The sequence below is a fragment of the Fundulus heteroclitus genome, chromosome 18 (genome assembly GCF_011125445.2).
Source record: "Fundulus heteroclitus isolate FHET01 chromosome 18, MU-UCD_Fhet_4.1, whole genome shotgun sequence".
NCBI lineage: Eukaryota > Metazoa > Chordata > Actinopteri > Cyprinodontiformes > Fundulidae > Fundulus > Fundulus heteroclitus.
Window position 1 is genome coordinate 36,468,108 of NC_046378.1, and position 71,687 is coordinate 36,539,794.

Below are 71,687 nucleotides of genomic sequence, written 5' to 3' on the forward strand. Positions count from 1 at the left end.
GTCTCAGGAAATGAAGCTCAAAGAGCTCGGAAGTCTGTAGGAAAACAACCGAACGGGTTCAGCTTTCAAAGCGTTTCTCACCCAGAAGTTATTTCTGGACAGACGTCTTCCCCTCCGAGTCCGGGCTCGGCCCGTTCTGGTTTGGATCATGAACAGTGGGTCTGTGTGTTTCTGCCTGCTGCTAATCAAATTAAAGCCCACAGCTCTCCTCACCTCCGCTCGGTCTGCCACAGCAGGACACCAGCAGTGAAACGACTCCATAATTACCTCGGGGGAAGTGGACCAGAACAATGTGCACCGTCAGTTTTGCTTCTGTTTGGAAACAATGAAAATAAATCTGTGTAATTTACCTTCCTCTGTCCATTAAAATGGACCAAACACGTTTCAGTTGAGCGTTAAACTTTTTTTTTTACCTTTGGTTTTCTCCTGTGATGATTTCTCACCGTTTGATCTTTATTTGCTCCACAGGTGTCTAATAAAGAATCAGTCCTTTGGTTTGTTTTTTATCAATAACTTTGGGATTTGATTGGTTGTCATAGGATTTTAAGTCCTGCTTCTGTTCCTCAGGTCTTACTAGTCAGGTTGGTCAATGTTCCCTCTAAACAGGAAGCAGTGACAAAAGTCCTGCAAAATACGACAACATGCATGTATGCTGCTAAACATGCATGTTTGTGACTTCTATATATGCATGTGTTAGGTTTGGGGATGCACAGTTTGCTGCATTGCACCAAGAAGGTCCTGGCTTCGACCCTGGGGTCTTTCTGCAGGGACTTTGCATGTTCTCCCTGTGCATGAATGGGTTCTCTCTGGGTACTCCTGCTTCCTCCCACAGTCCAGAAACATGACTGTAAGGTTAATTGGTCTCTAAAATGCCCTTTGGTGTAAATGTGTGCATAGTTGCTGTTTTTTTCCCCATTCTGTCTTAAGTGCTGAGAGCCTGAGTTCCTTTAAACCAAAGATAACAGCCTGTTTGTTTAGAGCTGCCTTTGAATCTTCATGTTCTATTTAAACATAGTTAGATTAAGTTTGCAGTCCAACTCGTTTTTTTTCTAGGTACCTCCAGGTTGGTGGGCTGGACTCTGGTTATGCTACTGCTGCTGCTAGATGTCAATGTCACACAAACAGAGGAGTCGACCACATTTTCTCTCCTGCCTTAAGTTGTTGTTGTCTATTATTTACAATTTTTTTGCACCACTGCATTTGATGATTAAAATAAATATTTGATGACCTGAAAGAAAGAAAAAATCTGTGAAAGGAGAAAACTTTCACGACACAAAACGGTTTTTATCTCTGCCTTGTCGTTGGAAGGTTTTATTTTGAAATCTCAAACCGGATGTTCGCTTCTGTGCCACTGGCTGAGCAGATTTAACGCGTCTCCTCCAGCTGGGAGGCTGATCCACTTTAACTTTTCTCAGAGACAGTAATCACAGCCCGTCAGTAAGAGGGTTTATTCCCGCTCCGTGTCCGTGGATTGTTGGACTATAACCTGCCGTGATTTTTCCCAGGAGAAGAGACAGAGCCGCTGATTATTCTCTGGTAAATATCAACTCCAAATGGTTATTTTATTTTATTTTGAGGGGGATTTTCTCCCCCCACCTACACGCACACACACAACATGTTATGAGCTCGGTGGCTGCTGCTCAGCTTCTGGATGGGGCTTTTGTGTGTCTATTATGCTGAAAACAAAAAGAGTAAAAAGTGATGTGTTACATTTTATTTGTTGGAAGGCTGCGTGCGACACTCCCTTTGTGCGCATCCGCGGACCGCAGGCAGGAAAAGTCTCAACTTTCCACTTTTCAGTGCGCGTTGGAACGAAAAATGTCATTTTATACTAATTTCTGTGATATTCACCCACGGTCACGGTCATATCTAACTCCCCAGAGTCTGTTTGGACTATAATTAATTATTATTATCTAATTTATAAACAGACACGAATGTTTCCCAAGCGCGTTCAAGTTGGTGAACCAGACCAAAAGTGATCCAAACATGACTTAAATTTTATTAAAGCCCCTTTTTTTTTAGGAGAAAATAACGTAAACAAAATGTACTGAATGTGTAACTGCGTGGATGTTTCCTGCAAAGGGGGAGTGTTCCTCTGAAATCAGTCAGCTGGGGAGACTTCAGGAGGACCTGCAGTTACATAACGCACACAGTTTGAGAGCTGAGGAGGTTAATTGGACTTTGTTCCTCTGATCTCAGCCTGTTACCCTGAATGCAGCCCAGAAGCTGCTGGAACCCCTTAAACTGACCCGAGTTTGGCAAAATGGCAACGCAGCCAGATGATGGAAAACCCAAAAGCTGCCCTCAGACATGAATCACAAGCTGAGCTGATTCAAGACATTTAGTCACCGGCTTTAGGGGAAAGATGTCATTGTTTGGAGGATGGCCGAGTTGGACAAGAAATAAGATTATTGATTCAGAGCCGGACAAAGGTTTTCAGAGGCCCTGAGCAGAATTTCATTTTGGTGCCCCATAATAAATAAAGTAATTTTTAATGCTTAAAAAAACACGGTATCATAATCATGATCACTATGTAAGGTTTTAACGATATATGCGTATATGCATATTTAAGATTTCCAATCATAAAATGATTAAAGATCCCAATGGTACGCAGCAGTGAGCTTGACAATAACCTAAACGCTCATTTTAACCAGAACAATTTGTTATTTGAGAACTAAAACACAACATTTGTTGGCTCCGGGTCAAACGGCATTGTTTCTAGAGATTACGACCCCTGAGGGTGATATTTTATTATTGGGAGACAGATGCAAAGATGTGTTAGTGTTTGTTGATTATACAGCGGAACTCAGTTTATGTTGATTTATTATTATTATTGTTATTATTATTACAAACTGTTTACTTTTCTCTCAGTTTCGAGGCACATGTGGTGATCTGTTGGTTTTGATAACACAATTTATTCAGGCAACAGGCATGAAAAATACTAAAAAAATCATTATTGATGAATATGTTGGATTTAACTGGTGAGGTTTTCCATTTCCCTCCAATTAGGTTGCTTTCACTCCTCTTGGGGCTGTTCTTATGCAGAGTGGAGTGGGGAAAAAAACCCACATACTAGAAGCAACTTTTATTATGCACATTATTTGCACCAGAAATGCTTTTTAATAGGTGGGAAGCTACACAAGGGCGCCAAGATTAGTTTAAAATTAAAGATGTCCTTTAACTGCATTTGCTTCCTTTAGCAAAACTAACGTTCTGTTCCTTTTCCCTTTTTTTCTGTGGATTTTTTTTTTTTTTTTTTGCTGTATGCATTAAGCACGACTTGTTTTACAACTAATTAGTGAGGCAAAAATTATAATAATCTTAATTAACAAGGAAATAATGTTGCCTTGCAGCAAGATCCCAGATCAAATCCCAGCCTGGGGTCTCTCTGTATTGAATTTGCGTGTTCTCCCTGTGGATGCGTGGGTTCTCACCGGGCACAGAGGAAGCCAGAGAGGCAATTCACACATAACTATGGGCAATTTAGAGAGACAGCTTTGTTTTTCTCTGCGTTGCCCTGTGATGGACTGGCAACCTGTCCAGGGTGCACCCCACCTGTACAGACAGCGGATGGATGAAATAAGGAACAGGGTGTATCGTGCTCAGGGCTCCCCTCAGGCACAGGGACGTGCTTTAAGTTTCCCATCTAAGGATTTGAGTGGTCCAAGGAGAGAATGATGGTGAACTGAGGCCATAGTCACGGGCAACCAGGGTTAATTGATGCATGTGGGGAGGGGAAGGCTGGCTTTAGAGGCCTGACGCTGGTTCTGATTGGACGGCGTACACGCTGCATCACGCTTTTTCTGTGGCATATGGGGCTGTCCGGTCTAGGTGCCCATGCTGGTCGTAATGTTATGCCTGATTGTGTAGTTTTAATTCATGAGATTCAAAACTCATTCATGAGTCCCTTCAGTGTTTTTTAAATGAAGAAAGACAATTGGTGTTCTGTTTAGAGCTATTAGCCGTGACATCATCGCCCATATATGGTAGCGAACTTCTGGATTTCACGGGAAGACTCAAAAATGCTCTTTTTGTCTCAGAAAAATGTTCGCATTAAGGAACAGTGGAAAGGCAAATGATAATATATAAATCGTCAAGAGTTTTTGTTTTTCTTGCTTCAAAATATATATTTTTTGTAAATATTTAGTTGTCAGACTCTGTATTAACGGCTTCTACTGGTAATTACTTCATTTGTGCATTATGACAGCTGAATGGTAGAGCAAGAGTTCCTGAAACCTCCTGGTGAAAACATGTATGGAGAGCGGACCAGATGCTGTGGATGTTTAAGAAAGTGACCAAGATTAATAAACAGGGAGGTCTTCTGAAGCAGCCACATAAGAAGACACCCAGCTGCGGTGTGCATGAAACGTTTTCTCGGCTCAGATGCAAGCAGCAGAAATTATATAATTTGCTCTGAACTGCGTTAACTCTCAAATTATGAAGGTTTTCCTCAGGATTTTTGAAAGCTACTCTTTGTACACTTTTCCTGCACTGCAAAAACGTAACTAAAAATGACTAAAATGTTCTTAAAATGAGTGTATTTATCCTTCATTTGAGCAGGTAAACAAGACGATCTGCCAATGGAATAAGATTTTTGCACTTAAAACAGGAGCAACTCATCTCCATTGTCTTATTTCAAGTGCATTATATCTAATTATCTTATTTTAGGGGTAGAAATACTCATTCTATTGGCAGATAATTTGATTTATCTGCTCAAATCAAGGATAAACGCACTAATTTTAAGAAATTTTTACTTATTTTTAGTTCCGTTTTTGCAGTGTGTGTTCATTCAAGTTCTCTTCGAGGAGCCCTGAGCTGTTGCAAGGTTCACATACACCTTGGGCCGGCCCTGGATTATTACAATTTATTTTTTAAAATATTAAACCCATCAAAGAAGAACCAACCGTGGGCAAAATAACCATATGAACCAAACAACAACAAACCAAATCAGCTTTACTTTGTTGTCAAAAAACAAAGGAATTAGGAGACGGGCGGAGCACTTTTTGGCCGACTGTCGCCTGCTGTGCCGAGCTACTCTTCGGTCTGCAGACGAACCACAACAGGAGTGTTTGTCCCAGATGACGGTGACCAGGATGATGATGTTGAGCTCGCGGGTGGCTCGGCGGTCCTGTTTCAGCAGGGTCTGGAAACAAATGGTGCCTGAGAGCAGAAACAGATGTTGGACCAGCCTCCTCCTCCTCCTCTTCGTCCTCCTCCTCCTCCATGGTTGATTGCATCATCACCCCGTGTCCCAGATTTCCAAATTGCTGCTTCCAGGAAAGGTGATGCACGAAGCAAAGATGTGCCAGCTAACCTTCCTTAAGCTGACGTTCTCATTTAACCCTTTAAAGCCTGACTCAAGAAATATTTTGTCATTTTATTTAATTTTTAACTTTTTTTGGATGCCCTATAAGCTAAACTGAACTGCACAACAATGTTGTAAACGTCTAGATTTCTCTTTTTTTTTATCTATAGGTTATGATACATTAGCCATTTTATGATCAGGTTTTTCTTGGACTTTCCAAACTCAAGAATATTCTGTCTTAAAGAAACATACAGCACACTTAAAACACGTCAACATTTAGCATATGTTAGGGTTTTGAGTAAAATACAAACAAAAATGTTTATATAAATGATTTGTTTTAGAACTAAAGGGGATGTTTTTATTTCCAGCATCATTAGCTAGGAGTAATCTGCCAGCAAGGAGCAAAAATGTCAATTTTGTAACAATTGTTGCTCAAATAATAGTGAAAATGTGACACAACTAATTTTTTAGAGCTGTACCCATTGGCTCTGCACTGGATTGGGGCCATTTTGGTGTGCTATGAAGGATTCTTCATGAAATAAAGAACATTACAGACCCCCTGAGCATCCTCTTCATCAGACTGTCGTACAACACTGGATTCATTCAGAGACTTCTTTAGAACCGCTGTAAGACGGTCCGCTAAGAGGCAAGGCAAATTTATCTGTATAGCACATTTCAGGACAGAAACAACGCAAAGTGCTTTACATGACTGAAACATAGGAAAATAAAACAGAATAAAAGCAAGTTGGAGTAAACTGTAGAAACAAAATAAAACATGGGAATTAGAAATTCAAAGCAAATATTAAAAACAGCTGGACTACATTATATTATTATTACATTATCCATTTATATAGTACACAACTCAACATTTACTGCATTTACTGCTGCACTTTATATTTTATTATAATGCTGCCTTTTTCCACCTGAAATCCAATTACACTGTCGTAACTTGTATGCAAGGAGATTTGGTTCTGTATGCACTCTGTACATACAAAATGACAATAAAGTTGTCTAAGTCTAAGTCAAAGTTGAACTAATGATGTTTCAGTCATGTAATGCTTTTAGGCCCTTACTTTTCATCATGAAATCAAACTTTCCATCCTGGGGAAAAGATCGGCTCTGGCTACAGGAGATCCTTCCTGGCCGCAGCCATCAGCATCTACAAAAGCTCTGAAGAAACATGCAGAACAACGTTTAAATTCCCTTTGGGATTAATAAAGTACATTTTATTGAAAATTAAAGAAGCTTTTGCTTAAAATAAACCAACAGATTACATGTTTTATTAAGAATCGGAGTGCAAAGCACTCTCTGTGTGTGAACGAAATGTGGTCCCAGGATCTGATGAAGGAGTTTTTTCTGGGCACATCCCACTGGAAGGAGAACCAGAGGATGTGTTACCCCCCCCCCCCCCCCCCCCAGCCTGGAAATGCCTCAGGATCCCCCATGATCCGCACCAACACGGCCTCGGATACTGCTAGACAATAGACAATGGCCTATTTTTTGGTTAATTATTACAAAATGAAACATAAATACATGTTTTTTTCAACTCTGTGTTTTCCTTTTTTCCTCTTCAGACAAATCCCTGATTCCAAAGTTAGCCTAAACAACTTTTAAAGACTTCACAGGAACACCAACGTTAAGTAGTAAAATGCATTTAGGTAATTTTGTAAAAAAAGAAAAAGAAAAAAAGAAGCAACCTAAAACCATTAAATAATACTTCATGGGGCACACAATGACCCAATATATAACCTGCTTGTTATAGCTCAATGTTATCAGAGAAAAGAAATCTATAACTTTTAGGGATTTAAACTTTTTTTAAAATAAACATCAAACACATAATATCTCCAAATTAAGCAATTTATTGATGTTTAAGGACTGGTAAAAACTTTTTTACAACATTTTCCACCTAAATCTATTTGTTTTTCATTTCATTTTGAGTAAATGTGTTTCTTTGAGGGTTACAGCATACTGTTTTCGTGAAATAAAAATAAATATCAGCATAGGTTGGCAGAATAGACCCTTTAAATCAATCAATTGGAATTTATAGGACTTTATAGAGTGCATAAAAGCAGAAAATATACAAATAACAAGTTTGGTCATAAAGTCACTGCCTGAAAAGGAGCTTTTTTATCCTGTTATTTTTTTGGCATAGTTGGAAACAAACAGATCAGATGAATGATCGTATTTGAAAGTGTGTCATAAATTGTTTGTAATATAGAGTTTAATTACTAATTATATTTGAACCCGATTCCCCCTCATCCCTGCGTGCATTCAGTTGATTGAATTTCCTCTGTAATTAAATTAAAGAGCTAACTTTGGTTTAAAGCTTCTTGTCTTGTTCTAATTTGCTTTTCCGTCACATAAATATGATTAAATTACTTTGTGGCATCGTCGTTTGGCTGTAAAACTGAACCATGTGCAGCTTTGCAGCAGAACATCCAAGTTTTCAGAGAAACTGTTGCTTCCTTGGTTCCTCTGAGCCAGTTCTGACTGGTCCTGGTGTTAATATCCCTCTTATTGTGGTCCAAGCTTTTCCAGATTTAAGTCTGGGTGTGTTCCTGTGCTCTGCGTTTTAATGCCTTCAGTTTGTTAGAGATCCACGTGATTCATTTCTTCATTTCTTTCCTTATTTCGTTTGGACTTGCAGAGCTTTATTGCTCCTTGTGTTGAAAGGAGGGTTGACCCCTGATTGTTTTTTGTTGTTGTTCTTCTTCTTTTATGGCTTTCCAACACTTGAATTGGACTCGGCAGCAGTTTTAGATGTTGCTGCACTGCGTCGTTGCTAATTGCAGACATGTTTGTGGAAATGAATAAGATGTTTGAAGATAAATTACGTTTTTTTTACCCCCTCTCTTTTGTTCACATAGTTCTGCATGAAGGAATTAGTCCAGTTTTACAGGCATGAACCAGTCCAGCCTGTGGTTTCCTTTGATGGGATGTGTTGGAACGGAGGTTTTGCAGCAATAGTCTTGGAAGATCATCAGTCGTGTTTGCAACATCTTCTTATCCACACTGATCGGTCGCTCAGACAAATACTTTTATTCATGGTTAAAGAGTTACGTATGGCTCAACTTATGGTGCAACCATTTTATACCTACTGGTGCCTCCTTGCAAATAACAAAATCACTTTTTTCCTACCTACTAGTTTCATTAGTATATTGCACTTCACCTTGTTTAAACGACTAGTTAAATAAGATTCATGAGTAAAGGGTTGCGTACAGAACCATTGGTTGAAGTCACAAGGAAGGCGAGGAAAACTGTTTATTTTTTTTACCTCTGTGTCTTATGATGCAGAGTTTTTGTCTTTTACTTGAACCTTCGATGATGCAGGGAGTATAGTAGCTTGTTTTGAAGAACCGATGAGAAGAAGCTGCTGAGGAGGCAGGCAGGAGGACACACAGTGTGTGGTGTGTTCAGAGATGTAAGCTACACTGCAAAAAGGGAACTAAAAGTAAGTTAATATTTCTAGAAATTAGTGTATTTTCCTTTATTTGAGGAGCTAAATAAGACTATTTGCCAATGGAATGAGTATTTTTACCCTTAAAATTAGTTAGATAATTAGATATTCTGCACTTGAAATAAGACAATGGAGATTAATTGTTCCTATTTTAAGTGGTAAAATCTTATTTCAGTCTCATTTAGCTCCTCAAATGAAGGAAAAATACACTGATTTCAAGACAATTTCACCTTTTGTAGTGTAGGCAGCAGAACCGTCAGCAGAACACGGCTGATCGGCAGGAAACGACTACGCTGCTGGGTTTTCCTGCTTAAGAACACCATCTGGGTTACAGAGCTACTCAGAGCTGTACAGTACAGACACGGCATGTTAACCCATAAACAATGGACTGCTGTATTTTCCTTTTCTCCATAGTGACGTCTCTGAATCCAGCTGGATGTTCTAGAATCCAAAGGATTAATTAAACTGGGGACTGCCACCCTCTAGAGCAGAGATGGGGTACCAAGAGTTGCGCTGATCTTCTGGTGGTTGTCCATCACTGGTTGTCTGTCAGAAGATGTAAAACATTTTGGTCTCCTCCATCTAAACAAAGATTTTACTCAATTGTTATTCTTTGCACGAAATCAAAGTTTATTTCATTTTGTCTATTTTTGATGCATAAGAAATGGCTTATTTGTTGCTTAAACCTTTTGTTTTGTTTTATGGAGGCAGTTACTGCAGTTATTTGCTTTATGCCTGTGGCCGCCATATTGGATCTTGCTGCTGAAATACATCCAACCTTATTCCAGTGGACTTTCCTGACTTCAAAGTTAGAAACGTAAGACTTCCAGCACCCCCGCCATTATTTAGTGTTAGTAACATATAGTCCAACCTTCTGCACACCATTTTTATTTACACCGTGAACATTTTATTGTATAAGTATTGGGGATTTCTGGAAAAAAAAAAAAAGGTTGTGAAACTGGCTCTAAAGACCAAGAACCTTCATTTAGTTTGAAACAAGGCAAGGCATGTTTATTTATGAAGCACTTTTCGGTAACAAGACGGTGCACAGTGCCAGGTTTACGTCTATCTTTCACAGATTAATGTAGATTTTCCTTCCAACGCAGATCTCTTGCAGGAATACTGTCATGATGTGACATGTTACAACTTGGCAAAGATGTTCTTGAAAGCAACATTTCAGCAATGCTGAAAAACTGTTGCCTTTTGGGACCTTTTTAACTTCAGTGCTGCGTGATTAGAAGGTTATAAAGCATATATTGATGTTTTTGTGTTTGATTGTGTAACTCGGAGCTTTTACTACGAGAAATGGTTAAATATGCTCACCTGTGTTTTAATAGCTTATCAAACGTTTAAATGTATTTTTCATCTTCCAAGCTGTGCGGCTGTGCCTCCAGCAGCCGTTGAGGTCTTTCAAATGACAGAATCCATGTTCGGACATCGCTTTATGAGCAGTAGGGAACGTTTTTTTTTATGGTTTTCAGAATGCCGAGCTGTAAATGTCCGCTTTGGATAGTCAGCGACATGCAGCTGCCTGCCGCTCTTTTATTTGATCACAGTGGGACAGAGCTGAGGAAACGTACTGTAGTAATAATATAACAATAATAATAATAATAATAATAATAATAATAATAATAATAATAATAATATTATTCAGCTGCACATGGTCAGAATTATTAATGCAGGTCATAATTACATACATCCCAATTTTTATTTGGACAAATAATTAGATAAGATAAATTTGTTTAACCTATTGTTATTGTACAAACTAACAATGTGTAGTAGTACAACAAAATTGGACCACTGATACAGAAAAATGATTATTACACTTGCACTTGGCCCACTTTAAATAGGTGAGGTATATATTTTTAAATAGGTGAGGTAATAATTTTCTACAGGGTTGACGTCAGAACTTTGCTAAGATATCAATTGCTAGTTTGGATGCGTCTTTGGGGTAATTTGCCTGGTTGAACAACCAGATTTGTCAATGGTTCAATCATCTAGCTGTTAATTTTGTAGAAGTCCAACTCTTCATTATTCCATCCATTTTGAGGCATAGCCAGTACCACTGGCAGCATACAAGTCCCACAGCATGATACTGCCACCTCCATTTTGGTAACTGGTACAGTGGAGATTTTAGCATTTTTGATCATAGAATCTGCAGAGTTCATTTAAATCGTTTGGTTTTTGGCTCAGACCAAGTTTCTAAGGATAATCCATACATATTTAATAATGTTGAGGTTTGGGTTAAATGTTTTCCTTTCTTTATCCGAATAAAACCAGTTTAAGTGGGTGCGTTTAGGATCGTTGTCTTGTTGTAGCAGCAACATGTGTCCTATAGTTTCGACCATCCAGCAGGTTGGGGGAGTGCGAGAATCTTAGAAGCAGTCAAGACCAAGAGCTAGACTTTGTCAAGACTCAGTAAAACCAAAGCCAACCTAATGATGGACCATTTTACAGACCGTTGCTGTAATCCTGATAACGTAGTTGTTGCTGCCATTAGCAGGAACTCCTGCTCACTATCAAGCTAACTCTTAGAGCTAACCAGTTTCCCTGCTTAGCCCAACCGTTTCAGTTTGTTGGTGGACCTAAACTTGTGTGCAAGTAGAGTTTAAGTGACATGTTTCTTTTCCAATACATCTGACAAGCTGGCAACAAGTTAAATAGGCAAACCGGACACCTTTGAACAGCGCTTACGCCCTGCTAAATGCTAGCTGAATTAGCTTTAGCCGCAGGCAAAGTGAATGGAGGCGAAGGAACAGAGAAACCTCCAAATATTTGCACTGGAAAATATTTCCCACTCTTGTCTTTTTCATTCCTGTCATCTTCTCAACAGCAGCACGAAGACGCACAGCGGGCAACGTTGAAATTGTCAATGTTTTTTTAAGTTTTCACGCTAGGTTTCAGTCACTAATTGAGCCCTACAAAAACATAATGCTTGATATTATTTCCAAATAGCTCAGGTCTTGTCTTGTCCCACAATCACAGAAGCCTTTTGGCTTGTTCATTTGGGCGGCTGCAAACTTTAGTTGAGTCTGAAGATGATCATTTCTGGAGCAGGGGTTTCTTTTTTTGGTCAGCGCTGCTGTTCCTGGTCGAGCTTTGGTTGTTTTCAGGTGGTTCCTGAACATCCTCACCTATCCTTTCATCAGGGAGGTACAGTTTGGGTATCCTACCATTCCTGGGCAACTTGGTCTTGAATCTGCTTGACTTTTACTTTCTTACAGTTGTTTTCATGTAAAATCTTGGTGTCTGAAGTTGTTTGGAAATGGCCCCAAAAAAGATTTTCTAAACACGTGTAACTCTACAATTCTTAGATCTTCACTAAATTCCTTGAGTTTTCCTGTTTTTTTTGGGGGGTATGAAACAATCCAAAAAGTGCATGGGAAAACTCTTTTTATGCTTAAAAAGAGAATATACCAGCTCATGATCTCTAAGTAGAGGTTAAAAGATATTTGACTAGACAAGATAAAACAGGATCTGCAGCCTTGAGCACCACCTATTAAAAGATTGAAGTATTAAAGCTCATTAAGATCATAAAACCCTGATCCTGTCATGGAAAAAGTCCCAGTTTTTTTACCCTTTAACCATATATATATTATATAAAGTATTCTCTGCCTGGCTGAAGCTCTGCCGTAAAACCCAACCCGATTGTGGCCCAATGTGTGAACATTTACTGCAGCTTTTTCAGATGCCGCTGTCATGTGATGGATACCAGAATATCATGTAGCTGTGAATAACCCCCCCCCCCCCTCCCACCCCAGGGCTGTCGGTGCTTCAGTCCTGCACAGACATAAGCAACATGTGAACGTCTAAGTGTTGAAACTCGGTTTCTAAAGCGTTTAACGGGGAAAATCGAAGGCTAGCGCAGGACATTAGTTGTGTCTGTTTCAGGCGTTTATTGAACAAGAACTCTGCAACAATGACAAGACAAAAAAAACTGCTTATAAATGTGTTTAAATTCTGATGTTAAAGTGTCGGAAAGAGATGCCTTTTGTTGTTTCTTGGATGGTGAAAGCATTCTTTTGTGACAACCTGACCGTGAACCCATCACATGCTCTGCGCAGCTTCAGGCGGGTTTGTCTCAGAGGTGATAACAGGCTCACAGCAGAGAGAAGGCAGGAACCTTTTTCAGAATCATGCTTTAATATCACTGCAAAAACGGATCTAAAAATAAGTAAAATGTTCTTAAAGTTAGTGTATTTGTCCTTGATTTGAGCAGGTAAATAAGATTTTTTGCCAATGGAATGAGTATTTTGACCCCTAAAATAAGATAATTAGACATCCAGCACTTGAAATAAGATGATGGAGATGAGTTGTTCCCATTTTAAGTGCAAAAATCGTATTGCATTGGCAGATCATCTTATTTACCTGCTCACATCAAGGACAAATACACTAACTTTAAGAACATTTTAAGCTTATTTTAAGTTCCGTTTTTGCAGTGTAATCACAGAGGGAAATTACTTTTGTTACATGCTCCAGATATACACACATTTGTATATATATATTTACAACATTCCACACAAAGTAATATAAATATATACATATATAAGTCAATATATATATATATATACATGTATGTATGTATATATATATATATATCTATATATATATATATATATATATATATATATATATATATATATATATATATATATATATATATATATATATATATATATATATATGTATAACTATAAACTAGTAAAGTGAATTAGGCAACCCTTTCTGACGTTACTCAGTACACGGGAGCGATTCTGTGCGGCGACTCGTTTGCACATACTGTATTTTGGGGGACGCAGACCCCGCTCTGCAAACATTGGGGTCGATCACATGTTCTCTGGCTCTAAAATGAAGGGTTGTAAATCTCCCCCAGCCTTCATTCCTGCCGCCGCCTCCCTTCCCCTCCACCTCATCTATCTCCCTGTGTTTTTTCCTCTTCTCTTCATCTCTCTGAGCCTCTGTTTGATTCCCCTTTTCTTGTGTGTTTCTCCTCACAGATCTCCAGTGTTTTGATGCCACATTCCTGACGTTTCGGCAGACCTCAGAGGACTAGACGGCGAACAAAGATCAAATTTTTCATCCGTTCACGCAGTGTTTGCATGGATATGGCTTTCCTGTGCAGGGGAGGAAGACAGAGGGAGCTGATTTGAGGTCAAAGCCTTTCTCCTCTCACCCCTGAGACACATGTCTGCCTGAGGAGCGGCTTTCTCTATAGTGGGAGACATAAACATCTGCATTGCGTTGGAGAATCATCCCCGTGTAGGTTTGTGTTGATAGAGACGTCAGATTCAGTGCGTTTATTTGCTTTTAGGGGAATAATTTTAAAGCAAAATGCCAGCAAAGACACCCATCTACCTAAAAACTACAACCCCCAAGAAAGGCAAGAAACTGAAGCTGCGGGACGTCCTCTCGGGGGACATGATCAGCCCCCCGCTGGGCGACGTCCGCCACAGCGCGCATGTGGGACCTGAAGGCGAGGGGGACATGTTCGGAGACATCGGTTTCCTCCGGGGCAAGATGGACATGCTCCCGTTCCAGAGCCGGCCGCAGAACGGCCACGCCCGCTCGCACAGCATGGAGAGGCACGTCGACGAGGGCTTCGACGGCAAACAGGAGGCGCACAGCTACGCCTACAACGGCTTCCACTACCAGCACTCCTCCAACGGCCTGCTGAAAAGCACCGTTTCCATGCCGGTTTGCATCGCCCACGAGCAGGCCCCGCCCAAACCGCCACGCCTCCACCTGGACGACCACGCCCCTCCCCCGGTGCATCCTCAGCAGCATCCTGAGCCGAGCCACAGACGATTAACCGACAGCCAGCATCAGCAGCCCCCGTCGTCTGGGCTGGTTTCAGAGCCCTGCAGAGACATATCCATCCCCAGCGCCGTGCGCCGGCTCGTCCCGTCCTCCGGCTCCTTCTCAGAGTTCTCCTCCGAAGACTCCCTGTCGGAGACCGGTGGGCCGCCCGATGTTCGCCGGGGCCTCAGCCTGGACTCTGACGCCGGCCTGAGCAACGAGGATCTGAGGAGCGAGCGCAGCGACTCGCCCTGCGCCGCCGTTCATCCGGCGGCCGTCACCGCCTCGTCCGAGGTGCCGCGGTCCGACTCCATGGCCAGGCTGGACCTGGATCTGGGCCCGTCCATCCTGGAGGATGTTCTGAGCATCATGGACCGCTACAAGACTGAGGACGACCGCTGCGAGCTGTGAAAACACAACTGTGATGGAGACTTTTTTTTTTTTTTTTTTATATATACCTGTTCAGATAAACGTTGGGAGTGTAAGAGATGGAGGGGTTGGCGTGTTACGATTCATTGTGAAATGCAGAACTGTTGCTGCTTCAGACCCTGAACCAGTGGCGGTTCTAGACCAAATTTACCAGGGGGGCCAAGGTGGGGCCAGTGTTTTTTCACAGGGGCACAGAACAAAAAATGAAACAATAAAATGGCAATATTTAACTGTGTAATAATATTAAGTGAGCCACTTGTGGTTTTGGAACTGCAGGTTTCAGACCCCTGATCTAGCAGTTGAAAACTTTGCCCCCAGCTCAATACGGCTAAAGCTAAACGTGAAACATCTTAATTTTTAAATCCTTCTTAGAGTAAAACTGTATAGGTAAAAAATAAAATTGGTCAAAGTAACCAATCAGTTATGGTTTCTTTACCATTGCAAATAATTATGAGAAGTGTATTTAATCTTATGTCTTTAGTACAGGGGCCATAACAGGGGCCAGGACTATTTCTACAGGGGCATGGGCCCCTGTTGGCCCCTGTCTAGAACCGCCCCTGCCCTGAACCTATCATGAACCGCGGCACAAACCTGCCTCCATCTAAGCGCAGAGGACTTCCTGCTCCCGTTTCTGCTCTTTTAATGGTTAACCACGTGATAAACTCTCCCAGACTGACCTGGGAAACCAAACAGCTGCACATTTATTATTAGAAACTTCGCTGGATATACATTTCCACAGCTGAGCTCGTATTAGAACGGCCAATCCAGGCAAAGCTTCATGCCATCTTCTCTCCTGTAATATCTTCTTAGAGCTGCAGATGAAATGTGACAAACCCTTGATGTTACTTTTTTAGATTTCAGTCACCACCTACAGTTCTAAATGGATTAAAACCAACATCTTTCTGACATATTTTTTTTTATCAGAAAGTGACTCAGGATGATTTTATTTTTATTTTTTGATGGTTCAGAAGCTTTAAGAAGCTTGTAAGAAAAATTATGCTTTTCTGTTTGAAATGCTCTCCTGTGTGGAGGCTCTCTGTCAGCCCCCCCAAGCATGAACGTTCATCATTATCACAGTAGCCTACCGTTGAAATGTCATTTATTCTGTAAATATCTCTGTAAATCTAAAATAAAGATATTTCTTATAAAGAAAATCTCGTTTTTTGAACAGCTGTTCACACATATTTTGATAACAAATATATATTTATGTGTTGATTGGTCTGAAGACAAGAGTATAAAAAAATTATAAAAAAAATTACAGAAGAAGTGCGTGAAAAATAAAGAGTATTTTTTTCTCACTCATTTCTGGAAGTAAAATTTTTACATTACATAGGTTCATTACACAGAGAGTGAAGAGAATGAAAACAATAATTCAGTGTCCTTGTAAATTGGAATATTGTGAAAACGTTATAGACTATTCATAGAAAGTTGAGTGTAAGGAAAACACATTGTCACAAAAAGTGTGCCAACAACTGAGATAAATGCAGCCTTGAGTAGATTTTCATGCAAAATCAATTCAATAATGTGTGGGAGCTTCACAAGGAGTGGACTAAGTCTGGAGTCAGCGCATCCAGAACCGCTGACCCTACACATATGTAACAAGTGGCTTTCCTTGGCTCAGGAGAAACAGAATTGGACTGCTGCTCAGTGGTCCAAATTCCTCCTTTCAGATTCAATTCAATTTTATTTATATAGCTCCATTTCATGATACACGTCATCTCAAGGCTCTTTCCAAAGTATTTCAATCAGATCCTCCAGGTTGGTCAGGAAGTTTCCTCTCTAAGGAAACCCAGCAGGTTGCATCAAGTCTCTCCAAGCAGCATTCACTCCTCCTGAAAGAGCGTAGAGCCACAGTGGACAGTCGTCTGCATTGTTGATGGCTTTGCAGCAATCCCTCATACTGAGCATGCATGAAGCGACAGTGGAGAAAAACTCCCCTTTAACAGGGAGGAGAACCTCCAGCAGAACCAGAACCAGGCTCAGTGTGAACGCTCATCTGCCTCCACCCACTGGGGCTTAGAGAAGACAGAGCAGAGACACAGAAAGCACAGAAGCTCACATTGACCCAGGAGTACTTTCTATGTTAGATGGTAATGCCAGATTATGTACCAGGTGTACCTTCAAAGAAGAAAAAAAAAGACAGAACTAAAAGTTAAAAGCTAATACAACAAACAATGGAAATTGGAGAACAGTAGGAGAACTCAGCACAGTGAGAAAAGTACAATCTGCATTTCATTTGGAAATTAAAGTCCCAGAGAAAAGTGGAGAGGCACAGAATCCACGTTGCTTGAAGTCAAGCCCGTTTCAGTGATGGTTAGTACATCTTGTACTTTTGATGATCATGGCTTACAGGTGAAGAAAAACTCAATATCTTGGAAACTTCAATCAAAAAAGTAGTTTTTAAACAGAAATGTGCATGCGCTGTGGTAGAGCTGGGTTCAATTCCTAGCATGTGGTGTCTCTCTGCATGGGGTTTACATGTTCTCCCTACACATACAGTACATGAGTTCTCTCCGGGTACTCTGGCTTCCTTCCACAGTCCAAAAAACATGACTGTTGGGTTAATAACAGTCAAGGCATTTCGTTGCCTTGTACCTGTACCTGTGTAATGACAATAAAGTTGATTCTAATCTAATCTAATAAGTCTCTGAACTGGCCTTTGCTGTGAGTGTGTGTTTTATGTATGTTGCCCTGTGATGGACTGGGGACCCTGCCTCTCGCTCAGTGACTGCTCCACAGGAGGTGGAAAATTAAAGCAGCATCTCCGCAGCCTGTCAGCAGAAGGGGGCATGAAGTGCTCTAAATTATCCTGGTAGATGGCTGTGTTGACTTCGGAAGACCCGGTGGACCAGAACCAGCAGATGACACGGCGCCCCAGATCATCACTGACTGCAGAAACCTCACACCGGACTTAAAGCAAATTAAAGCAACACTCTTCCTTTAGACTCTGGGACCTTGAGTTTGAAGGGAAATGTAAACCTTTACTTTAATCTGAAAGGAGAAGTTTGGATCATTGAGCAACAGTCCAGTCATGCTTTAGGAGTGGCTAGACACAAGGAACGCAATGTTTGGTGCTCATGTGTAGGAGTCGTCTTTGGCTCCTGATGCACAGACTCCAGCTGAGTCCCCTCCTTGGGAATCTTTTTGAATGGATTTTTCTTGACAATCCCCTCCAGGCCGCAGTGATCGCTGTTGCTGGAGCACCTTTTCCTTCCGGTCAGCTTTCTATGAAAATGCTTGGATCCAGCGCTCAGAACCAGCTTCTTTTGCAGTTTTGGTCCGTGAGGCAGACACCCCGTCTACTTTGAGGACTAATCTTAAAACTTTCCTTTATGACAAATATAATAGTTAGAGTGGCTCATGTTATCCTGAGCTACCTCTATAGTTATGCTGCTATAGGCTTAGGCTGCTGGAGGACATCAGGGTCTATTTCTCTCTCTCTGCTGAGTTCTCCTACTGTTCTCCAATTTGCATTGTTTGTTGTTATTTCAACTTTTACCTTTATGTTCTTTGTCATTTTTTCTCTTCATAGAAGGTACACCTGGTCTGGCGTTCTGTTAACTGTGACATCATCAGGGGAATGCAGATCATCCACTATTACCATCTAACATAGAAACTATGTTTCTATGTTATAAAGTATGTTAAAATAAGATAAGAGATAAGATAGGCTTTATTGATCTCACATTGGAGAAATTCACTTGAATGTTCTGGTTCTGCTGACAGTTCTCCTCCCTGTTAAAGGGGAGTTTTTCTCCACTGTCGCTTCATGCATGCTCAGTATGAGGGATTGCTGCAAAGCCATCAACAATGCAGACGACTGTCCACTGTGGCTCTACGCTCTTTCAGGAGGAGTGAATGCTGCTTGGAGAGACTTGATGCAACCTGCTGGGTTTCCTTAGAGAGGAAACTTTCTGACCAACCTGGAGAATCTGATGGAGTCTGACTTTGGAAAGAGCCTTGAGATGATGTGTGTTGTGAAATGGCGCTATATAAATAAAATTTTATTGAATTGAATTGAGCTTGTTTGGCTTCCAGTAACCTTCTTCTGTTCATCTGTGTAGTCAGCAGTCTTCCCCATGACTCAGCCGCCTCCTGACCCAGACTGTGAGGCCATAAGGGGCTTGGGGAGTCTATGGAGGCGTTTTGAGGTCATTAGCTCATTAGGGTGTGACACTATGAGTTTCCCATATTTAACCTTTTCACAATACTCCAAATTTTTGTACCACTGAATTTTGTGCTTCTGTAAACTATAATTGTCTAAATTACAAGACATCAAGACTTAATATTTTTCACTCTATGAGTTGTAAATCTCTGGGCTGCAACCCCCGTGACCCTAAAAGGGATTAAGCGGGTCAGAAAATGGATGGATGGAGTTGTAAATCTATACTACATGAGTTTCCCTTTCAGAAATGAGACAAAATATTATTTTTTTTAGATGGACCTGTAAATTTATGTAGGAGTGAAGAACGATGTTAACGATGTTAACATTTAAACGATGTTTAACTTTTTTTTTTTTATTAAATATTTAGTTTCCACTGCCCTCCAGTGGTCACCTAGAGTTACTATTTTTTATTTGATTTTAATTATTTTGTCTGCATGGTTGTGTAGATCTGTAACGACAATAGAACATGCTTTATTTTTCTTCATCTAATTTTTATTTTTATTTTAAATAATAGATTATGACAGCAGGATAATTAACCAATAAATTACTCCTCCATCCCCCTCCACAGGCCTTGTGAGGTACACCTCGGTAGTAATGCGTCGGGCTCGCTTTTTTGCTTTTAGAGCTGCCCTTTTTTCTTTATAGCAGAGATTCATCAACATGTAAGAAACATTTCTCCAAGATTATGGCCTTTTTGAATCCCCTCTGAAGATGTCAAAGGTTCTTCTGGATAGAGATCTTATGGCTCTGGATGTAACGAGAATAGTGAACTCATATTTGGGAAATCAGTTTGAGAGGATCTGGGTTTTGTCACATGGCTGGAAGTAGACATCAGAAGATGGGTATGCTGTAATCATATCGGGATCGACATGGTCTGCGACAATACTCAGGCAGACTGTCTGGTGTTTAAATAATGCAGGCTGCCAAAACGTTCCCCATCAGCTAGAGCATTTTATTCAAGGCATTATGGATCCATGCTTTCATGTTGTTTCCACCAAATTCTGACCTGTCCATCTGAATGTCCACCAGAAACAGAGACTCACCAGGAAACGTTTTTTCAATCTGCTATTGTCCAGTTTTGGTGGGTCTGTGTGACATTGTCAGCAACAACATTCAGGCAGGCACTCAGATTTAAATAATAATAATAATAATAATAATAATAATAATAATAATAATAATAATAATAATAATAACAATAATAATTGTTTAAACAGATACATAAGTTAATAAAAATATAAATTTTTGCATGAAATACTATTACTTGTACAGTCTTGAACAATCAATTTGAATACTGCAAATCAAAATAAACAAATAAATAATAAAATAAACAAATAGCTCAGTCATACTGAATTTCTCATCATGTATAATCCATAGACATTTTATAATCTATAAAAAGTTTATTAAATTAAAGTCAGGGCAATAGGATAAAAATTTATCTGATAAAATGTATAATAAAACGCCTATAAATAGGCAATAAAGGGCCGTTATACTTTGATTTAATTCCTATGTATTTATAGCAAATAATGACAAATAACTCAACATTAGCACCTGTGCAATAACCTGTGCAATAACACTGTTAAATAATCCTGTTTAATAAGCGACTTCAGCTGTATAGATACCTCACTACCTCACCGTGTTCTTACCTGGTACCACTTAATGTAAAACGTCATTCCATTTGTACATTTGTCACCCTAACTATCTCCCCAGTACCTTTATTTATTTATTTATTTATTTTTTGATACACTGTAGATATGTGAACATACTGTATACCATATACCTTATGCGCCCTCTCCTCCTTTTGGCACCTTCTTTTTGTTTATTAAGCCGATGTGTGACAAGTACATTTCTCCAATGTGAGAAATGTATCTATCTTATCTAACTTATCTATCTTATCTTATCTGTCAAGTTGGGCTTTCTTTAAAATCATGTTTCAGGCAATGTCCGGTTCGTCCTGTTGGGGGCAGTAGGGCGCCTATAGGTTACGTCACTAACCATCGAAGAAGTAGCAGCGGCAGTTTGTAGCGGTGCTAACTTATGCGTTCCGTTTTGTTTGTTTAATTTGCAATTACAGTTGGAAATGAACATTTGAAAGCAGAAACAAGGACTGGTGGCTGTTACACGATCCGCCGAAATGAAGTGAGATTTGTTTTTTTTTTACTTTTTAAATTAAAAAAATTTACCAAACGAGCTGCCAAAGTGCTGCTGTTAGCTTGATTAGCTGAATTAAAAATCACTGTATAAACTATGACTTTATTTGACTCTGATTTTATGTTGAACATCTTGTTTTAAAACGTAGCCCCACATACGAGTTAATTTGTTTGTTCTAAGTGCTTTAAGATATTTCTGTTCTGCACCGTCGCTTTTAAATGACGTTTCAGGCTGAATATCGAGGGTCTGCTGGTCTATTTCCCCTATGATTACATCTATCCGGAGCAGTACTCCTACATGCTGGAGCTCAAGAGGACTTTGGATGCAAAGGTGAGTCTTTTTCCGTCAGAAATCTCTTTTAGGAAAAGATAAAGCATGGGTTTCTTATTGTAAATTTCTCCCACCCAGCTCATTAAGACATATAATTACTCATATTTAAACGATTTGTGTGGGAATCATTTATTAGAGATGAACTATTGAATAAAAAGAAAGGAAAGATCCATTTGTTTGGCCCCCTGAACTCAAACCTACTGATGACATTTCTGTAACATGTTTAATTTACTTGGACTAACTAAAAGTCAGGTAGACATATCAAATGATTCTATTATTGAATTATTTATTGATTGACTTTGGTCGTGATGGGTAAAACTTTCCATATTTATGTAATCTGAACAGGTGAAGAGTGCATCTTCCTCTTGTTTAAAATCTGGATATGTCATAACTCCCATCAGGGTTCTTTCACTTTCTTATGAACCATGGAGTGAATTTATTTTCCGTTACAGAATAAAGTAAAAAATCAAGTTTAAAGTCAAAATGGTGAGAGGAAAAAAACGTGGAAGTTATCTTAAAATCTTGAGTGTAGTGGAAACACAGATTAGGACCTTTGCGTTCAGCATGGGCCGGTATTAAATTCTGATTAGGCAAAAATATCATGGTACTATGATTATAGCTATGTTATTTTTGAAATGTCTGCATTTAAAAACAATAAAAGAAAGTTGTCAATTTATAGACAATAAATAAAACAACAAAGCAGCAAACTGTGCCCTCTGTGGTCCTAGCGCAGCTGATCTCTGATCTGTCAAAGTGAGCGATGGAGAAATAAATCCGTGTTGTTTGAATCGATGCGCTTTGTGTTCAGGGTCATGGCGTCCTGGAGATGCCATCGGGAACAGGGAAGACCATCTCTCTGCTGTCCCTCATCGTTGCCTACCAGAAAGTGAGTTTGACCTTAAGCATACGGCACTGGTGAGGTTACGGCTCCATTCTGATCCCTTCATCATGCCCCGTTATGTTTCTCAGGCCTTTCCTTTGGAAGTGACCAAGTTGATTTACTGCTCCAGAACCGTCCCTGAAATCGAGAAGGTGAGTCGGGTCAGATTAAGCAGCAATAATCAGACTTAGAAAAAACTGTTACAGGCTGATGGTTTTAAAACTCTCTGCTTCTGTGTGACGAGGTTGTGGAGGAGCTCAGGAAGCTGATGGAGTTCTACGCCAAGGAAACCGGAGAAGCGAACAACTTCATGGCTCTGTCTCTATCCTCCAGGAAAAACCTGTGCATCCACCCCGAGGTACGAACACCCGACGTCCAGCGCTGGGCAGCCTGGACTAAGATCATGGGTTCACCTCAGCGATTGTCCACACACCTCTTGGGAAGTAATAAAAACACTTCTGTTCAACTTCACATAGGTCAGCTCTCTACGTTTTGGGAAGGAGGTGGACGGGAAGTGCCACAGCCTGACGGCGTCATACGTCCGCGCACAACGCCACAGCAATCCCAACCAGCCTGTCTGCCGCTTCTACGAGGTAAGAACGCACCTAAACTCAGAGTAGTACTCACTTTTCAACCTAAATATTTATTCATGGTTTAAAAAAACATCAGAAACGCCTGGAGAAAAAAAATAAAATAAAGCAACTTAATTTTAACTGCCACGTTTGGTCATTATTAGTGATGCACCAATCAGGTTTTTATTGGTTGCTTCCTATTTCCAGCTTTTATTGAGGTCTGAATCGCTGATTCTGATTTTAAACAATTCTTTCGTTCAAAGTAGAAAAACTTTCACATATAACAAAGAAAAATGTGCTGCAGGTTCTTCAATTAGTCTTGAATTAAAATGAAGGGATTGCAAAATTATCCCCATTTGGGCATCAAAGCACACGTCTTTATATCAGATACTGACTGAGCTCAGAAAAGACCACTGGGGTGCATCCTTTCAGTTGATGCGTGTTTGCAGGCTGCTGCTTTTTGGCCAAAATAAAATACCAAACGCTGCTCTCTGTGTTGGAAACTCTGGGAACTCTCACATGATTGGCTCAGGAACCAGGAAGTAAACACGGGCTACACTCTGAACCAAAGTAGTTCTGGACCGTATCTCTCTAGGTTTGAAAGGAGAAAAACGTGACTAAGACGTTGTTGATGGAGAGGAATGATTGTTAATAGGGAATGTTACTTCCATCCTAGGTGACAACAAATGAGAATGATTTAGGTTGATTTTACAGTAAAAATGTGACTTATTGCTCCTTTAAACATGAATCTTGTATAAACTAGAAAGTTGTCCAGCAATCATCATTGATCAGGACAATACCCCGTGCCTCAACAATCGCGAGCTAATCTGAAAGTGCGATCCCCCAGACCAGGACCTATGATCCAGGAAACTCTGGGAGGAAATTGGAGAAAATCTTAGCCAAGATCTGAACCCTGGAGCTTTTTTTCCCCCTTGAGGCAACAGTGCTATCCTCGAAACCTTTTTCTTATATTGTTTTGCTTTGTGTTGCAGGAATTCGATGCAGTCGGGCGACAGGTACCTCTTCCACCCGGCATCTACAACCTCGATGACCTGAAGGAATTTGGCAGGAGGAAAGGCTGGTGTCCGTACTACCTGGCCCGCTACTCCGTATGTCAGAGGCTTTTCTTGCTAAGCTCTAACATGACAACAATGTCCTGTAATTGTGGTTATTTTCCCCATTTGCTTCTGTTTTTAAAGCTCTAGCTACGAATATAACAAAAAAGGCTGCAGTTGTGAGATTTTAATGAAGTCCTGCTGTGGGTTATATCTCCACATATCGGCATGCAAGTTTCTCAAATTCACAGAGGGTCAAAATTATGCAAACCGACTAAAATCTGCACCCATATTTGACACGACCATTCTATGTACAGCACTTTGGTCCTGTGTGTGTTTAACTTTCTCTACAAATAAGGCTGGTATGACACGGAGAAGACTGCAAACGTCTCCCTCAGATGAAAGGAACTTGTTAAGATGTTCAGCAACAACCCAGAAACCAACAAGGCTCAGGCATTTTTAGAGCCGACTGAACTTAGCAGCTGGCTGACTGGCCTAGTCAAAGCCTGTGGAGGGAAGGTGTAACAGTCACAAGTCCAAGATTTTGTTATTTTGCAACAATTAGAAGAAGAAGAAGCTTTCAAACCCAAGAACTCTGCAATAACTACCAAGCAGGGTGGTGGCAGTATCATGCTGTGGGGCTGATTCACTGTCAGGGGTACAAAATGGAGGGAATAATGATAAACATTAAGCTTCTGCAAAGACCTTTAAAACTGTTGAAAAACGTTTGGTGAATTTATGTATTTATTTGAGCCTCTGAAGTTCTTGGAAAATGCAGAGAAATTCAACTTGTGGTCAAATTTCAAAAGCATTGAAGATAATTATTCTGTCCTAGATAAAGAAGGGTTGACATTATTATATTTATGCCATTATTAGTGGCAGATAAAAACATTTATCCTCTTAATAATTGGTGTTTTTTTTTTTATATTAAAAACTGTCTGGTTTCAGATTCTGCACGCCAACATCGTCGTGTACAGCTACCACTACCTGCTGGACCCCAAGATAGCGGACCTGGTGTCCAAGGAGCTGGCCAAGAAGTCAGTGGTGGTGTTTGATGAGGCTCATAACATCGGTACGGAGCTGGAGATTACGTTACAGGGGGGAAAATTATCGTCTGGTGAGCTGAAGACAAAATCTTAATTACGATTTGTTCCTCAGACAACGTGTGCATCGACTCCATGAGCGTGAACATAACTCGGCGAATGCTGGACCGCTGCCAGACCAACGTGGACACGCTCCAGAACACCATACAAAAGTGAGTGTTTGATCAGGGGACGTTAAAGATGTCGCTCTACGCCTCACTCAACAGCATTAGCTCAGACTCAGAATGCTTTAAAACTTTTTCAATTCAATTGAATTTTATTTATATAGCGCCAATTCATGAAACATGTCATCTCAAGGCTCCTTCCAAATAGGGCTGAACGATTTTGCAAAATAATCTAATTGCGATTATTTTTTTTTTTCTTATTGCGATTTAATGCGTTTTTTTTGTTTTGTTTTTTTTCCCAGTTTAATTTATCATGTGTTTTAAAGTATATACAAACAACAAATCAATTTGTTTCCTCGCCATGTGGATTAGTTGCTAAAAGACCCACAGCATCTAAACTCGGAGCAGAAATGATTGCGTTCTGCCTACAATATATTTCAACCAAAATTGCAATTTTGACTTTTCTCTGCATTAACCACAAGCAACAAAAATTACCTCTAAAAAAAGATGTTTGTAAAGAAGGACTATTTAAAACAAGAACTTTTAATGTTTCTATTAATCAGAATAAATATTCAAAAGAACAGCTTTTAATTGATTTGGACATCAATCCTTGTTGGACATAAAATGTAACCAGTCTATGTATTAAACTGATTGACCAGAACTTAATGCTATGTATGATTATCTAAACTCTAAAACAAGTAATAAAATTAGATTATCTCACTGCTGCTACTGTCTTCCCTTCCATGTGGAGGCAAACCCACTTCAAACATTTTACCAACACCTAATTCATTAATTGTTACATAGCCAAAAATTGCTGACCTCTGCGATTTGGAAATTGCATTTTTTTTAAATTGCGATTATATTGAAAATGCGATTAATTGTTCAGTCCTAGTTCCAAAGTCAGATTCCATGAGATCCTCCAGGTTGGTGAGAAAGTTTCCTCTCTAAGGAAACCCAGCAGGTTGCATCAAGTCTCTCCAAGCAGCATTCACTCCTCCTGAAAGAGCGTAGAGCCACAGTGGACAGTCGTCTGCATTGTTGATGGCTTTGCAGCAATCCCTCATACTGAGCATGCATGAGGCGACAGTGGAGAGGAAAACTCCCCTTTAACAGGGAGCAGACACACTGACAGGAGCTTTTTGTTTGTCTCTGCAGGATAAAGGAGACGGATGCTGCTAAACTGAGGGAGGAGTACCGGCGCCTGGTGGAGGGTCTGAAAGAAGCCAACGTTGCCAGGGAGACGGACATCTACCTGGCGAACCCAGTGTTGCCTGACGAGATCCTGCAAGGTTCGCCAGCCCACGCCACCGTTGATTATCTTCCATTTACACGTTTATCTCCCTGCAGCGCCGTCTGCAGATGCATTTTTTTTAAAATGCTTCGCTGCACCTTTCTGCTGCGAGACGATTGTATCCAGAAATGGAGATTGTTTCTTTTAAGCCTAAACGGCTCCTCTTATATAATAACCTAATCCATTAGAAAAAAACAGCCTAGACTCAAGCCTGCATCTCTTTCTATATCTCTGCAGACGGATCGCTAAGCCACTCACCTCCAAGTTTTGCTGCTTTCAGCTTTTTTCTTTAAACTGGGGTTCTGCAGCAGCCGCTCTCAGCTTTTATGGCCGTGCAGAGAGACGTAGCCTCGGCGTTTATTTGTTTTGAACGTGTAATAATGTTTACAGAACAGTAAAATAAGTAGATGGAAAAAAAGGGTGTTGGAAATTTGTTCACACAGCATCTTAAAACCAATGTATGGATGTCTAAAACACATTTTCTGCATAATTTCAAATGTTATTTTAGTGGCATCATGAAATCCCTTTAAAATGGTCCAACTCTGCCACCTACTGGTGGAAAATGGTACCTGCTGTCGGCTTGGAACAACAGAAACTACATTATCCTGATGTAGAGCTCTTGATCCATAAACCAAGTTTTATTCTTTTTTTCCGGTGAATTTTACAGCAGACATTTTTACCGTGGTATTTAAATCTCTAAAGGTTTTTTCTGTGTGCGGGTCTCCTGTCTGGCAATGTGGCAATAAATAATTATTGTCTTTATGCCTAATAGAGCTTAACAGAATTTACTTTCACAAGTGGAGCCTTCCTGCTTTCGCCATAGTGCTCCACTTGATTTATAAATGCAAGAAGCTTTATTAGAATTTATGCTGGGACTATTTCATGTTCAGTGCATACAGAAACTGGAAGGTAGAAGAAAAAACAGATGAGACAAAATGCTAAAAAGGTGAAAGAGAGGAAAGGGAGAGAGCAATATAACATCCTCAGAGTCTGCTTCTACACCTGCAAAGAGAGATATAAAAAGAACAGCAGAACCAGCCGATAAAACATCACAGGTACAAACAGCCAACGCCTTGAAAAAAAGTTAAAATCTCTGAAGGTTTATTAGAAAACCCGTAGCAATGTGTGAAAGTGTCATTATGGTGACTATTTTCTATAACGTCACAATGAAAAGTTCTCCGATTGTCTAACCAGTTTTAGACCCTCTCCAGCAAAGCTCATAGGAACTCCTGTTGGTTCTGGTGGCGGTTCTGGGTTGAAGCTGAATTTTAAAACCCGTCGGCGCTGCCTGTCTCTGTCCTCCTGTCCCCCCCCCCCTGCAGAGGCGGTCCCCGGCTCGATCCGCACGGCCGAGCACTTTGTGGGTTTCCTGAGACGTTTCCTGGAGTATCTGAAGGCGCGTCTGCGGGTCCAGCACGTGGTTCAGGAGAGCGCCCCGCAGTTCTTAAAAGACATCTTTGATAAAGTCTGCATTGACCGCAAGCCTCTCAGGTCAGTCCGCTCTCTCCTGCAGACACAGGAAACTTTAAAGTTCTTTTAATGTCAGGAAAAAAATAAACGTATCAACCGTCGGAGGAACGTGAAACTTCTAAGAATAAATCAAAATACGACTTCCAGCTTGTGTTTGCGCCGTCGTCTGACGACGGACTGAATAATTTTTTTTACGCGTGTTGTGGTGCGTGATTCCAGGTTCTGTGCAGAGCGGCTGCAGTCGTTACTGCGGACCCTGGAGATCGCAGACATCGCCGACTTCTCCGCCGTTACCCTCATCTCCAACTTCGCCACGCTTGTCAGCACCTACAGCCAAGGTACGGAAATATGCTGCAGAGGCCAGGCTCAGTTTCAGGAACTTCTGAATTAAACGTCTTTTTTTCACCCTCCTTGTAAAGGTTTTACTATCATCATTGAGCCTTTTGAAGACAGAACTCCAACCATCGCCAACCCCGTGCTGCACTTCAGGTAAGAACAGAAATAGTCATACTGAATAAATTAGAATATGGGTTCTAATGATTAGGTTCTTGTTTGTCAGATTAAAAGTATCTTTTGAAGATAACAACCGTTTAGTAAGTATTAAACATACTTTTCATTAAGCACAGAGTTCTGAATTACATTTTTATTGATATTTTTATTTATAATTACCTAATTTTATACAGAACAACCATATTAGCTTTTTTTTTTAATTTTTAACAACAAGCTTGGAAGAAAATCGATCCCATCAAATAAAATAAAAAAAACAACAACTAAATCTCAGGTTGACATGACAAACTTATCACAGACAAAAAAAACAAAGGAATTAAAAGTCCAGTTGATTTAATATTCTAATCTTAGATGTTGTGTTTTCATTATCCAGTCTGTGAGTAACTATCAAAAAGTGAATCTGGTTCAGTAACTCAATTAACTAAGGTAACATTATATAAATGAATGTTCTAATTAATCGAATATGACTGTTTCTGCTTTAAAATCATTAGTTGATACCTTTTCCATGTACAGATGTTAATTTTTTTTAATTTTCCAATTGGATCAATTGTCATTAATTCCCAATGATCAATTTAAAAAAAGAAAAACATATTCCACTCTCGGCATGTTTGTAAAAGCACCATTAACTTTCATCACTTTATTAATTTGCTGTTACATTGATATTAGTATCAACATGTTGCATAACCACACAGTCATGTAAATGTTAAATACCAGCAATCAAAGAGTCTATCTTGAATCGTGAGGATAGACACAGAAAGCCCAGAAGCTCACATTGATCCAGGGGTACTTTCTATGCTAGATGGTAATAGAGGATGATGTCACAGCTAACAGAACGCCAGACCAGTTGTGTGAAAATGCCAGGGAACAAAAAGTTAAAAGTTGAAATAACTAACAATGTAAATCAGAGAACAGGAGAACTCAGCAGAGTGAGAGAAATAGACCCTGATGTCCTCCAGTATCCTAAGCCTATAGCAGCATAACTATAGAGATAGCTCAGGGTATGAGCCACTCTAACTAGAAGCTTTGTCACAAAGGAAAGTTTTAAGACTAGTCTTAAAAGTAGACGGGGTGTCTGCCTCATGGACCAAAACTGGGAGTTGGTTCCACAGGAGAGGAGCCTGATAGCTAAAGGATCTGCCTCCCATCCTACTTTTAGAGACTCTAGGAACCACCAGCAGACCTGCAGTCTGAGAGCGAAGTGCTCTGTTAGGAACATACGGGGTAATCAGAGCTCTGATATATGATGGAGTTTGATTATTAAAGGCTTTATACGTTAGGAAAATTTTAAACTCTATTCCAAGATACTTAAACTCCTCCCCGACCCAGAGGACCTGCCAAACCAAGCCTCTTAATAGGCTAAACACAAATTAGCAAAGCCGTACGGAGTTGCGTGAAACCTGTTAAAAAGGGAGCAGCATTACTGCTTCCTCTGAATTTAGAAGAGAAAGTAGCAGCAGGGCGCTGCTGATAAAATCCATTTTAAGGAAATCCGGCCGTGACGGTGGAACAAAGTTACACACTAAATCAGTAATGGAAAAACAAGCTAATCTAAAGTTAGTGTTGAAAAAACAGAATTTGGCAGAAAGGTAAAAAATAAAATACAGGTGTGTGGAAAGACGGCAGCACCGAACTGTGAAAAGCCTTTTAGAATCACCCTGCCGCTCGACTTGAGGCTAAACGTTTCTGTTGTGACGACCTTGTGGAGATGTTTGACCGTAACGCAGAAAACAAACGGCCGGCTCAGTAATCCTGGCCTCATCTGACGGCTTTCTCTCCGCTTTCCTCTCCAGCTGCATGGACCCGTCTATAGCCATCAAACCCGTTTTCCAGAGGTTTCAGTCGGTCGTCATCACCTCGGGGGTACGGCTCTCTCCTTCCTCTTTGATGCATTTAGATTCACGCTGATCCTGCGAGATTTCAGCGCCGCCGTCCGCCTTTTAACAGCTAAGGCAGAATATTAACTGTATCTACGTCTCTCACCTCAGACTCTCTCTCCGTTGGACATCTATCCCCGCATCCTCGACTTTCGGCCGGTCACCATGGCGTCCTTCACCATGACGCTAGCGCGCACCTGCCTCTGCCCTCTGGTGTGTAACCGACAACCCGACGGTGGAGGCTCCCGGCGACGGCCTCGTCACTAACGCCGTGTTTTTGTGCAGATTGTCGGCCGGGGCAACGACCAGGTGGCTCTGAGCTCCAAGTTTGAGACGAGGGAGGACTTCGGTAAGCGGGGAACGTTTTATAAAACGGAGCATTTTAACGTTAGCATGTATTTAATTCAAGTTATATAGCGCCAATTCATGATACATGTCATCTCAAGGCTCTTTCCAAAGTCAGACTCCATCAAATCCTCCAGGTTGGTCAGAAAGTTTCCTCTCTAAGGAAACCCAGCAGGTTGCATCAAGTCTCTCAAAGCAGCATTCACTCCTCCTGAAAGAGCGTAGAGCCACAGTGGACAGTCGTCTGCATTGTTGATGGCTTTGCAGCAATCCCTCATACTGAGCATGCATGAAGCGACAGTGGAGAGGAAAACTCCCCTTTAACAGGGAGGAGAACCTCCAGCAGAACCAGAACCAGGCTCAGTGTGAACGCTCATCTGCCTCCACCCACTGGGGCTTAGAGAAGACAGAGCAGAGACACAGAAAGCACAGAAGCTCACATTGACCCAGGAGTACTTTCTATGTTAGATGGTAATAGAGAATGATCTGCCTCCCCTGGATGATGTCACAGCTAACAGAACGCCAGACCAGGAGTACCTTCTATGAAGAGAAAAATGACAGAACAAAGAGATAAAAGCTGAAACAACAAACAATGCAGATTGGAGAGCAGTAGGAGAACTCAGCAGAGTGAGAGAAATGGGCCCTGCACTGCAAAAACAGAACTAAAAATAACTAAAATGTTCTTGAAATTAGTGCATTTGTCCTTGATTTGAGCAGGTAAATAAGATTATCTGCCAATGGAGTAAGTATTTTTACCCCTAAAATAAGATAATTGGATATAATACATTTGAAATAAGTTAATGGAGATGAGTTCTTCCTATTTTAAGTGCAAAAATCTTATTTCATTGGCAGATTATCTTATGTACCTGCTCAAATAAAGTACAAATACACAAAAATGTACTAATATTTAGTTCCGTTTTTGCAGTGTGATGTCCTCCAGTAGCTTAAGCAGCACACTGCAAAAAGGGAACTAAAAGTAAGTAAAATTTTCTTAAAATGTGTATATTTGTCTTTGATTTGAGCAGCTAAATAAGAGTATTTGCCAATAGACTGAGAAGTTCTACCCCTAAAATAAGATAATTAGACATCCTGCACTTGAAATAAGATGATGGATATGAATTATTTTAAGTGCAAAAATCTTATTCCATTGGCATCATAATAGTGTGTTTACCAGCTCAAATCAATGAAAAATACACTCATTTCAAGAGGATTTTACCTACTTTTAGTTCCCTTTTTGCAGTGCATAACTACAGAGATAGTTCAGGGTAACATGAGCCACTCTAACTAGAAGCTTTGTCACAAAGGAAAGTTTTAAGCCTAGTCTTAAAAGTAGACGGGGTGTCTGCTCATCTGTCGCTGTTTCCCCAGCTGTGATCCGTAACTACGGCAACCTCCTCCTGGAGATGTCGGCGGTCGTCCCTGACGGGATCGTGGCGTTCTTCACCAGCTACGTCTACATGGAGAACATAGTGGCGTCCTGGTATGAGCAGGTCTGTGTGGGAACATGTGTCGCTGCCTTTGGATCGCACCACCGTGGTTTTTTTTTAACCTCATCGGCAGCAGGAAGAATTAGACTTCTTGTTTTCTGCTTGCAGGGAATCCTGGAGAACATCCAGAGGAACAAGCTGATCTTCATTGAAACCCAGGATGCAGCGGAGACCAGCATGGCTCTGGAGAAGTACCAGGAGGTCCGAGACGTTCTGGGAATCGGCTTCAGCTGTTTAAAAAATTTGATTTTTTTTTACTAGAAATAAAACATGGTGCTGCTTTTCCCTCCTCAGGCGTGTGAGAACGGCAGAGGAGCCATCCTCCTCTCTGTGGCCAGAGGGAAGGTGTCTGAAGGAATAGATTTCGGTAAATATAATCGGATCCGTGTGATGGAGTGGCGCCGTGGAATCGCTGTTGGAGTCATTTCGCCTGTTTTCTGTTCACCCAGTGCATCATTTTGGCCGAGCGGTGATCATGTTCGGAGTCCCGTACGTTTACACTCAGAGCCGCATCCTGAAGGTGAGAGCCGTCTCTGCACTTAAAGCCCAGATCATCATCTCGCCTCCACCGTGCAATGCACACGGTTCAAAACGGACGGAAACTGAAGTATCATAAGAAACAGGCTGTACTTGTCCAGTCTTTTTCTAATGGTCACGATTTAACCTGCTGCCTTAGTGCTGTAGAACAAGAAACGGGTTGTTTTAGATTTCTCTGAGAGTTACATGGTCTGTATAAAACAAACTTAAAGGTATTCTGTGTGTAGCAGCTCCATAGCGCTTGAAATACTCAGCCAGTCTCAACGACGGGTGAATTTCGCTTTTTATTTTCTTTGAAGATCCACCATGATCATCACAGTCACAGTGAAAACTAAAACATATACAAAACAAAAACTTACAATACAAACAACACAACAAAAACGTACCTCGCTGCTTTCACTGGGGAACACTAAGGCTACGATGCTCAATTCCGATTTTTTTGTGAAATCAGATTTTTTTTTTTGCGTGTCCGTTCACATTTCCAAATATATGCGACTTTTATGTGATCTCCTGTGTGAACTGCATTCATACGCCTAAGTGTCCCGCATGCCCAGTAGAGGACGCGATGACGTCATACTTAGCAAAGCGTGCTCAGTGTTTGCGGAAGTAAACGTGGATCGCAATGCTGCAGCGTATCTCGCGTTCTTTACGTTATTCTCCAACCGGAGCAGCACGTTACCGACGCAATCTTTTTAAGAAGATCGAGAAGAAAGAGAGCCAAATTTTAGCGATGTGAGCGGCTTTACTGATACGGACTTCATTCATAATTTTCGAATGACAAAGGCAACCGTTATGTCCGTCTGAACGGATCTCTTTAGCGCGCTCACGTAAAAACACACAACTTCGGCGGCCATAGCAGCGAGTAAACGCGTTGCTGTGTGGCTGTATGGACTTGCAACAGGTGCTTGTTACCGCACAATAGTCAACCTCTTTGGCATAGCCAGGTCCACCGTTAGTGACATTTGTCGAGTATCAATGACGTACAGGTCGGATAAATGCGACCTGGCCGTACAGACACAGGTAGCATTTGAAAAGATCAGATACGTATCGGATTCAGGACCACATATCCAAGCGGCCTGGGTCGCATTTGAAAAAGTTCGATCTGTGTTGTTCAGACTGTCATGAAAAGATCAGATTCAGGTCGCATATGGGCAAAAAAAAAAAATCGGAATTTGGTCACTTCAGGCTGCAGTGTGAACGTTGATTTCTTGGTCACATCTTGACAGTTCAAGTCATTCATTGGCACAATGATTCTACCAGCTTTTATAGGCCTACCCTCATTAGCTATGGCAGCCCATGAGGTACATAAAAACATTACAAAGTGCAAATACCATTAAACAAAACTAAATATAAACCACCAACAATGCTAATCAAAACAAACATTCATAAACAATCTGCAACATTCTTAATTTATAAAATTCACTTTGAATAATGTAAATAGTAATAATAGTAAATCGTCTTTATTGTCATTGAAACATACATTGATAATAAAATATTAAAAATAAAAAATAATTAGGTAATAAAATAAAATAAATAATTTAGGTAATTTAAATAGCTCACTAATCCATTACACTGTGTAAATAACAGATCGAAGGGCACATCGGATCGCTTCTTTTAGGGTCGTCACTGACGGTTTCCTGTCGGCCATCTTTCCCTCAGGCTCGGCTGGAGTACCTGCGGGATCAGTTTCAGATCAGAGAGAACGACTTCCTGACGTTCGACGCCATGCGGCATGCGGCTCAGTGCGTGGGCCGAGCCATCAGAGGCAAGACGGACTACGGCCTCATGATTTTCGCAGACAAGGTGAGCGGCACTGGAAGCTGCGAATGAGCAGGGGAAAAAAAAAAAAATGAAAAAGAATGTGTTTAATTTTTAAACTTGTTCCCCGCAGCGATACGCTCGCGCAGACAAACGCGGGAAGCTGCCGCGGTGGATTCAGGAGCACATCAGCGACGGCAGTCTGAACCTCACCGTGGACGAGGCCGTCCAGCTCTCCAAGCACTTCCTGCGGCAGATGGCTCAGCCTTTCAGACAGGTAGCCACCAGAAGGAGTCTCCATCAGCCGTTTGCTTAATGTTTTACATAAAAACTCTTGACGTTTCTGACGTTGGAATACGAACAAAACCAGAGCGGCGTTCTAAACTATCTTTGTGTCTCGTCTCTCCAGGAGGACCAGCTGGGTCTGTCTCTGCTGACCCTGGAGCAGCTGCAGTCGGAGGAAATGCTGCAGAAAATCTCTCAGATAGCTCATCAGACCTAAAACAAAGACAATCCAAAGTGGGGATTATGTCGTCACCAAAGCATCGCCTCTCCGGATATTTTAGGTTTATCAGTCTTTGGGAGATTTCCCCCCCTCAAAGAATCAGAAAAAGTCAAAAACTGGATTTATTTCCATTTTTTTTGTTGCATGGAGCACTTTTTCTTTGCTACTTGATGCCTTCAGGCCACTAGTCTGCATTTGTAAAGCAACATTTGAAGATGGCAGCCAGTGTTTCAAACTATTCAATTGGCAAAGAAAACAATTTAGGCCTATAACTTTTATTTTTATTTGAAACAAATTTTGGCTGAGACCAGATTCAGTTTTATTTTACATTTAAAAAGGCAAAAAGCTGCTTACAGTGCTTTACTGATAGGAACCTGTACTCCTGTCCTCAGATCGGCCTCCAGGCCAGAACCAACACCCAAAACGACCTCCTCAGTTTGTCAACCTGTGGATCATGTAAACAGATTTATTTTGTGAAAAGGCTTTCTTTAACTGTTACAGGTGAAACTTGCTTTTTGTTAAAAAACAACAAGAAATCTTGATTTTTACAAACAGGATGAAGGCATGCGGGGGGAAAATGTTTCTAAAGTGTCTGTTGTACAGACTTAAACCACCTCCTGTTCTGGCTGTAAATAGACAATTTTTATACGTTTGTCTATAAATGTTGAGTCAATAAAGCAAAACTCTGACTTTGTATTAACTCTGACCTGAAACATTACTGTTGCCCATGAAAGCTTTGAACTTTTTGGAGGCTCTGGAGCCAGTGTGGTGGCGATTGACCCACCCAAACAACCTGAAAAAGACGTTAAATTTTAACATTGTTCGTAACTAGTCAATGTTGGGAACATAAATGCTCTTAAACTCGATACAATCATGAAACAAAGAAAATCCCAGATACTGACATTTTAGATCAAAACACAGTAAATAATGAGCGTCCTTTTTGATGTAAACCAAGTAATTCCCATAGTAAACCCTAACTGTTTCTTAGCAACCTATTTTCAGATACAGACACAAACACTTAATTCAAACTTAACCCTTTATTCAACCAACTTTTTTACCAAAACTGCAAGTTTTTAAAAAAGAAAAAAATTGCTCTCTGAACTCTATAAAAAGGGGCGGAGCTTGGTGATGGAGCTTTTGTGATTAGTTGGAAGGGTGTAACGACGGTAAGATTAACCTATATGGCTAACATAAAATGGAAGGAAAACTGTTATTCTATTGAACTTTTTATTGATCCTTTTATTTTATCAATATACATCTATCAATTCATTTATATTGTTATTATATAACAGTATATATCGGTTTCCTCCGCAGCCAGATCCCGGATAAGAAGAAGACAATGAGTATGATTCATTAAAAAACATAACTGGGAGTTTAGTAAAGGACGTATATGGAGGGAAGACTGCTAACATTTAAACAAATAGTTTCTAAATTCAATATCCCTCGTAAGCATTTTTATAAATACCTACAACTCAAACTTTCTCTGACGCCTGATAACATTTCTATGTGTATCCCTTCAATGTCAGTCTTAGAAACCTCTTTAACTAAAAATCCTTACGGGAAAGGTATGACCTTCGAATTTTATAATTTGCTGAGGTCATCCTCTTCTGAATCCTCTGTTTCTACATTAAATGCTTGGAAAATGGATTTGCATTATGAGACAGCTATGAATAGGAATATTACAGGCCAAGAGTGATCGCTGTGTCATGGAAGGAAATGAGGTAAACCAAGTACTAAAAAAGTAGCTAAAAGAGTTATCTACATGTTTACCACTGAAAAAAATAACATACACTAGAAGAAACTGTATGAGGGCATTTCAGTAATTATATTAAGAACAAGAACCTGAACGCATCTGTTGTAGGTATCTGGGAAAACAACGCCTTTCTGATCCAGTTCCACAACCTAATGCTGTATTTTGTAAATTTCACCAACATCCGAGAACTCCCAAATACCCAAATCTGCTTTGTAATGTACGTTGTTTTATGTTTGTTAAAAGGTTTGTGCTTGTTTATGAGTATATATTTTAAAATTTCCATAAAGATAGTTTTGAAAAAAAAAAAAAAACATCACTGTACAGAAAACCCCTGTTATTATCTTCAGCTGTCACTTCATACATTGTACCTGGAATATTTTATCAGCTGGTTCTGCTGTTCTTTTATATATCTCTTTGCAGGTGTAGAAGCAGACTCAGAGGATGTTATCTCTCTCTTTCCTCTCCTCCATTTTTGTCACCTTTTCACCCTTTTAGATTTTGTCTCATCTTGTTTTTTCCTCTTTTACCTTCCCATTTTAGTGTCCATTGAACATGAAATAGTCCCAGCATAAAACCTAATAAAGCTTCTTGCATATATAAATCAAGCGGAGCACTATGGTGAAAAGCAGTAATGCTCCACTGGTGAAAGTAAAACCTGTTGGTCTCCTTTTGGTATTAAGACAACGATTCTTAACGCCACACTGCCAGACAGGACACAGGAAAAGAAAAAAGAACATCACTTACGAGGCATCATTGGAAATTGTAGGTTAAAATAAAAAGTGAAAACTCCTTGCCTGGAGGTAAATTTCCATCCTTTCCTGTCATATTTAGCTTAGATAGTTGGGTTATTACGTGTCGGTCTCCTGCCTGCAGGAGGAAGGTTGTTTATTTTACCAACAGACACCAACTCGTCACCAACATCTAGAAAAAACAAAGTTACCTTAAAAAGACATCAGGAGCGGTGTTCCTGCAGTGTCAACGCCAAGGCTCTCTTCGGTGGACCGATTCACAGCAACAGGTGGGGAAGGGGCGGGGTGGCAGGGATGCTCTGTGCCGAACAGCCTCAGTAAAGCAGCAAAACAGTAGAAATCAAAATCTCGGTGTTTATTTTTTTTTTTTATCGTTCTTTAGCTCGATGCAGGGAAGGAACCCTTTCCAACCATCCGACGCTTACCTGAGGTTGAGTCATGGATAACGGGGTCCAGAAGGTGAAACAAGACATTCCTCTTTCCCAGAAACGGTCTCCAGATCCTCCCTCTGGTACCCCGTGGCATTCCCTGGTTCCTCTGGCAGCGATGGATCTGCACCAGGGCCGCTTTCCAAACAGCGCGTGCCGTGAAAACATCCAGTCTGAGGCGTTCATCATGCACACCGAGCACGTCGACCGACGCCTTTCGATGAGGCGAAGCAGTGGCTCTAATCCAGAGTTGTCCTCTGGTTATGGATCAAATCTGGAGCTGGAGCATGATATTAACCTATTGCCTTTAAATAAACACACAAAGGACGTCCTCTCACAGCGGAATCCTCTTTAATCCTATTTAATTTATCCAAAAGCTGCAGGTAAAACATAAAAACATTCCTCTTTAACAGAGTAAACGACTTCAACGAAGCCTACATGTGCGTTTTATGAGCTTTCTATGGTAACTAACAGCATGACTTCAACTCTCTAAACAAACAATGTTTCCCACAGCAAATATACAAACAATAATTCCTCATAGATAAAAAAAAAAAATACAACCTGACCAGGTGACAAGGGGTAGTATATGGAGATTCTATCCAGGCTGGTTTGACCTATACGCTTCAAGAACATCTTCCCTAATACTAAAACTTAGATTAACGTTATGATTACCAGCTTCTCAGATTGCAGTTGTGCATTTATGAACACGAACGTCTGGCTTTTCTTTAAATGTTGGAAACTCTTCAGTTTGCATGGAGCCACGACTCTTATCTCTAATCCAAAGAACTCCAAAATATCAGATTTTTAACTTCAGAAACTAAACAAAGCGAGGATTTCTTTAGGAATGTATTTACGTGTGTAGTTTGTAAACTTCCCCACATTGAGCGTAGCGTCATACATGTGCCACGCATGTGTTGGTCCGTGTTCTGATAATATGTTTTTTTTATTATTATTATTATCATTACAGCAAATTTTCCATATTTTATCATCATATGGAAATAAGTTCAACAGTGCAAACTCACTTTACTTCAACAGTTGTTTAAATAAATTATAAAATTTCTTAAATATAATTCATAGACAGTTAACTTGAAGGTAATAAACATCTACTTTATAAAATAGGTTATTGGTGGATATTTGTATTAAAATCATAGTTTGACAAAAGCCCCAATGAGACGATTTTTAGATTTCTATATTTGCTGGTGGTTTGAGTAAAAAATGAATATATTTGTTTTATTTTAAAGGTCCATAGTGCAAGTATTTAAGTTAAATATGATGTTTTCTTTCCCACAGATGTTCTAACAATAGCCCCACGTTTAAAATTAGTTTTCCTTTATTTACAGCAGTTGCCTCCATAGGCTGGATTAGTCAGTTCATGAAAGTGATTCGGGTCGAATCCTGTGGGTGTTCTTGTAACGCGCTGCATGTTCTCGTTCACTCGGCTACTTTGTCGAGTCTCCGCCGTAATCAATGCATTAGCGAGAGAACACGGACTAACGTCAATATTTAGAGCTTTCTTAGAAGACATTACGCCTGGAAACGCCTGCAGTCGCAGTGACAGACGCTTTTCCTCTTCCCCAGTGCTCAACACTGGTGTCATTTCAACTTGTCGCCAGAGGGGGCAGGCTTCTGTAGAAACTCTGAAACCTACGCTATGCTCCTTTAAAGCTTAAGTGTTAAAAATATTAAAAAAATGTTTGTTAAATCGGACTTTTACAATCCAGAAAACAAGACAAAAAGCTGAAGGAGTTTTAACGGATTTCTTTTTTGCCGCTGCTAAAGGTGCCTTTCACACTGGACCAAGTCTGCGCTACAGAACTGCCTAAAAAGAACAGATGAAGCTGGCTGCATCGATAAAAACGCAGTGAAGCAGATTGTTTTCTGCTCGTTTCTGCAGACGCGATGATCCCGTCAGGGTCGGCCGGTAAGAACCGGGATATCCAGCAGTATTCTGGCTTCCTTCGTGTTTTCATGTCAATACTCTACACTTCCAGGTTCTCCGTTTTCACAAAATTAAAATATAAAATACAGCAAATATTTCTACTGCTGGTTGGTTTTAAATATGTAATCTGCATAAAAGTGAAGAAGAAACTGGAAGGAGGGGAGGTAAGGGACAAGTGTTCAAGGATACAAGGAAGGCAAGAGAGTCAGGAGGTAGCGGGTAGTACGCAATGAAGAAAGAACACAAGGAAAGAAGGAACAAAGGACGCAGGGGAAGGATGTACACAAGGAAAACATAAAAGGAAAGACAGGACAAAAGGAGGGAAGGTAGTATACAAGGAAGGACACACGGAAGGACAGGCGAAAGGCAGTAGTATGCAGTGAAGGAAGGAAGCACAGACATAAGGACATAAGGGAGGACACAAGGAAAGAATGAAAGTTTACAACAAAGGACACAAGGAACAAAGGAAATGAAGAAGGAAAGGTAGTATACAAGGAAGAAAGGACACAAGAAAAGAAGGAAAAAAGTTAACAAGGAACAGAGGATACAAGGAAACAAGGAAGGAAAGATGCAAAGGGGTAGTATACAATGAAGGAACGAAGCAAACAGATAAAGACAGAAGGAAGGACAAGAAAGGAAGGAACCAATGACACAGTGGACAAAAGATACAAGGAAAGAGGACAAACAAGAATAAGGTCATACACAATGAAGGAAAGAAGGAGGGACACAAGGAAGAAAGGACACAAAGAAGGAAAGGAGGGTAGTACACATAGAGGCACAAAGATAGAGAAAGAAGGGAGGATATAAGGAAGTGTGGATCTGAGCCGGTGTCTCACCAGAATATCATTACGCTTACATCATGACAAGATTCTTGATTCCTGACAGAGGAAAGGAATTAGGAAGGAACAAAGGACACTAGGACATATATGAGGAATGGACAGAAAGTACAAAAATACAAATATTTTCTGTACTTTTCCAGACATTGTAGGAATATCAGTGTTTGCGTCTAAAGATTTTGTGATTTTTAGCTGTAGCGCCATTTTCCCCCCCCCCCAACAGCGACACCCAATGTTTATTAGAGGTACTGCAACGCGCTTCACTTTGCTACAGCGTGTCTCCATGTTGTCACAACTTGTTGCTTATCCAGTTAACAGATGCTTTAATCACGTTGTTTCCTGATGCAATTGCAGAAGAAAACACAAATTGTGTTATCTTTATTCTAAAAAGATAAAACTATTAGAAATGTACTAAATCAAATGCAGGTAGTAATACTTCATTAGCCTTTAAAGGCATACTATGCAACATTTTTCAGTTAATTAATGTGTTCCATACCGTTTTGGATGATTAAATGAGTCATTTCAGGTCGAACAAAGGTTTTCTCTGCCGCCCTGGTGGTTTGTGGGGGAAATACCGTACTTGCAATTGCAGGAGCCCTCGGCCCGCACCCACAGGCTCAGAAGTCTGGTGCAAGACCGCGAGAGTCGGTCTTGCTTTACGGCGAGAACTCCATGTGTTTTTGCCCTGCCATTCACTATATGCACGCGCAAAAGCAACAACAAAGAAACGCGTGTTAACGTCAAATAAACATGCAAGCATATCGAGTTTTTATTATTATTATTATTATTTATTACATTTTTTTTTAATGTTGCGGCCACCCTGATATTCATACTTTCACTGTGTTAGTCGTTGTTTGTACTGCCGTTTTTTCGACTTTTCGTTGCGTTCGCCTGTCTGCTAAGCTCAAAACAACCGCGCCTGGCTTGACGGAGAAACCAGAACAGCTGAGCATCTTTACGACAGTGCACTTTTACTTTAGCCCTCTGGGGGGAGCCTCGCTGGAAAACGATGGCGATGTAACATCAACTTGCCCTGCGCACAGCTTCATATCGGTTCTTCAGCCGAAAAGCCTCCAGTCTCATCCATCCCCCAGGACTCCCAGTAACCTTTCCATTTCTCTAATAAAGCCTAATCTTCTCTAATCTTCGCTATGGAAGATTTGTAGAAGCTTTAAACGGATAAAAGACTTCTCTTTCTGGTACAGCAGCCTTAGTCCAGTGTTAGGGCACCCCAGAGACAAAAAAGTGTTGTTATAAAGTTATTTTTTGTCATTTTCCAATGAACAAATTGACATATCAAAACTTGCTAATCTGATTTTTTGCAACAACCGTCTCAGTTTTTTCCTTTGGAGGCTCATCGCGGGGAATCCTCGTCATGTTTCTTTCCCCCACTCCAGTTTTTAAAACGTCCCTTCAGTTTTTCTTGTATTTAAATCATCCGTGCGTCGTTCCTGCGTTAGCTGGTCCCGCCGAGCGAGCCTCGTCTGGTCAGACTCTGCGTGCTGCAGCTCAGGCCTCGACTGTCGGTCAGGTGACTTGACTGAGGAGCAGAAAACACCGACATTAACATGATAAGATGCATTCAGATGCTAGTTGGTGTCTCACTTGTAGGGCAGCAGGTGTACTGATATCAAATAGCCATTGTAATGTCTTTTGTAGCTTTTTTTAAATAAACAAACAGATAATTGAATCAGAATCAGTTGAATGATGCAGGAAGCATCAGCTCAGCAGAGAACTGTGTTGACAGTTTAATCCACTACAGTTAAATTGCTTTTAATTGAGTCCGGATGTTAGCGGTTAGCTTGAATCACTCCCCGATTCCTGGGTCAATGTGAGCTTCTGTGCTTTCTGTGTCTCTGCTCTGTCTTCTCTAAGCCCCAGTGGGTCTAGGCAGATGAGCGTTCACACTGAGCCTGGTTCTGGTTCTGCTGGAGGTTCTCCTTCCCGTTAAAGGGGAGTGTTCCTCTCCACTGTCGCTTCATGCATGCTCAGTATGAGGGATTGCTGCAAAGCCATCAACAATGCAGACGACTGTCCACTGTGGCTCTACGCTCTTTCAGGAGGAGTGAATGCTGCTTGGAGAGACTTGATGCAACCTGCTGGGTTTCCTTAGAGAGGAAACTTTCTGACCAACCTGGAGGATCTGATGGAAGCTGACTTTGGAAAGAGCCTTGAGATGACCTGTTTCATGAATTGGCGCAATATAAATAAAATTTAATTGAATATAAAACGAGATCACTACAAACGCCGTCTACTGCAGGTAGGATGCTACCTCTGATGCAGTCAGGACCTCACCTTTTATTAATTTAATGCAGTAACTAGAAGCCAGGTGCTCAGCTGATTATAATAAGGCAGGGAAGACAACAGCAATGGCTTTAGAAAAGTAGGAGATTAAAGAGTTTGCTGCTCGGGAGCGTCCGGTTGTGTGTTTACCCGATGCCAGGATGGGAAGACGACAGCAATGGCTTTAGAAGAAGCAGCTATGGCTGCCCATTAAGGGTTCAAAGGTAATTTCCAAACAATGTGCCCTTACAATGCTCATAATAATAATAATAAAAAAAGAGCCAAGAGCTTCTTTTCAGACACTTTTTAAAGTTCATGAAGGCTGGAAGGAGAAAATCTCCTCTTGCACTGCAAAAACGGAACTAAAAATAACTCACATTTTCTTGAACTTACTGTATTTGTCCTTGATTTGAGCAGGTAAATAAGATGATCTGCCAATGGAATGAGTGTTTTGACCCCTAAAATAAGATAATTAGTTATCCTGCAGTTGAAATAAGACGATGGAGATGAGTTGTTCCCATTTTAAGTGCAAAAATCTGATTCCATTCGCAGATCATCTTATTTGCCTGCTCAAATCAAGGACAAATACACTGATTTTAAGAAAATTCGACTTATTTTTAGTTTTGTTTTTGCAGTGTGAGAATAATGGAACCACAAGATTTCAGAAACAACGTCGTCCGGACAGACTGGACTAAAGGAAGAGATGTTTGGCGTACATCAAGCACGGTTTTTCTATGAACTGCTCCAGTGTTAAAGGTGTGGAACCGAATAAATAACGTTCAGACGAGTGAGCCAAAATTTCTGCAGTGGAAGGTTACAAGCTATTGAAATCTGGGGTGTACTTAGTTTTATTTTATTTAACATGACTTCAAAACCCAAAAGAAACTGAGACAATCACCTGAGTGCCATCCAGATTTTCCCTGGTTCCAACGTTCAGCACATTTAGAGAGTTTGCCCTCTTCATCCTGCAAGGGAAACGAAAGATTGCTGTTGAAATGGGGAAAAATGGTTGTTTTGTGTGCAAAGTGCATACTAAACAAAATGTCGTTGCATACAGCTTACGACAATGTCATGAGATTGCAATTGAAATAAAAATAACATTACAATATAGAGTGCAGCAGCGATAAGAACGTAACAGTGCAGGAGAAAAGCAGTTTTTAAAAAAAGTGTGCAGAAGAATGTTCAACCATGTTTATAGTTCAAAGATAATGGTGCAAAGATGCAGTAAACATTCAGTTGTGTAATTTTAATTTTAAATCAATTATAAAAGTTCAGCAACGGTGGCAGTGCAAAACAATGATGCGAAATGGCCATAAAGTTCAGTTTACCAGCAGTAGCTGCCTTGAAATAATAATAATAAATAAAAACTAGTCAGAGAAGTCGTGTTGTTTGTAGTTATTCTGGGCCTTACCCAGCGTTCCTCGGCGTCATCTCCTCCATCCCGACTCCTTTTAGTTTGCGCACCAGTTTCTCGCTGCTGCGGCGTATCGACTCCCTGAGTTTGGTGAAGGAGCTGCTGCGCTTCAAGCCGTCCGGGGCGGAGCCGCCTTCCTCGGTGCCGGACCAGCGAGGACGGCCGTCACCTGCAGGACAGACAGGGAGAACCCAGTGACTGACCTCCGTGCTGCCGAGAACTTTAATGATTTAAATATATTATAAAACTACAATGTACCAAATATCAGAAACTACATTTTACACTTATTACTGAAGCTGAAGAAGAAATAATTCACAGAGATTTTTAATATCTTTGTTGGTGTAGAGCAGTGGTGTCCGAAGCTTGTGCACCGCGGGTCAAAATCTACAAAGCTTGTATTTCAGCTTGTATTATGAAAAATATTAGCATTTTATTGATAATTGTCTTCTTTTTATTGTCAGTTAACAGAGCTCAGGTGGAGAGGTTAGCCTGGTACATATCAGTCCCAAGGCTACCTTCACAAAGCAGTTATTGATGCTCAATTTCCGATTTTTTTTGCTGAATACAGTTTTTTTTCTTCATTTATTTTTTGCGTGGTCGTTCTTATCATTATTTTTAATGCGACCGCCATCAGAACGGTTCTAGACACGCATGCCCAGCAGGAGACAGTAGACGTCACACAACTGTTTGTAGAAGTAGGAACGAATGTAACTAGAAGCATTCAATAAAGCTTTGTTCATTATCTGTGTTAATATGACGGCGTCGAGCCGACGATATTAAGCTAACGTCATAAGAAGAAGTACAAAAGGTAAGAAGACAACAGCAGAGCTGTTAGCCACGGTCGTTTGTGGATCCGTGACCGCCGCTGCTGTAGAGAAGTCTGTCGGATGATCGTTCAGACTGCGGACGCTTTGAAAAATGTCCTATAAGTTTCCGATTACCGATTTATTTATCACATATGGAAGTGGCACGAATCAGATTTTTTTTCCCCCCATTTTTTTTTCTTTTTGGGTGAAAAGATCAGAATCAGGCCGTTGACGGCGCTATGAAAAAGACAGACGTGGGTTGCATTTGTGAACATAGCCCAAGTTACGGCACCTAGCGCTCCTTTTGGAACCCGATCTGCTTAACGATCCGAGGCCGGAGTCCGACATCGTGTCCAAATGTAATTCCAGCTAAAGGCGGCAACGGTTGTGACGACACGACCTGAGCGCCTGAATCGAGTCCCTTATGGGTTTCTCAAAGACTTTTCTCTTGTCCATTTGTGACGTCTCGCCAGACGGGAGGACAGAAAGCGCGATAAATAGTGGGATCTTTTACCAAAAACTAAAAATAAATAAATCTGTAAAACAAAGATCACTTCACACTGCAAAAACGGAACTAAAAATAAGTAAAGTTTTCGTATAATGAGTGGATGTGTCCTTGATTTGAGCGGGTAAATAAGATTATCTGCCAATGGAATACGATTTTTGCACTTAAAATAGGAACAATTCGTCTCCATCATCTTACTTCAAGTGCAGGATGTCTAATTATCTTATTTTAGGGGTCAAAATACTCATTCCATTGGCAGATAATCTTATTTACCTGCTCAAATCTAGGACAAAAACACAAATTTTAAGAACATTTTACTTATTTTTAGGTCAGTTTTTTGCAGTGCAGAACACCTTAGAAATAATAGTTTAGTTACATAAAACATACAAAAAATAAAAACTGAGCTGAACTGAACTGATGAGGCTGGATTAGCAGATTAAAAGTGCCTTTTGAAAATAGCGACCTTCAAGCAGATATTAAACATGCTGTCATTATTTTTAATATTATTTTTAATAATTAATGCTGTGTTTTCATCAGCTGTAAGTGGAAAATAATCATACAAACAGAAAGAAAGGCTTTAATGCATTAATCTGCACGCAGTTATTCTATATAATGTTTTTCACTTTGGGGATTGAGTTAAAATAAACAAGCTTTATGATTTATTGAAAATTTATAAAATGGAATTAGTGGTAAGCAGTGTTGTAGTCAAGTCACTATGCCTCAAGTCCGAGTCCAGGTTCGAGTCTCCAGTGTTCAAGTCCGAGTCGAGTCACTATTGATCAAGTCGAGTCCAAGTTCCGCACTAAAGTAAGCATAGCCTACATGTTTTTAAACTAAAAAAAAAAAAATCCACACTCGACCACATTGCACTAATAATTTAGATATTAAAATCATACACCAAATAATATTCTAATGACATATTAAAATTATAGCCTAATGATATAAAAAAAAGTTGAGTCTTTTTCTCAATTTCCGAGTCAGAATGATCTGAATGTATGAGTCCGAGTCCAAGTTCGAGTCATCAGTGCTCAAGTCCAAGTCAAGTCACGAGTCTCTAAATTTAGCTAATGACTCGGACTCGAGTCCTACAACACTGGTGGTAAGTGTGCATTCTATGAGGAACATTAGAGATAAAAAGGACGAACATATGTGCATAAAATATTAAATTATCAGTTTTTTCCCCCAATCCAGAAGATATTGTTTGCTTAGATTTCCTCTTCCTTTTGTTTATATATATATATATATATATATATATATATATATATATATATATATATATATATATATATATATACACACATACACACACACACATTTTTTTTATAATATAAAAAAACAAAAAAGAAGGTTTACTCTTCTCGCTCTCTAAAGTCGAGTTTAGGTTAAACAACGAACCCATGGGTCAGTCATGTGTACCGACCCATGAGCTTAGTTGAAAAAAAAAAGTGGATTTCGAAAAACTATAAGTAAAAATGAGGTTTAGATATAAAACCTTAAAAGAAAATTTAAAAAAAGCTGATTTCTCTGCAGCTTTTTGACCAAAATCAAATGTTTTCATTGCAAAAACGTATATTTTTTAACACATTTCCATTAAATTAACAGTATTTTGTATTCAGCTCTGCAACAACGGTCTTTCTTTACCTTCCACGGATCCAAACTCTTTTTCATGAGCTCTGGTCAGAATCTCTTTGTAAAGAGCTTCCGCTTGTCTGTATTTCCCCTGTTTCAGATAACACGAGGCCTGAAGAGAGATGAAAACCATTAAAACAGCAATTTAACAACGTAAGCGCTGCTCCTGAACGTCGCTGCGCCGGATTAGCAGCGGTACAGACTGCAGCGTGGACAGGAAACGGGTTCCCGGCCCGTCTCACCAGGTTGTTCTTGGTCTTGGCCACGTTGGCGTCGTCTGGGCCCAGTTTGCTCTGATAGATGTGCAGAGCGCGCTCGTAGTACTGCTCCACTTCCTGGTACTTGCCCTGGTTCTGACACAGCAGAGCCAGGTTGTTGAGCTGCTTGGCCACGTCGGGGTGGTCGGTACCCAGAACCTGAGCGACGGCGGCACAGACAAATAAATTAACCATCATTTCCTCCAGGAAGGACATTAAAGCCAGAGAGACGCCTGATGGGGTTATAGAAGCTTAGAGTTTTAACTGAACGTTCATACATGTCAACTTAAAAGCATTTTAGAGGGAAAAAAATATTTTTTTTTTTAAGAGTTTAACAGCTTCCAAATGAAATCTACACGTCTAATGAAGTTTGTATCCACCTGTCATAGATATTATTATTTGAAATTTAATTTCTCCTACAGTGAATGCCGATAAAACACATAATCACAATCATTCTGTGATCGCTGCATTTACAGCCACACTGACGTGGTAACAAATACCATTTATGTAATTTAGATTTCATTTAGGGTTTCATTTACAGAGCCAATTCATTATTTGACATTTATTTATCACCACTGCACTGTATTTGAAAATTAATGTGCACATTTTGGTTTACCCTGTTTTTGTAACGACTGTTTAATTTATATTCTGTTTGAGTTTTACAGTTTTGCAGTAGCTCCAGTCCCTTGGCTCAGGGGTTTTTGCTTCATTTGGTTTAGCCTCATGTGTTTCTTTTGTGGACTGATCAGCCACTATTTTAAGTTCCCCTTTGTTTCATTAAGAGAGGTCAGTTTGTTTGGGTTACACTGTAAAACGGATCTAAAAACAAGTAAAATGTTCTTAAAGTTAGTCGATTTGAGCCAGTAAATAAGATTATCTGCCAATGGAATGAGTATCTTTACCCCTAAAATAAGATAATTAGATATCCTGCACTTGAAATAAGATGATGGAGATGAATTGTTCCTATTTTAAGTGGAAAAATCTTATTCCACTGGCAAATAGTCTTATTTATCTGCTTTAATCAAGGACAAAATACACTTATTTTAAGAAAATGTAACTTATTTTTAGTTCAGTTTTTGCAGTGTATTTTTGTTCTGTTACCAGTTATTTTAAGTGGTTTTTGTTTTCCGGATCCATTTTTGTATTTGCTACATTTTATCTTTTCTGGGTTAAATAAAAGAACCCTGTTTTTTTCATGTTTTTTTTGGACATACACCTGTGCCTGACTGTCCTTACTGCTCGGTCCGTCACAAATTCATATCAGCAAGGACATGTTTCGAATTAATTGTGAATTTTCTCCATTTTCACACCGGATTAACTCCGTGCTGTTGACATAAAAAGACGTTAATGGAGTCCAGAGGATTCATCAGAACGACGAGAAAGTCCACGAGGAGATCTGAGGAGGTAAGTTATGGATCTGGTGTTCTGGAGGCATTTCTGAACAGCTGCAGAACCATCAGTTCATGGTGAGAGGAAGCAGTCTGTTACGACATGTCATGCACGGCGGTGGCGTCATCATGCTGCGGGGCTGCTGGTGCTCACCTCCACCCGGGACAGGCGGCCACTCCATCACAGGACTAACAAGCGTGCACACTAGCTACGTTCACATGGACAAAAGTAACCAGAATAAAGGGCCAGAATTAAAAAAAAAGCATCATGTAAACAAGCCAATCGGGATATCTTGATCGGATTAAGCTGAATGATATTATAATCCGAATGAGAGAGGTGGTTTATGACGATTATTAATCTGTTCAACATGCATATAAACGCCTGTCAGGATTAAGTTATTCCAATGGTAAGTATTTCTGCGTTGGTGAGTGGTGGAAAAACGTCGGGAAGCAAAACTATCAGGGCTCCCAATACAACCTGTTAAAAAAAATAAGAGATCAAAATTGTTGTTTAATCAGTAACGTTTCAACCGTAATTAGAACGTCGTGCAAGTCCAGCCTGGGCGCTCAGACGACAAACAAACTCGTATAAAACTGCTTTAGTATTTTTAGTTGTTTCGCAAAGATGGAAGTTCTTCTTCTTCTGTGTTTTTTAAGGGAATTTGATAACTGCATGTCAGAGTGGTTCTATTCTGAATAAGGCCAGGTGCATAAAAACGCACATTATGGTTGGATTAATTGATTGTGTGCCCATATGGACGGTACATCTAAATACATTTTAATCCGATCATAACATTTTGTGCCTGTAAACATAGCTACTGACACACCTGAGGGCAATTTAGTGCAACCAATTAACCCGACAGTCATGGTTTAGGCCTGAAGAAGCCAGACAGGGAGCCATGGATGCACAGGAAGAACATGCAGTGTTCTCAAAGTGTTTTTATCAGATATCTGTACAGAATTTCCACAACAGAAAGGCAACATTGGGACAAGGAATAGTTGTTGTTTTTGTCATTCTCTATATATCAAATGTTCCTGATTTCTTTTGTTCTAAAGTCTTGATGTTGACCTTTGCTCTAAAACATGACAGTAAAAAAAAATTGTGATTGATTTAACCAAAAAACATATTTTATTAAGTAGGACTGAGAGGAGATATGGCTCTTCACATGTCAACAGGGTGCCAACCCCTTGTCTTACTGGCTGCACAGTGGTAGCACTGCTGCCATGCAGCTAAAAGGTCCTGGGTTCAAATCCCAGCCTGAGGTCTTTCTGCAAAGAGTCTGCACGTTCTGTGCATCCGTGGGTTCCTCCAGGTTCCCTGTCAGGCTTCTTCAGTCCAAAATCATGACTGCTGGGTTAATTGGCCTCGTTAAACTGCTCTCAGGTGTGTGGACATGGCCAGGTAATGGACAGGTGGCCTGTCACCCAATGATGGCTGGAGATGGACACCTGCACCGATAAGCACAGACGATGGAAGGATGCTCGTCTTACTTTCTCTCTGATCTCAAGCGCTCGTTTGCACAAAGGTTCTGCTTCTTTGTATTTTCCTCTTTTGCCATAAAGCACCGCCAGGTTGTTCAGCGTCGCTGCCACCTGCAAACGCACAAAGACGACAAACAAAACAACCTTTATATCACTGTGTTTGAGTTATAAACTGTGGCGGGTGGCGGCCTAGTGGTTAGATCAGGGCGCTCGCTTCCTGGTAAGATTGCAAGATCCCCGGTTCAAGTCCCACAGACTGCCGCCCCGAGCCCCAGAATGCTCCAAGCCCACTGCGCCCAATGGCACGGATTAAATGCAAAGGACAAATTTCATTGGGATGTATAAAGGTGCAATGTTAAATATAGATGGTAACGTTTGAGCTTTAAAAAAAAAAAAACAAAACACTACCGTGTTTTCGGACTATAAAGGGGCACTTAAAAATCCTTAAATCTTCTCAAAAATTGACGGTGCCCCTTATATATGATCACCATTGTGCTTACTGACAGATTTTATGTGGTACAATGTGCTCAAAAATCTGTTAAAATGTGTAAATATGACTTTGTTAGCAACAAAGCAGTTCAACTTAATGGATATTAGGAGCATTACGGTACTCTGTGTCGCTACCTGATAGGACCCCTGAGCTGTCTACAAGACTGCCTGACTGTAATGTCCAAAATAGAAGTGCATTCATGTAAATGCCCACACATACTCGGGCGTACCGTGTCCGTGCGGAGAGATATTACTATCTATATTTAGTGCGCCTTATAGTCCAAAAAATACGGTAAGAGGAATAGTGACAGAATAAATAAATGGAGATCAACGGTTCAGAACGTTTAAACGTTTCATTCAAGGATAATTTCTTACAGCTGGGTGGTCCATGCCGAGCGTTTTCTCCCTGATCTCCAGCGCGTCGTTCAGCAGGTTCGCTGCCTCCTTGTATTTGTTCTGATCCCTGCAATTAAAACCAAAAAAAGAAAAAAGAAATAAAGTCAGTCTTTAAAAGCGCTGAAATCGTTACGTTAAACATTTAAACCAAACTGAGCCATAATATTGTGCTTTTTTCTACTTTCTCTTTTTTTATGTAATGTTAATTAAAATGGACTTGGTCCCCTGACTTCCTATTTTCAGTAAGGATGGTCACCTTTAGCCTCACCTGTACACCAGAGCCAGGATGTTGAGCATGGTGGCTACATCCGGGTGGGTGTGGCCCGAGGACTTCTCCAGGTCTTCCAGAGCCTGTTGGGACACGACCCTCAGGTTTTGAACGTGTTTGAAGCGTCTTCTGCAGGGGACAGGAGCCCCGTTCTCACCTGTTTGCAGAGCGGCACGGCGACCTCGTAGCGTCCCTGAGACGCGTACTGGATGACCAGGTTGTGGAGCGTTCGAAGGCGGGCGGGGATCTCGTAGCCGCCCTGCTGCGCTGCGGCCGCCGCGCTGCTGTGGTGAGGCTGGGACACTGGAGACGACGAGGGGAACCTAGTTTAGTCATGTTTTTGTGGTTTCTACTTGAAACTGAACGAAACGTTCAACAAGCTTCCTGCTCTGGGAAATAATTTCCTGCAGATTTGGACCATTTGATTAAAGGACTACAAACAGAGAAATTTTCCCGACTCCCTTCGTTCCTAACTACTTCACGGTTTCACTTTTCTATCGTTTACACTAAAAGACTAAAGATTAATAAGCAAACTGTGACATAAAATTGTTGCTTTTTATTCTAAAGAAACCCCGGAACAAGAAATCCCTCAGATTCGATCCAAAATGCTGCAGCAAGAGTTCTGATGAAAATCAACAAGCGGGATCATATTTCTCCAATTTTAGCTTCCCTTCATTAGCTTCCTGTTAAATCAAGAATAGAATTTAAAATTCTTCTTCTAACGTATAAAGCCCTTAATAATCAAACTCCATCATATATCAGAGCTCTGATTACCCTGTATGTTCCTAACAGAGCACTTCGCTCTCAGACTGCAGGTCTGCTGGTGGTTCCTAGAGTCTCTAAAAGTAGAATGGGAGGCAGATCCTTTAGCTATCAGGCTTCTCTCCTGTGGAACCAACTCCCAGTTTTGGTCCATGAGGCAGACACCCCGTCTACTTTTAAGACTAATCTAAAAACTTTCCTTTCTGACAAAGCTTATAGTTAGAGTGGCTCATGTTACTCTGAGCTATCTCTGTAGTTATGCTGCTATAGGCTTAGGCTACTGGAGGACATCAGGGTCTATTTCTCTCACTCTGCTGAGTTCTCCTACTGCTCTCCAATCTGCATTGTTTGTTGTTATTTAAACTTTTGACTTTTTGTTCTCTGTCATTATTCTCTTCATAGAAGGTACACCTGGTCTGGCGTTCTGTTAGCTGTGACATCATCCAGGGAAGACAGATCATTCTCTATTACCATCTAACATAGAAAGTACTCCTGGGTCAATGTGAGCTTCTGTGCTTTCTGTGTCTCTGCTCTGTTTTCTCTAAGCCCCAGTGGGTGGAGGCAGATGAGCGTTCACACTGAGCCTGGTTCTGGTTCTGCTGGAGGTTCTCCTCCCTGTTAAAGGGGAGTTTTCCTCTCCACTGTCGCTTCATGCATGCTCAGGAGAAGAGTGAATCTAATGTTGATTAAAACTGATATTAATGCTACATCTTCTTATGCAGTTTGCTTTCTTTCTTTTTTTTTTACATTTTATACCACCTACACTAAAATAACTAAGTTCCTTATATTACTGGCTGACACATGCATCTTCTAAATTTAAGAAAACATGTTGGCGTTCCTGGCAATGCAAGGCCTCAGTCAATCATTCCCCCAAAATGTTGGGGGAATGATTGACAAGTGTATGTGATGGACGGTTGTACTGGAACTGAATTTTCGATTGTAATGCAAATTGCAGTTGACTAATAAAATTGATTGATTGATTGATTGATTGATTGATTTTCTGTAGTCTGGATATTTTCTATAGAGCGAGAAGGACACAATCTGAATTTACCCAAAAGTAGCATCAGAAATAGCCTGTAATCTCAGCAGAATCTTACTCTGAGACGGCTCCTCATCCTCTGCAGGAAACAGATCATCCAGAGACTCTTTGCTGGAGGTCCGCTTCTCCTCCTGAAAGAAGAACGACATGCATTTAAAAACAGCTCCTGGTGCAAAAAGAAAGCACACCCTCTTTCTATTCTCAGGTTTTATGCATCAGAACAGGTTGTTTAATTCGACAAATTTAGCCAGATTTCAAGCTTTCATAATGAAACAAAGACAGATTTAAAGTCAGAAAAGCTGCATGTGGAACAATAAGTACACCCCATGAACCAGCAGCACCAATAACTGAGTTTTTGTTTTATAATCAGCCAATCACATGACCGTGTCTCTGCTGCAGCACACCTGGTCCAGGTGACTGCATTAGCTCCTCTCGACACCATCTAGGGCTCAGATGTCTGGTATTTGTGTAAGGGAGGTCCTAAACCGTGCAGGACAATGGCTCCACGGGACCAGGGACGAGAAACACAGTTCTGGTCCCGCCCTCGGGATTTCAGTCAGGCGGAGGTCCAGCCGTTGAAAAGGGGAAATAAAACAGAGGGTGCGGCTCTGATTCAATCGTTCTGTTGTGGATCTGCAGCTGTGTTTGGGATCATTGTCCCACCAATGAGCCCGACTGGACCCACCTTCAGATCGGACTCTACAAAGATTCCCAATGCTGCAAAACGAGCATAAACCATCAGCCCTCCACCTCCGTGCTTCACAGCTGCCCCCGTCTCACCAGTCCAAAAGAATGTTTTTCTTCTACTTTATCCAGATCCAAAAACGTTGCTCCTTTCATACCCAATCACGACACGCGCCTGTTCCCAGGTAACGTGTTCACCTGGGAGTCAATATTTGCAGAACAAAAACAAAGTTTGTCAGTTTGAACTTGAAATCTCATCTTTGTGATCATCATCTCTAAGCCCCAGTGGGTGGAGGCAGATGAGCGTTCACACTGAGCCTGGTTCTGGTTCCGCTGGAGGTTTTCCTCCCTGTTAAAGGGGAGTTTTCCTCTCCACTGTCGCTTCATGCATGCTCAGTATGAGGGATTGCTGCAAAGCCATCAACAATGCAGACGACTGTCCACTGTGGCTCTACGCTCTTTCAGGAGGAGTGAATGCTGCTTGGAGAGACTTGATGCAACCTGCTGGGTTTCCTTAGAGAGGAAACTTTCTGACCAACCTGGAGGATCTGATGGAGTCTGACTTTATAAAGAGCCTTGAGATGATATGTGTCATGAACTGGCGCTATATAAATAAAATTTAATTGAAAATCACTTGAACGGATAATAGGATGAAAAGTATTTGCAAATCGTTGCGTTCTGTTTTAGTGTTGTATTTATCTTTATCTAGCGTTTTTGCTTGTGCAGCATTTTGGGTCCAGCAGGTCCTGCATAAATCAACTTCCTGCGGTAACATTCACACACTGGTCCGTGAGCAGCTTGCAGGCTGTCTGTCCTCACCAGGGGAGGCTCGTCCTGGTCGTATTTGCGTATGGAGGACATGAACTGCAGGTGCTTGTTCTGCTCCTCCAGGGTGACCACCTCCTGCTCCTTGTCCTGCAGCCGCTGCTGAGCGCCGGCCAGCTCGTCCCTCAGCCACTGGTTCTCCTGGACGAGGCGCCGCACCTGACCGGACGGACCAACCGCAGGAGGAAGTTGTTAGAGGAGGAACAGGAGACAAAAAAACTAAATTAGAAAAGGGGAGAGCAGGAACAATCGACAATTAGGGAAAGAAAATAAACAAGTGAACGAGTGTTGCGATGGAAAAAAAAATGAGATAAAAAGTTCTTCTCTTAATTATAGGCAGGTGTTCCTGCTGAATCCTACTTGAGCTCGCAGCTTCTGCTTCTCTGCCTCCAGCGAACCGAGATGAGCGGACAGAGCCATCATCACCTGCACAAATAATAAAGGATACGCGGCCTTTATAAACTAGGAAGCCACGGCAGAGTCTGCAACTGTGGAAAATGTAATTTTTACGAAAGTAAATGTAGTAAAATGTTACTTTTATAGCACCTTTCATAGATGTGGAAGCTCAAAGTGCTTCACTGGGAAAGAATACATGAAATACAGACGAGCTACATATAATTACAGGTTTAAAAATAGAATCAACAATAATAACAGCAATAAGATTAATGTCCAGCTAAAAGTGTGTTTAAAACCAAACTCATGACTGCTTTTTAAACAGCGCCAACAGCGTCTGGATGTGAATGGAGAAAAGTAAGTTTCTCTACAGGTCGAGGAACTGAAGTAACATCCGGCCCGGTGACTTGGAATGAGGCGCTTTAGGCATCCGAGGGTCTAAAGATTTGGATTTAAACCTTTACTCTAAATTTACTGGTAACCAGTGAGGCAGGAATGATCTCAACCAATTTCTGTGTTCCAGTTTAAAGCCTTTTTAGAGTTCTGGACAACTTAAATGGATCCAAGCTCTTATGTAGAGAGGGGAAAAGGCTATTAGAATAGTCTAGACATGTGGCTGTTAATTTAAGAAAAGCATAAAAAATAATCTTCAATTCAACTTTGGACACAAACTTTCACTTCAGAAATTTTGCAAAGACGCTTAAAACTGTTTTTTTTTAACTCATTTATATCTCTTCTATGTTAAATTGTGTTTATATTTGTAGTAAATTTATTTTAGATAGCTTTTTTTTGCTTGCACTATTTGCCTCTTTAAAATAAGTTTCTTAAATTATCTTCCTAGATGTACACCTTTTTACAGCCTACTGCTGTGACAATTCAGTTTCCCACTTGGTTAGATGAACAAAGTCTTATATAATCTTATGAGCAAATACATAAACTGGGCCAAGAACAGAACCCTGAGGTATCCCACGGGTAAGCTGTGTTAGTTCAGACAGAAACTGACTCATAAAAACAGAGAGGTATAAGGAGAACCATTTTAAATCCACTCCTGATGGAATAACTGGAACTGGAAGCCCAATAAGCTGACTTATCTTCTAACGTATAAAGCCCTTAATAATCAAGCTCCATCATATATCAGAGCTCTGATTACCCCGTATGTTCCTAACAGAGCACTTCGCTCTCAGACTGCAGGTCTGCTGGTGGTTCCTAGAGTCTCTAAAAGTAGAATGGGAGGCAGATCCTTTAGCTATCAGGCTCCTCTCCTGTGGAACCAACTCCCAGTTTTGGTCCGTGAGGCAGACACCCCGTCTACTTTTAAGACTAATCTTAAAACTTTCACTTTTGACAAAGCTTATAGTCAGAGTGGCTCATGTTACCCTGAGCTACCTCTGTAGTTATGCTGCTATAGGCTTAGGCTGCTGGAGGACATCAGGGTCTATTTTTCTCTCTCTGCTGAGTTCTCCTACTGCTCTCCAGTTTGCATTGGTTTTTGTTATTTCAACTTTCACCTTTTTGTTCTCTGTCATTTTTCTCGTCATAGAAGGTACACCTGGTCTGGCGTTCTGTTAGCTGTGACATCATCCAGGGGAGGCAGATCATCCACTATTACCATCTAACATAGAAAGTACTCCTGGGTCAATGTGAGCTTCTGTGCTTTCTGTGTCTCTGCTCTGTCTTCTCTAAGCCCCAGTGGGTGGAGGCAGATGAGCGTTCACACTGAGCCTGGTTCTAGTTCTGCTGGAGGTTCTCCTCCCTGTTAAAGGGGAGTTTTCCTCTCCACTGTCGCTTCATGCATGCTCAGTATGAGGGATTGCTGCAAAGCCATCAACAATGCAGACGACTGTCCACTGTGGCTCTACGCTCTTTCAGGAGGAGTGAATGCTGCTTGGAGAGACTTGATGCAACCTGCTGGGTTTCCTTAGAGAGGAAACTTTCTGACCAACCTGGAGGATCTGATGGAATCTGACTTTGGAAAGACCCTTGAGATGAGATGTGTCATGAATTTGCACTATATAAATAACATTTTATTGAATTGAAGTCATACAGCCAACAGCATCCAGCCCAGAGTCTGCAGACATCATAGCATCACTCCAAACCTCTAATCAAACAGTTTATGTTGATTGCAGGTTGTTATTTTAACTGAAAATTGTCTAAAATATCTTCAAAAAAATGACAACCGGCGATTTAAAGGAACCATGCAAGTCAGAAGCGATTCATTAAAGACCACAACATGGTCCAATAATACTATGGATGCACGATATATCGGCATTAATATCGTATCGGCCGATGTTAGTCATATTTTAACATATCGGTATCGGACCGATAATTAAAACTGGGCCGATATTAACCAATGTTTATTTCCATCTAGTTGACCTTTGTGCCTGTGTTTCAAGAGGGGGAGTGGAGGGGGTTGTTCATGCGGTTTTTGTTCTGTCATTCCACAGTGATGCATCGCAGCCATGATTGTGTTATTTATTTATTTTTATTTTTTTAAATGAAGCAGATATACAATTTCAGCAGTGCGTTTGTTTTTCACGCCGTCGAAAGAATCCCTATGAAAACCAGTGCATGAGTCTAAATGTATGACCGACATTCAAAAACTCAGCCGCAACATTAATATCGATATCGGACCAAATTTTCATATCGGTGCAACACTAAATAATACCTTTTTTTTTTTTTTAAACAAGTCAGTTTTTATTTTTATTTGACTGCTAAACTAAAGGAAGCAGCTGCTTGTGTTTCAGGCTCGACGTACTTGCGCCTCGCTCAGCCCCAGCTCGATCCTCTCCAGCGACTGTCGGATGATGCTGCTCTTCTCCTGCTCCACGCCGCCATCGGACGCCGGCCGGCTCTCCGTCGCCCCCTGCAGGTTCTCCAGCAGACTGCGGTTCTCCCCTCTCAGGGCTTCCAGGCCCGCGATCACCTGCTGAGTGCTGCACATGATCTCCTCCGCCGACTGCATGCTTCCTGCTTCGGCGTCGCTGCTCTACCTGCGGCTGACCCGAGAACAGCAGAGAGCGGAGCAGGCGGGGCGTTATAAGAGAGGAAGGCGTCCTCCTGGGGATCAGTCGCTGAAATTTAACAAAGAGGGGAAATATTAGGTTACACTTAGCTGCAGACAATGAAAACAAGACGCTTCACAGCTGATAGGAACTAAAACCAACTTCTGCTTTACGATGCATACAAATAACACCCAAAATGCTTCCTCCTCCACCTGAATGGATTCAAAATATAGTTTTCCTTATGAGGTTATGAACTGAATGGGTTTAGGCAAATTGGGATATTTTAGTTACTGTTGATAAAAGGGAAAAAAATGCATTTTGTAGCCTTAGTTATATGTTAGATGAATTTTGGGTGTATTCACTTAAATAAAAAGTTAGTTTAGGATGTAAGGTGCGATATTAAATGCCTATCATTAGCTTCCTATTAATTACTCATTGAGCTCAATTTATTTGTTGATTAATAATAACTATATCCACCCCCTACACAGACAAACCAAAGTAAACCCAATAAATCGGACTGAGAATTAAACAAATTGCAGGTGGTAATATCAGCTTTTTGTCCTATAGGAGGTCCAGCTGACCTCCTTAAACCTTTGAGAGAAAAGAAACCTGAAACTGGTAAAATATTCCAGAACGAGGAAAAAAACTAAATCATCCGTCTGACCAAGATCATTTCTAGTTGCACGTCAAGAAAGATCTGACTGAAGGCAATAAAGCCTTATGAATGTTAATTAATTTCCTTTTTTTTAATTGCAAAAATAAACAAGGGGACAAAACAAAAAAATAAACAATATTAATCCAATTTCCTGGTTAAAAGTCACATAAAAAGTTCCTAATACAAAAAAAACGAAACTAATAAGAGGTTTAAATGACCTCATAACAGATAATTCAGTCTTCAACTGTACTTTTATGGATACTCGCTGTGATACAACACGATGGTGGACACCCGCAGTGATTACAGAGGAGGTGCAACAATAGTCCTAAAGCGGACCACCACAGAGCAACAAATCAATCATAAAAGACAAAAAGCAAGTGGAAAGGAACATGAAGCCACCGGTATCACACAGTGAAGAACCAGAAAGGATGAGGAATGAGCAAAGCGAGACGTTAAATGAGCAAAAACATAAAACCCATGCAGCACATTCTCTAATATGCCACACAGTTTGGCTCCTTCTGCCATAAGTTTGCTTTTCTAAGAACAGTAAAAATGTTGGGTCAAATCACACATCCATATCTAAACAATGAATTAAACACTTTTTATTGCCACTGTTATCACAATAAATAACAAAAACATTGTGATAAAATTTTAAGTCCAAGTCACACGGCTCAACCAGAGACACATCTAGAACAAGCAGGACCTCCAGACCTGGAGTCCCAGATAAAGGGAGGAACAAGACAGTTTTATCCCTGAAACAAACATCTAAATCCAGGGGTGTGAAACCTGCGGCTCCGGAGCCACAAGGGCCTCAATGGACCAACTAATGTTTTCAATACAAATATACAAGCTAGGGCTGGATGATATGGCCAAAACCTTTATCACTACACAGGGTTTCCTCCACGAGTTTTTTTAAAACCATGGTGGTGTTTCTTTGGACGTCATCATCTAATTTGCATATTTTGTCATACATTTGGGACCCAGACTGTAGTAGAGCTTTTTACAAAACAAAAAAAGTAATTTACACATGTAATCACTACTAAATAATCATTTAGTAGTGATTACATGTGTTTGGAACTAAAAATTACATTTGTAGAATGATTTCTTAATTTTAATACACTGCCTGAATCCACACAACATAAAACAAGCTGCACCAAAAAGACAGCTATCATAGGCGCACAATGTGAACGAGGTAAATAAGTGATGGAAGCTGCATGTGAATCAAATTCAGGGAATTACTTTAGTGCAACAGTTTCAGAGACAAAAAAATAAATAAAAAAAGACTACTGTGAAAAAAAGTAAACAAAAGCAAAAGGTGACAAGGCGGCAGCAGCTGTGGTGTACCTGTGAGACAGCGCTGAGGGAAGTAGGAACTCTCAAAGCAGCTCTCGCTGCCAGTGACTCCTGAACGACTGCCGCTTTTGGTAAAATCGCCATTACGACAAAAAAAGTCACTGAAAGTTGCTTGTTGCTTTTTGAAAGAAAAGTTGTTAAATGTAGCAACAAAGATGCTAAATGGGCAACAGTTCACTTTTGTCTCTAGTTTTCCTTTCATCCTGAGAGCAGTGCTGTAGCCACTAGCCAGTTTAGCAGCCAGACAGGAAGGAGTAGGCGGTGTTGGTTTTCAAAATAAAGTACATGTTATTTCATGATATTTACAAAAATTTCAAACTCTGATTATTTATTTTTATGTTATATATATGGAAAAAAAATAATTCTAAAGGTGTGGCGGATTTTATTTTGCCTTGGCGGTGCGCCTCTATGTTTTATAAAAAGCTGAGATAGGGCCAACAGAACACTGGGAAAGTTGAGGAACGCTCCAAAAACACCTGTTTGGATCATAATCCCGGAGGTGAACAGTTTAAAGCGTCTTTAACACCCAAAAATCAACTTTTTCTGAGCTTTTAGCCATGCTATGATACAATTCCTTTATCAAAATTATACCAAAAGTGATATTTTGCTTGATCCATGCATGTCTAATCCTCATGATTATTCGCCTTGACCTCGCCGCCCCTGCCCAGTAAACAACCTGCCACTTTCTCCGATCAGTGAGCGGTGATGTGAAGGCAGGTCGCAAAGAGTCTCTTTTAGCACCTAATCTGCACAGCGATAGCAGCTGATCTTTTTATGACACCATGTTGCAGCGGATCAAGGGCGGTATTGCAGTGAAGGCAAACGACTTTTTTCCACGTTGGATAAATAGCGCCAGAAAACAACTAATATTTCATAAAAAAATTATTCTCCGTAGTGCCAAAAGCAATATTTCATCATATATATATGCCTACAGTTGAATTTGGGTGCTTAAAAAAAAGCATGATATTGAATGTTTAACTGGAAACAGGCACGCGTCATGAAAAAAAAAAAAAAGAATATCAATAAAATAGAAATCATTTGATAATTATAAAAAAATGGCCATTTTATGCTGTTGCTTAACGACCTATTTTTTGATAATCACACAAATACTGAATTCAAATTCAACCATTGATTCAACCAGCAACCTGCAAGTTTTTAAATAAAAAAAAAAAAAACGCGTGCTCTCTGAACTTTATGAAGGGGGCAGAGCTTTCTGACGAAGGCTCCTGGGTCTGTTTGTGATTGGCTGGGAGGATGTGATGATTGTAGTATTAAACTACCCGATAGGCTAGAGTGGAAAAGAAATGAAAACTGTTAAACTTTTTCCTGACCCTTTTTTTTCTATAGCACCACACGTCTATCCATTGATATATATTGTTACTGAATTATCGCCAGGCCTCAATCATGATCCGGTATAAAAAGGAGCATCCCTGAAAGTCGTTCACAAGTGAGGATGGGGCGTGGTTCACTTCTTTGTGATCAACTGCATGGGCAAATAGTCCAACAGTTTAGGAACAAAGTTTCTCAACGTGCCATTGTAAAGAATCTAGTGATTTTTAATTCAATTCTATTTATATAGCGCCAATTCATGACATGTCATCTCAAGGCACTTTACAAAGACAAATTCAATCATATTATACAGATTGGTCAAAAACGTCCTATATATGGGAACCCAGCAGGTTGCATCAAAGTCTCTTCAAGCAGCATTCACTCCTCCTGAAAGAGCGTAGAGCCACAGTGGACAGTCGTCTGCATCGTTGATGGCTTTGCAACAAACCCTCATACTGAGCATGCATGAAGCGACAGTGGAGAGGAAAACTCCCCTTTAACAGGGAGGAGAACCTCCAGCAGAACCAGAACCAGGCTCAGTGTGAACGCTCATCCGCCTCGACCCACTGGGGCTTAGAGTCACCTACAGTCAATAATATCATCAAAAGATTCAAAGATTCCAGAGAAATCTCTACACTTAAGCAGCAAGCATGAAAACCAACACTGTTTTTATTTCCACTTCACACAATGTCTCGATTTCCTTAGGACTGGAGTTGTAATAACAAATGAAAGTTTTAGCAGTTTTTCCAACTGTCTCATGAAATAATTGTGTTTAATTTCCACAACAAGACGACGCTCAGAATACCAAGTAGTATTTCTTTAGATCCATTATGGGTGGACGATAATTCAATATCAATATATATTGCAATACTATTTTATTCAACAAAAAGGTGATATGACATTTCCAATATTTCAATATACATTACAGTATATTTTTTAAAGCAAATATTTCTAAAATTTTATATTGGACGAGTTTGATAAACATGGCAGTCTGTACAGGCATCTGTTGTGACTCCCATTGTTTGGAGTATTTCTGAGGGGTTTATTTTGTTTATAGTGATATTGTAATTATATCGTATTGACCAAAATTAAGAAACACATATCGTGATATAAGTTTTGGCCATATTGTCCAGCCCTAAGATCTATTATTCTCGTCATTATGCTGGCAACTGTTTCTATTATCATTTTCCACAAACATCAGCAGAATAAAACATCCATCCTCCTTTCACAAAATGTTTGTCATTTTAAAACCTACAAAAAAACCGAAATAAAAATGGGTGGTTCTTTAAACCCGACAACAACCTCCTTACAGAAAATACGTTAATTTTAAAAAATGTGTAATTCATGTAAAACTTGCTGCTTTAAACAGATTTAGCTGGAGGGCAGAAAGCGGCTCTATAATGGTGAAGCTGACCCAGACAGGAACAGAGGAGCATAAATATAAATTACTCCCAGAAACCACCTCCTTGTTGTAACAACAGTGAGCTCAGATAAGTAAGGGTTGCTTAAAACCATGCAGACTCTGCATCCTGGGGCCAGAAAGCCTGCAGGGACCCAACAGCCTGGGTTTGTTTACAGCGGGCCCCGGCTCACATACATAAGGAATAAAGCGAATTTATGAAGATTTGCGCCAACAAGCTGACATCATAGAAACTGCGTCACGCCACCAGACATGTTTGGCTTTTTTTTAATTATTATTAAATGTCTCGGATTTGAGCAAAAACACAACCTCCGTGTGACACTTTCAGAAAGGCTGCCAGCAGATAATGCTGCGCTGCAATCAACACAAACCCAAAGATAATAAACACACCTGTGGTGAAAAACGCTCCAGGAGAAAAGTTATTTATAGCATACCTGCTAAACCAGCCTCCTCCGTGGCGATCCCGTCCTTTTATCCACTCTATAAGAAACAAAGTGTGCTGCTTGTTGTCGGAACCCCAGAGCTGTCAGAAACAGCAGAACCGGCTCACTTCCGGGTTCATTAAGGTAATTGAGCGTTGGACAGGTAAAAAAAAAAACTGCAGGTTGTAAATCATTCACCTGTCGCTTCTCCGGCTGTCAGCTCCTCCCGCTATCAAATAACATCAAACCAGTGCCGACACTGCCGACACTTCCGCTTTGGAACTTCAAAATAAAAGTCCCGGCACAATCGATTTGTTTTATTTATTTATTTTCATTGAGTTTGTTTTAAAGGGTAAGTTCAAACGTGTAAAGATTGCTTTAAAAAGAACCAGAATAATAAAAACAAAGGGTCAAGATATGACCCTACGCTGCTCTCCTCGTAGACTTTGAACATGGCTGAAAGTCGCAAGAACGCGTCATCCCAAAACTGTAAAGTGACAGCAAGTTATGGATGTTTTATTAGCAATATGCTAATCAAGTAAAGCACTAATAAGACTCAAAACGTACAGCCGGAACGGGACTGATGAAGGAAGGCTTTCCTCCCTGGCAGTGATCTCCATTGAGACTGAGAGACTTTTAATACTGAAGAAAGATAAAGAGAACTTTTACCAGAAAATGACCGATGTTTTTGTGCAGAAAGAGCGCCGCATGGACTTAAATTATAACAAGAGGTAAGACAGCGATAATTACTCATGTTTTGTTGTTGTAATGAAATGTGTGTAAGGTGGGTTGTAGTTTTTGAATGTGTTACAAATGTAGAAGTCCATCACAACTCAAACTGTTACCAATCAAATGACAAATAATTTATTCTTTTTTTCATCAAAGAATTCATATTTTTTCCTGTCTCTTGACAAATTTATTTGACTCAATCAGTCTCCTTCAACACTTTGCACGAGTCTACTCTGTAGAATGTATATATTTGTAAATCTGACTCTGATGACGTCAATGACTCACCAACTATGAACCCTACCGCACGTCACTGATAAGGTGTTACCCCGACCTGAGGGACAGAGGAGGGTGAGAGCAGGAACAAAACTCTGACAGAATCTCTGATCTTCGGTGCGAAGAGTATGGATTGGTTAGAGTTTTTACAGGCCTGCAGCTCCCATAGAGATCATTTTTAAACTCCCTTTTCTGAGTACATAGCACATTCATTACTTTAAGGATGGAAGGACATTTCTGAACAGGATTACTAACCATAGCTTTAACCCAACAGCCATGTTTTTGGACTGTAGGAGGGACCCGGAGTACCCGGAGAGAATCCACACATCCACAGGGAGAACATGCAAACTCTTTGCAGAAAGACCTAAAGAGCTTATATGTTTTCCCTGTGGAACCCAGGATCTTTTTAGTGTAGGGTGCTGCAGCCCAGTTATACATTTGCTTGCAATATTCTTTACATATTTAAAAATAATATATGATTACATATAAACTATCCTGCAAAGTTACTTTATTCTGAAATCTACTGCAATTCACTGAAATTCTCAAGCTGTATGCAAACAAAATTTCATTCTGTACGCACTCTGTGCATATAAAATGACAATAAAGTTTGTCTAAGTCTAGATTTACATTGTATAAGCAAAACGGCTACTACCATTGATAGCAATAATAACAATAATAATATTTTAAATATTATTTTAATTTATAATCCACGTTTTATACCATGATCTGAACCGTTTAACGTTTGGACATTGCTTCAGCTCCGCATTCAGATTGTTCAAAGCTTCAACCAACAACTATAGTTGTTGGTTATGTGGCATTTGTTGCTGACACCAAGATTTACACAAGATGGGAGAAATTATTCAGAGCAACATCAGAACAAAAAATAAAGCTAAATCAAGATTTGTAAAAGAAATGCTAAGTTATTCAAATCAAACATGTAACTTTTACTACATTGCTTAATTTAAAACTTAATACAACAGCATGCTTTTATTCTGAAGGTAAGGTTGGTTAACCTCCGGTATTTGCCCAGTAATATTCAACCTGACGAGGCGGAGGGGCTGGAGGAGCTTACCTGATCCGAGGCATCCCATCATACACCGCGGAGCCGGGATCATATCCTGCCTGGGAAAATGCCCCCTTTCGGTGGAGAGCGGAACTGCAGTGACAAAATCAGCACTGTTTACATATTTATTTTGCCTTATTTGTTAAAACTAAACAGCTACATTTACTTTAAACTGTTTTATTCTATCATGTTTCAGTCTTGTTGCTCATTTATAGACATGATTGCGTTTTAGTATGTGTCACAATTATATTTTAACACGTGTTTCTATTTATACAAGAGAGCAGACAAACTAATGATTAAAACTAATATCTCATTTTAAAAAGCAAAGGTTTCATTTAAATGCACTTCTTGTTTTGTGTTCAATTGTGGCGCCATTTATACATTTAAAATTTAGTGTTTCTTGTCCTAATTTCTGCTCATTTCCTTACTTGTTGTGTTTCTGCCTCCCTCTCCTGGTTACCCTTCAGTCAGATTAACTGGGTGGTCTGGGTTTGTGATTTAGAGGTCAGAGTGCTCAACCTGCTTTAACGTCCTGTTCGTTAAGCTGATGGTTTTAGGAAACAATTACTGTGATTTACACTAAGGCTTCTCTGCAGGGAGTCCGTACTTTAACGTGAATTCACTGCAAACAAGCTGGACGTAAACAAATAAAATGTGAATTTAGTGACTGTTTAAAAGCTTCTCCTACAAAAACCTAAATTTCCAGCAGGAAGTTTTATCATTGTTGCCTCATTACCTATTGCTGAAACGTTTCATCAGTTTTTAAAATTAATTTTAATTTCAAAAAACCTAATCTTTTGTCTGCTGGGGCACAAAATGCTTGATAAAAAGAAAAAAGAATCACATAAAAAGGAACAAAGATTGAAATTAACAAGTGAAACAGCTACACTCTCCCTTCATGTCCTTTTGAAAGAAGAACCCAAAAACAAAACTGTGTCGGATGTCCTTCTTCTGTTCCCTTTATGCAGTTAAAAAGCATCAACCTCACCTGGTCTTTGTGTAAACAGGTTTAATTATATAAAGAGCAATACAAATTAGCATCAGAATTAGGATCCATCTTTTGATACCGCTTTCATGCAACCTTCCACAGTCCAGGAATCCATCTCTTCAGCTCACTGGAACCTTGGTTCTTCTTTTGGTGTTTCAGATTGATCTCAAACATCGACTCCATTTGAATTTAATTTCTATTGTGCAATTATTTCTTCTTGTCGGATTGCTTTTATTTTTCGGACCTAGAACTTTGATGCCTTTGTCGGTTCACCCTGGATGTTTCCCTTTGACAAACTGCACATTGTCACAGGGATTGCACATAGTGCTGGTAACCTTGAGAGAAAGGAAAATGTTACTTGGGAAAAACTGTCACATTTGGAAAGATCGACATTTGTAGCAAACTCAGTTTTATGAAAAACTTAAGAGAGTCAAGTTATTTTTTAATATTAAACTCAGAAATGGAGGTAGGTTGTAAGGGCAGAAGTCAATTTAGAGAGGAAGCAGAACTGGGTGTTATCAGTATAAAGCAATGCTGAATATACTGATAATACCCTGTGTACTGTTTTGCTAAACCGGTTTAAAATGCGTTATCAGTTGTTAAGATTTAAAAGGGGCCGCTCCTGTCCATTCCCCACGGCCCGTCTCACCCCGGTTCAAGATTTGGTAGTAAAGGAGAAACAATTATCAGAGGCAAACATTTAAAATATGCATATTTATTTAATTTGGAATTCCAAAGAGAAAAAGAAGAGCTTAATTTCAGTATGTTACCGACGTCCTTCTCCCAGCCATTGTAAGCCCTTTGTCTGCCCTCAGATCTGCAAAGACATCTTTTTAACAGACTGACCAGCCCCTCCCGATTGGTTTTGGGGTGTGGGGCCCAGACATTGAGGCTCCAGGTCATATCTGCTCCCAAAACAAGGAGACTATTCTCTCGAGAGTCTTCATGAAGTAAGGCTGATTTAGCATCCAGATTTCCTATCAGGGGGGCCAACCCAGATGACCTCAAGAACCATAAAATAGCTTTCAGACCTTAAAACAAACACCCTGTAGAGCTGTGCGTTTTTCTCCCTGAGAGGGGCAACCCCCCACCTTCTTCCAAGACACAGTTTAGGGACCAGAAGGTACATCTTATTGTTTTCCATAAAAATGCCTGATTAATATAGCAAGTAATCATATTCTTCCATAACAAAAGTCCTGACTAGAGAGGAGAGGCAACAAATGCTACGTAAATTAGCATCTCATGAGTGTAAAGTTAGGTCTCTCTAAACCAGTCCAGCCCTGTACATCTTTCTTTAAACCTAAATTACCTTTATTATAATTGTTAAGTCACCTTAACGCAACAGTCAGCCCAGCTGACGGCCTCTCCTGGGTCAAGACAATCAGGTGGGCCCCGCCCTCGCTATTTTGTAACTAGAGGAAAATTAACTAATATTTAGTATTTCAAGACATAATTAATGCTGAATTCTTCCCTAGTCTCCTCTTTCCTTATTCCTGTCAGCCCCAAACGGTTCTAGATGTTATTGCCATAGAAATCTTATGGTCATACAAATAATTAGGAAAATTAGGAAGAAATAAAAACCATTTTATGCAACTGAAATATTATGTTTATATTGTTCTTAAAAAACAGGCTTATTTAGATTTTTTTTAACCATAATTTGATGGTCAGTTCTGGGCCCCTCTTCACTATAGGCCGGGGACAAATGACCTGTTTGTGGCGATTGTCATTAACCTTAATTAGATTTAATCCAAACTGCTATCATTCTTTCTTTATAAGGCTCTTCATATTTTTTATTTGTATCCATCATTTAATATTTGACCAGAAACTCCCTAAACCCTCACATAGCAGCTGTTTACACTGGTTAAATACATCGCACTGTGCCGTTTTGCTCTCACCTCACAGCTGCAGGGGTCCCACTTCGAGGATTTATTGGCAAAGCTGCACAGCATTTCAGCTTCTAAGCCAAAAATAATAATGTCACGGTTGTACGTAATTAATCCGTTGTCTTCACCTTCCTTTTAAAAAAGTACACAGACGATAACTGGGGTCAGATTATCCAAAGCCAAGGAGCACAGAGAGTTAAAAAAGGTTAATAAACCCTGGTTTGTGTTGAATTAATTGACGGTTTTGACAGAGAGTTGGGTGAGAAAGTGCAAATAAGTTTTTAAATAGAGAAATATCTTAAAAGCTCTTAGTAACTGAAACAAGTGACTGTAGTGCAGGCCAATAACCTTGCTGGTGTAAAAATAGACGTGGGGTAGTAATGGAAACAATGGAAGAGACGTAACTGATCTTTGTTAAGACAAAGTCCATGTGAGGTTCAGGTTAAAGTAAAAAAAAAAAAAACTTACTTAAAAATAAAAAATCACACTTAATCCAAATATGTAGATCAAGATACTAAAGTGGTCCTGATCTACAGCTGTCCATGCTTTCTGTGTTTCAGTGTTTCATACCTTTTCAAAAAAAATATCATTTTTATATTTATTTTTAGTAATTTCCTGTTGTTGTTTTTTTTAGCAGGGTCTGCAGCCTAAGTGTCCTCTTCAAGACTACAATTCATGACTTGTTTAAGTCATACAGAGTATTGGGCTTTGGTCTTTATAATTATTTTTAACTAGTTTTCTTTCCAGGGTCTTTGAAATCTTTGGCTTCTTGCCTCTGCCAGACTCATTAATATTGATAATTCAATAATAATAAACTTCAGTTGTAGGTATGATATTGCTTAAAGACAAAAACGCATTTCATCTGCAAGCATTATTTACAGACCCATGTCCTGATATGTTTACCAGAAATATTGTCTTTACCAAAGTTGAAGCTGGTATGATCTTTGCCTTTATTGCATTACTTGGATGTAAAAGAAAGAACTTGACCAAATCTCATGTGTAGTTTGACTTTATTGACTCAGCACAGTCAGCACTGTAGCATTGAGCCTGTTAATCCACATTTTACCCATACCAAGGATCATACTACAGGCACTTTGCAGCCATCTAGTGACTTTGAACAACATTGGGTTGTAATTTTACCGCATTAAACTGGATTGGAAATGGACCTGTACAGAAATAGTACAGAAACTCACGCGTGAACTCAATTTCTAAGCCCTGCTTCAGCAATACCAAATGAAATATTCTAAATACCTATGACTTGAATATGTGTTTAATTAGTATTATTATTTGTTTAATTAGTATTATGGAAAACTTAGCCTAATGTTGCTGATTTGCATCATACCTAAATTTGTACATTCTGTACTCTATTAGTTCATTTAGCATCTACTTGACAGCAGAGAGGAATAATAATGTGTTTCAATACAATTGTAAATCAAAACAGTAAGAACATACCGTTTGTTCAAAACCTTTTGTACTTCAGCTTTACCGGAATACTTTGATAGAAAACCAAAAACTTAATCATGTAGTAGGGAGCCTGTAAAACGTCAAAATAAGCCCATAAGCATACATGGTAACTTAGCAGGTCATACAAAGCTCTTTAAGGAGACTTTACATGGCCATAGAGTGTTTATAGATAAATACTAAAGTCATCTGCAAATGTGGTTACAGAGCATATTACATGTTTACTACTTTAATAAATTTAGAAAGGAATACTTGGCTTGGAAACAAAAATCATTAGTAACTGTCATGCAGATGACCAGATTCCCCCAAATTATAGTCCTTTGGGAGAACTTCATGTATTTTCTGCACCTTTTTTGTCCTATTCAGTTTCAATAGGGGAACTGGGGCCTAGACATTTTATTCCAACTTGCTTTTATTCTGTTTTTATTTCCCTATGTTTTAATCACGCAAAGCACTTTGCATTGCTTTTGTATTGAAATTTGCTATACAAATAAATTTGCCTTGCCTAAGAGGGGAGATAAACCTTGAATAGGTCTACAATTCATCACAGGCCTGTCCTTCAAAGAAAAAAAAAACTAATTAAATAGCTGCTCTGAGATATTTCAGCCAATTCTGCAGCTTTGTCACCAGTATGGCTCAGAAAGTCTGATAGTTTTTTTTCTCCTCAACGTTAAACATGACTAATATTAACATAAAATCAACATGAACAACCCATAACAATCCCAGATATGCTTTTTGCACCTTTAAGTGTCCATATCCTATCAGCCTATCTGTGTCCAACCTCCCATCCTTTCCTCAGCTGTACACTGCAAAAAGAGAACCAAAAGTAGGTAAAATTTTCTTCAAATGAATGTATGTGCCCTTGATTTGAGCAGCTAAATAAGATTATTTGCCAACGGAATTAGTATTTTTACCCCTGAAATAAGTTAATTAGATATACTGCGCTTGAAATAAGATGATGGAGATTAATTGTTCCTATTTTTGGTGCAAAAATCTTATTCCATTGGCAAATAGTCTTATTTACCTGCTCAAATCAAGGGAAAATACATTCATTTCAAGAAAATGTTACTTCTATTTTTGCAGTGTAGACTTTGTTTCCACCAGAAAAACTCAACGTGTATCTGGTAAGAAATGAGGAATAAATGGAGAGGGAGAGGAAGGAGGGGAGTAATGAAACGGCAGCTGAGTCAATGCAATTCAATCAGAAGAGCTGCCTTTGGAGGACCTGGTGAGGCAGCACTAAAGATAGATTTCCACAGGTCCTAACCCCCACCCCCCACCCCCCCCCATGAGCAGCTCAAGTTTCATCATGAGCATGGTGCACCCCTCTGTCACCTTTACATAAACCCTAAATTAACTATAAGCTTGTTAATCTGAAGCTCACTGCAGAGAATGGATACTTCAGTACTAGATGTCACATATTAAGCATAATAACTTGATCCATGCTGTGATGGATTGCCATAAACAGTGCCTTGTAAAAATATTAAAGCCCCCCCCCCCCCCCCCAGAGGTTTTTTCACATATTGATCTTGCTACAAGCACAAACTTCCGTGTATTTTATTAAGATTTTATGTGATAGACCAACTCATGTCTCAGCCTAATTATTATGGGAGCTGCACAGGAGAAGAAGGACTTAGCATGGTTGGTGAGAACAGCGCAGGGGATTGTG

The 71,687-nt window shown here is 40.2% G+C and overlaps 3 protein-coding genes across 4 annotated transcripts; 2 read left to right on the forward strand and 1 right to left on the reverse strand.

The window, feature by feature from the left end:
* Positions 1 to 1,386: 1,386 nt before the first annotated feature.
* On the forward strand, positions 1,387 to 15,003 carry zgc:154093 (CRIB and BORG_CEP domain-containing protein). Its single transcript, XM_012854260.3, has 2 exons — positions 1,387 to 1,536; positions 13,760 to 15,003. The coding sequence occupies exon 2, from the start codon at positions 14,094 to 14,096 to the stop codon at positions 14,967 to 14,969; it is 876 nt and encodes a 291-aa protein (XP_012709714.2). The 5' UTR covers positions 1,387 to 1,536; positions 13,760 to 14,093; the 3' UTR covers positions 14,970 to 15,003.
* A 6,122-nt stretch (positions 15,004 to 21,125) lies between these two features.
* On the forward strand, positions 21,126 to 35,861 carry ercc2 (excision repair cross-complementation group 2). Its single transcript, XM_021311560.2, has 23 exons — positions 21,126 to 21,285; positions 21,528 to 21,627; positions 22,436 to 22,513; positions 22,597 to 22,659; positions 22,752 to 22,865; positions 22,984 to 23,100; positions 24,072 to 24,188; positions 25,083 to 25,206; positions 25,293 to 25,389; positions 26,497 to 26,630; positions 27,955 to 28,123; positions 28,322 to 28,440; positions 28,522 to 28,591; positions 30,400 to 30,469; positions 30,595 to 30,696; positions 30,769 to 30,832; positions 32,197 to 32,318; positions 32,424 to 32,516; positions 32,610 to 32,682; positions 32,765 to 32,835; positions 34,512 to 34,655; positions 34,744 to 34,887; positions 35,020 to 35,861. Exons 1-23 carry the CDS (start codon positions 21,281 to 21,283, stop codon positions 35,110 to 35,112), a joined length of 2,283 nt encoding a protein of 760 aa, XP_021167235.2. The 5' UTR covers positions 21,126 to 21,280; the 3' UTR covers positions 35,113 to 35,861.
* A 5,971-nt stretch (positions 35,862 to 41,832) lies between these two features.
* On the reverse strand, positions 41,833 to 65,779 carry klc3 (kinesin light chain 3). Of its 2 annotated transcripts, none has more exons than XM_036149689.1 (14): positions 65,696 to 65,779; positions 58,196 to 58,511; positions 55,408 to 55,473; positions 55,042 to 55,206; positions 53,597 to 53,669; positions 51,895 to 52,040; positions 51,738 to 51,820; positions 51,449 to 51,536; positions 50,594 to 50,695; positions 47,700 to 47,873; positions 47,470 to 47,569; positions 44,515 to 44,686; positions 44,002 to 44,068; positions 41,833 to 42,360 (listed from the first exon to the last, which is right to left on the reverse strand). In XM_036149689.1, the coding sequence occupies exons 2-14, from the start codon at positions 58,400 to 58,402 to the stop codon at positions 42,277 to 42,279; spliced, it is 1,527 nt and encodes a 508-aa protein (XP_036005582.1). In that variant the 5' UTR covers positions 58,403 to 58,511; positions 65,696 to 65,779; the 3' UTR covers positions 41,833 to 42,276. The 2 variants fall into 2 exon arrangements, with proteins under 2 accessions (XP_036005582.1, XP_036005581.1); XM_036149688.1 differs by lacking the exon at positions 65,696 to 65,779 and adding an exon at positions 63,634 to 63,949.
* Between the last annotated feature and the right edge of the window lie 5,908 nt (positions 65,780 to 71,687).

What these genes read in the sequence shown, in the direction of transcription:
- zgc:154093 (XM_012854260.3), top strand. Translation starts at nt 14,094, where the DNA reads ATGCCAGCAAAGACACCCATCTACCTAAAAACTACAACCCCCAAGAAA.
- klc3 (XM_036149689.1), bottom strand. Translation starts at nt 58,402, where the DNA reads ATGCAGTCGGCGGAGGAGATCATGTGCAGCACTCAGCAGGTGATCGCG. An exon ending in ATCCTGGCTCTGGTGTACAG is followed by an intron (nt 51,537 to 51,737) that starts GTGAGGCTAAAG and finishes TTTTAATTGCAG; the next exon opens with GGATCAGAACAAATACAAGG. An exon ending in TCGGCATGGACCACCCAGCT is followed by an intron (nt 50,696 to 51,448) that starts GTAAGAAATTAT and finishes GTGCGTTTGCAG; the next exon opens with GTGGCAGCGACGCTGAACAA.
- ercc2 (XM_021311560.2), top strand. An exon ending in AGAGGACTTTGGATGCAAAG is followed by an intron (nt 21,628 to 22,435) that starts GTGAGTCTTTTT and finishes CTTTGTGTTCAG; the next exon opens with GGTCATGGCGTCCTGGAGAT. An exon ending in ATTGACCGCAAGCCTCTCAG is followed by an intron (nt 28,124 to 28,321) that starts GTCAGTCCGCTC and finishes GCGTGATTCCAG; the next exon opens with GTTCTGTGCAGAGCGGCTGC.